Source organism: Manis pentadactyla, chromosome 4 (genome assembly GCF_030020395.1).
Source record: "Manis pentadactyla isolate mManPen7 chromosome 4, mManPen7.hap1, whole genome shotgun sequence".
Taxonomy (NCBI): domain Eukaryota; kingdom Metazoa; phylum Chordata; class Mammalia; order Pholidota; family Manidae; genus Manis; species Manis pentadactyla.
Window position 1 is genome coordinate 130,868,095 of NC_080022.1, and position 58,644 is coordinate 130,926,738.

At 41.1% G+C, this 58,644-nt stretch overlaps 3 protein-coding genes across 10 annotated transcripts; 2 read left to right on the plus strand and 1 right to left on the minus strand.

Annotated features, from left to right (window-relative positions):
- The first annotated feature begins 4,919 nt into the window (after positions 1-4,919).
- TMEM220 (transmembrane protein 220) lies at positions 4,920-18,110 on the plus strand. Of its 2 annotated transcripts, XM_036927716.2 has the most exons (6): positions 4,920-5,084; positions 5,837-5,866; positions 9,860-9,920; positions 11,786-11,909; positions 13,243-13,302; positions 17,905-18,110. In XM_036927716.2, exons 1-6 carry the CDS (start codon positions 4,992-4,994, stop codon positions 18,038-18,040), a joined length of 504 nt encoding a protein of 167 aa, XP_036783611.2. In that variant the 5' UTR covers positions 4,920-4,991; the 3' UTR covers positions 18,041-18,110. The 2 variants fall into 2 exon arrangements, with proteins under 2 accessions (XP_036783611.2, XP_057356846.1); XM_057500863.1 differs by lacking the exon at positions 5,837-5,866.
- Positions 18,111-18,971: 861 nt separating this feature from the next.
- ADPRM (ADP-ribose/CDP-alcohol diphosphatase, manganese dependent) lies at positions 18,972-34,011 on the minus strand. Of its 7 annotated transcripts, none has more exons than XM_036927708.2 (6): positions 33,361-33,920; positions 33,000-33,144; positions 27,174-27,280; positions 26,112-26,729; positions 25,115-25,231; positions 18,972-22,207 (listed from the first exon to the last, which is right to left on the minus strand). In XM_036927708.2, the coding sequence occupies exons 4-6, from the start codon at positions 26,710-26,712 to the stop codon at positions 21,897-21,899; spliced, it is 1,029 nt and encodes a 342-aa protein (XP_036783603.1). In that variant the 5' UTR covers positions 26,713-26,729; positions 27,174-27,280; positions 33,000-33,144; positions 33,361-33,920; the 3' UTR covers positions 18,972-21,896. The 7 variants fall into 7 exon arrangements, with proteins under 7 accessions (XP_036783603.1, XP_036783605.1, XP_036783602.1 ...); XM_036927710.2 differs by lacking the exon at positions 33,361-33,920 and adding an exon at positions 33,928-34,011 and having other exon boundaries at positions 21,554-22,207; positions 27,170-27,280; XM_036927707.2 differs by lacking the exon at positions 33,361-33,920 and adding an exon at positions 33,928-34,010 and having other exon boundaries at positions 21,554-22,207; positions 27,179-27,280.
- Positions 34,012-34,041: 30 nt separating this feature from the next.
- Positions 34,042-46,363, plus strand: LOC118933438 (protein SCO1 homolog, mitochondrial). The gene is made up of 6 exons (XM_036927715.2): positions 34,042-34,373; positions 34,791-34,881; positions 37,576-37,773; positions 38,558-38,650; positions 40,596-40,711; positions 45,553-46,363. Exons 1-6 carry the CDS (start codon positions 34,089-34,091, stop codon positions 45,685-45,687), a joined length of 918 nt encoding a protein of 305 aa, XP_036783610.2. The 5' UTR covers positions 34,042-34,088; the 3' UTR covers positions 45,688-46,363.
- Positions 46,364-58,644: the final 12,281 nt, after the last annotated feature.

Sequence of the window (58,644 nt, forward strand, 5' to 3'; positions counted from 1 at the left end):
AGTCCTTACCTCCTGCAACTGAGGAGAGTCCGGGAGCATGAACCATATAGGTACAAAGAGTGCAGGGTAAAAACTAGGAAGTAGAGAAAAGCAATACAAGCAAAGGGAAAGGAGACATAGGAGGACTCTGATTCCCACCTGAGAGACGGAAGCCCAGCTGAGGCCAGGTCAACAGCTAATGAGCCCGGATGCTCTACGGACACTGCATGGAGCAAGGCAACACCGGGAGGGGTCCCAGGACAGGAAGGTGCCTTCTGCAGCCAGTCCTTGGCCAGACAGGCCCAAACACGTAGCTGTCCTCAGGTGGAGACAGACTGTCATTTCTGATTCCCCACACACAGCCCTGATCCTGTTGATCGCCTCAGCATCACTCATTCGTGCTTCTCTCCTCCATGGCCACAGCTACCCTCTCAGTCCCCGCGAGCACCACATCTTTCCTGGTACTGGGGCATTTCATAGCCAATCTCTGCTTCTTCTCTGGCTCTCCCGAACTCCACCCAGGCACACCATCCATCCTGTGACTCCCTGGCCCCTGCTCCAGGGGCTCTTCACTGCACTGGGGATACAGCCAGCTCCCCTCCCTGCACCTTGTGGCCCCATCTCTCTCCACTCATCCCTGGCCCTGTTGAGCTTCCGACTCAGGGCCTTCTCAGCTGCTCCTCTCTGCTTTGGGCACTGGTGCACCCCTTCATCACCTGCTTTCCCTCCCTCACCTGTCAGGGCACCCCTCAAAGTCACCTCTCCAGGAAGTTTCTCGAAGCCCCTGTGCACACCTGCCCACAGCAGCCCTCACTTTTCCTCAGCGTGAACCACAGTGACCTGCTGTGATCGCCTGCCAGTTTAGTCTTTAAGCCCCACAGGGCAAGAACTGCTTCTCTTCTCTTCATGGTTCAGTTCTATCAGTGTAGTGCCTGACACATAGGAAGACCTGAAAAAATATTCCAGTGAATGGATGAAATAATGGCTTGATGAGTGTTTCACGCTGATGAGAACATAGTAATGAATATAAATGTGTGTGGAAGGTGCACTAAGCCCTATATATTCTCCTTCTGGTGGTGAAAGGGACACCCAGAATTTCAAGGAACATTATTTGAGCAAGGTACCTTTAATTATCAGTCAATATGAGTAAGTTTTAAGGCTTTCATAAATGGTCTAAGTTTTGCTAATAGTAGAAATCTGAGTCCTTAATAGAGACCAGAAGGGTTTTGCAGAAGCAAACCAATCCTTGCCTTGGTGAGGTGCATGTCTGACTGCAGACACTTTGGGAGCAGCCTGTAGAGCCCAGAGAGCATCCCTCCACTGTCCTATTCCACCAACACACACACGCCCACAGACAAACACATCAGCTTGGAACCAGCAGACTGGAAGGAAGGGGGAACCCTTGCTGATCAGCATGGTGGGCAAAGGAGGGTGGCTGGGGTGGTATCTGGCACAGGGAAGAAATCTTGTTCCCTGTCATCCCTGTCACCAAATATGCCATTTGGTGATACCACCAGCAATCATGTCGGGACACTGCCGAGAGACGGTCCCTCACTGATGACGACCCTGCCCATCCTCCCCCAACTGCCCCTGACAGGACAGATAAGGGAGATGGTAACAAGGTAAACGAGTCTGTAAAAGAAACAGTGTTCTATCAATATACTCTCAGAAGTACACCTGGCTCATTGACCACATGGCTGGTGCCAGAGGGTCAGCATATTCTCTACCCTGTAGGCAAGCTGGGTGTGAAGCCCACTCTCCGGAACTGGAGCACTAGAATCACAGCAAAGTGAGGGCGTGAACCTGTGAAGATTTGGCAAATACTTCAGACACACCTCTCAGGCCGTGTAAGCCCACCAGACGATGGCCTGACGTGGCAACTTACGTGTCCATGTCCAGTGGAGCAAAGCACCTCTCCAGCCTGTGCTGGGAGGAGCTGGGCCTGCCTTTGCCTCCTGGGTGCACCTGACTCTGTGGGCGCCCACAGCCCACAGTCCCCCTCTGCCTGCTCTTGTCTTACATTCACGCAGTCATCAGCTGTCTCTCAGTCTTGCTGCCCTAGAGGTCATCTGTGCCCTTGTGTGAGCTTGCTGGTCTCTGCTCCATCTCTTAGCACTCGATTCATAATCCCACTCACAGAGAATAAGCAAGCACCGCTCCTTCCAAGTTCTTGGATTATAGCTGTCTGCATGCTGCCCAGGCACTGTCAGGTTCTGGCAGACAAGTGAGTCTCCCTCGTGCGGCACTGGTGGCCCTGATGCAGTCACTGACCCAGCAGGTAGGTGTAGCCCAGCAGGAGGAAGGCCCTTCATGCTGCCCTTTCCACAGAGGGAAGCTAGTGCTGGCAGGCCCTACTCCCATCCAGACATCACCATCTCTGCAGTAGTGTAACACCGCAGTTAAAAAGGAAATGACTCCTGAAGCAGAACTCTCTGGGCTACTGGCTTCATTTAAATTTATTTCTCATTACTTTCAGACTAAGTCCTCTCTCCCATGTATTTGCAAAATCTGGACATAGCACTTCCAGCATTAGCATAACTACTGAATCATAATTCTACAAGTCACCGTTCAGTGTCACAAGTGACAAAAACCCAACTACAACAGGCTTATATGTGAAGGAGGGATTTTGTTGGCCCACAAAACTGAAGAGTCGAGAGGTAGCTCCCACCTTTAGGCCAGCTGCATCCAGAGCCTCAGGTGATGTCATGTCACCAGGTATCTGCTTTCTTCACCTCTGAGCTCTGCTCCCTCTACTGCAGCTCAGCCTCAGGAAGACCTTCTCCTGGCAGCTCCCGCTTCCAGGCGACCAGCTCAACGCACTCAGCATAACTCAAGCTTCTGTTTAAGAGAGTTACCAGATATGGCAAATATTTCAGACACACCTATACTAAAAAATTATTGCTTGTTGATCAAAAATTCAAATGTAACTAAGCATCCTGCATTTTACCTGGCAACGTTCAGTCGAGCACAAGTCCTAGGATTGAATCTGCACGATTTGGATCACATACCGTCCCAGACCCAACTGCCTGGTCAGGAGGATGGGCTATATCAGGAACACCTGCCTCTCTCTGCAAAGCAGGGAGCATGGTCAGCCCTCCTCCTATACATGCCCTGATAGGGGGAGACAGAGTGCCTTCCCCAGTGATAGGGCCCTTGAACCTAGAAGAAGGGGAATGAACACTGCACAGGCAAAAACAACAGATGTGCAGAGTTGCAAAGGTCCCAGACAATAGGGGTGTTTGTATGGCACATAGCAGTTTACAAAGCATTTGCACACTACTCTTTCCTTGCCACTCACACCTCTATTTGGCTGGCAGAGGCAATGTGACAGTCACTCTCTGTATTTCTTTGCTCAGGCTGCCATAACAGACTGGGGGCTTCAACAGCAGACATCGTGTTCTGACTATGATTCTTGTGTTTGCAAGTCTAAGAGCAAGGTGTCAGCAGGGCCTCTCCTGGACTGCAGACGACTGTCATCTTGCTTTGTCCTCACATGGCCTTTCCACTGTATGTGTCTGTGTCCTCGTTTCTTTTTGTAAGGACTCACCACACTGGCTTAGGGCCCATCCTAACGACCTCATTTTAATTTCATTACCTCCTTAAAGACCCTGTCTCCAAATATAGTCACATTCTCAGGTACTGGGGTTAGGACTCAACATATGAATTGCCAGGGGAATACATTTCAGCTTAAAAACACTCTGCCCAAACTTTTGTTGTTGTTGTTTCAGATAAGAAATAGGACAGTAAGGGCAGTCATGACTTGTCCCCACTCCCAGGGCTCACTTAGTGATAGAACTAAGGAGCCTTGTCCAACTCCAAACAGTGGCGGCCCTGCTGTGCCTGCCCAACTTCTGGCTGGTCTTCCTCCCCTTGTGTGGCCACTGCTGCCCCGTGTGCAGCCCTGCCAGCCTGCAAGCTCCCTTCCTGGAGACCACACTGCAAATCCACCTTCTCAGTCCCCCTACCAAGCACTGGGCCAGGCACCCAGCAGGTGATGCTCTTGAAATAAACATCATTGACAGGAATGGAATCACGAAACCTCGGGGGGAAAAAAATCCCTGAAGAGTTTTAGGTGATTTAGCTAAAAGGAGAGACAGACAGGAGCACGTGCTCATTTGATGTGGTGAAGACTCTTTAGAACAGCAAAAAATGATGAAGCCTATGGATGTGTAAATGAGCCTGGGGAAGAACTCATCAGAAGGGTAAATTGCAAAACAGAAAGAGACTTTAAAACAAGTGAGGGGAGAAGAGTGAATATTTCAGTGTCTTTAGTTCATAAGAAATTCATGAGCAATGTGTGTGGAAATTTTGTTGGTTTTGGTGGGGGGAAAGAATTGTAAACATGTATAATATGTAAATACCTTTATAATAAAAGGCCATGAAGATAAATGAGCCTGTCTGCAGAAAAGCTGTGAGCTATGTAAGATGCTAATACAACTGTAGTCACTCGAAGAAATTACCATAATGCTTACAGGGCTTTGAAAGTTCCTGAGCTTGGGAAGGAGATGCATAAATAATAACCAGAAAATACACACACAGGCCTGTCTCTGTCCATTTTTCTTTTTCAAGTGAGGAAGGTAGCCTGGGTGAAAACAGGCATTGACCTTGGACCTATATGGATTCAAATACGACTTCCTTCCACCACGGAAAAGCTGTGTGATCTTAGGCAAGTCATTCAGTCGCGCTGGGGCTCACTTTCTCCATCTGTGAAACGGGCATACCTACACCTACAGCTACAGCTGCACCTCGCCACGTTTTGGGGGAGGACCGGGTGGAAGTACACAGCGAGGTTCACACGGCGCTTTTGTCGACGCGCTGCGCGCCGCCCAAGGGCCACAGGACTGCATACCTACGACCTTTCTCCCGCCCCGCCCCGCCCCGCCCCGCCCCGCCCCGCCCGCTCGCACCACTCCTGCCCCGCCCCCTACTGATCCCTACCCCGCCCTCCTCCCCACCCGACCCCCCGGCCCCACTTCGCGCGGCCCGGCAGCCCCGCCGCCCCGCCCGAGCGGATGGCGCCTGCGGCCGAGCGCTGGGCACCCGCCCTGTGGAGGTCGTGCAACTGGTTCATGGCCGCCTTCTTCGCCCTGGCGGCCGTGGTGCAGGTCAGCAGTCGGGCAGCGGGGGGCGGGCGGGGGGCAGCGGACGCTGGGAGAGGGGCCTCCGGGCTCCGCCGGGCGCCGGGCTGCGAGCTCCGCCCCGGGGCCTGACTTGCAGTGTGGACCAGCAAGCCAGCAGGATTGCGGGAGCAGGCTACTAGGCGGAGGAGGGGAATTGGGGTTTATGTTTCAAGAACCCCCATTTTTACCCCCGCCGAAGACACTGATGTGTTCATCTGATTTCGCCGCACCTCTCTTTTGCTCAAATACTGGAAAGAGCTGGTTCTGTGCCTGCTTCTTTTAAAGGGACCCGAGCAGAATCAGCCCTGGCACATTTCTAAAAATGTAGCCTGTGGATGAATGAGACCGAACACAATTCAGGACCAGGGAGAAGCAGCAGAACGAAATCCTTTATAGCGAAACTATCCTTTCGGGTCGGCGTAATGGCTTTCCGCATGCCTGAAGACAGGAAGGCCCTTAAAATACCATTCTAGGTTTGGCTCACCTTTTTCAGAGTTCCTGTGCTGTTCTTTATGAAAATACGTGGCTGTATGTTCAAACCATCTGCTGTATTCAGCCAGAGGCCCCTTCAGCCATCATGATCTGCTAGACTCTGTCTTACTCCTATTTCGTATCCTCAGTTCCCATTGCAGCGTCTGGCACTTAACAATTGACTGAAGTGAATAAAAGAGCAGACCAAATATAGGAACGGAGCATGATAGTATGCCTGCTGAAGCCTTCATGTTTTGGCATTCCAGGTAAATGATCCGGATGCAGAACTGTGGGTGGTAAGTATGAGCTGCTTTCATCTGTTTATAAGAACTGTGGAACTGCACAAAACACAGTTTTTTATCTGTTCGCCCCGCCTCCCTGCTGTATGTACACAAAAACTTAGAAATCAAATCTTTTGTAAGCTCTTGTCTCTAAAATACCAGGGAGGAAGGGAGCAGAATGATAATGTAATGTGTGTGTGTATTAAGAATTTTCCAGAGACACGGGGGCCTTTCAGCAATATTCCCTTTGAATAAAATGGGCCAGCTGAGGATAGAGAGTAGACCTCTCAGCTGAATCTCATGAGTATCTACCCAGAAACTCCAACAAACATTTGACCAGAAAATGCCAGATTTAAGGTTTGTGATTCAACTAATTTGGTGAGTTATATTTATAAAAAGCAATGGAAGCCCATAAAACCTACAGTGTACCAGTGCTCTGATTGAACCATTTGGAGGAGGCAGAGATCACTGCACACGTTTTCTGCAACATCTGGATTTTGCCCAGTTTCTTTCACTACAGATATACAAGACTGTGCAGTATTACCAATGAGATGACTTGAGGCATTGGAAAAATGTTGACATTATACAGATTAGCAACAAAAGAAAACATCTGGAATTATAATGCAAAGTTTTAGTCTTTTTTAAGTGCAATACAACCATATTATGATATTGCTTATTGTCCAGATTTACATGCCGCTGTGTCAAATCAGATGTCCTCTTCCTCAGCACTCTGGTCCAGATCCTGAGTTCCAAATATTATTTCCCTGCAGACAAGGCTCAGATAACCAGCTTAATGCTGACTTTCCAAAAGACTGCTAGATCTACCCACTGTCATACTGGCTCCTCAAATATGCCCAAGGTCCTACCCAGCATCTTCCCTCTAAAACCCACTCCTCCTCCTGACCCACACATTTCTACTATCAATAGAATCATTCTCTGTGTCATCCTTGATCAGAACCTCAGTCATCTCTAACATCACCATGTTCCTTACCACGGTCCTTGAGATACCTTCAAACAACAAAATAAAGAACAAAGCAATCCAACAGAACCCAGTCTAGGTCTAAGGTCTAATGCTTCTCTGTACAGTAGAATCTGTATGTTTGACTGTTCACTTCATGCTTATATGACCTAATACAAAGAATAACCATGGCCCCATGGACATCCTCCCTCATCCCCCAGTTTAGCCCTCCATTACCTCGTGGAGCCTTGGCTTCCTAACTCTCTGAGCTGCTTCTAATCTCTTCCACTCCGAGAGCACTTCCCATATATTGCTTCCTGATTCAAAAACTTTTGTCAGTTCCCAAGATCTCTTAGTTGAAGCTCTCCCTGTTGGCATTCAAGGCCCACGGCACTACTGCCCCAACCCACCTTCCCAGCTTGGTCTCAGGAGCCCAGTACCCCTAGAATTCCTCTGTGTCATACTCTACTCAAGCTTCAAAATCTATCTCGAATGCTCTCTCACCCAAAAACTCTCTCCGCCTCTTTCCCATAGGTTCCAATCACTCTTCCTTTGAACCATTATTGTAGCACTGACACGTCTGCTTTGCATTAGAGTTGGCTCTCTACACATGCCAGCTCCCAGGGGAACAGGGACAGCGCTTCCTTCTTGGTCACCCTCAGACAATAGAACAGAGTCTTCCTATGGCAGTCCTTCCTGTATTGCCTCTTGAGTGAATTAAGAACAAATGGATGCACAGGTGAACCAATACTTCACTGCTGGGCCTTGCAGCATGTACTATACCTGACTTGCTCCTATGATAACACTACTTCATCTTGTCATGAAAGATACTTGCATATAGCAGCAAAGAGTAGGATATCTGACTACAGATGGGTTATAAAAACACAGAGTATCTCACTTAACGAAAAGCTGCTTAATAGTCAACATCATCAAGGACCTGGGCATTCTGATTTCTTCTCTGACATCCTCAGTGTGTGAGTTGATACATCCTCTCATGTTTACAGAATGGCTGCTGCAGCTCCGAGTATCATCCCCAGGCAAGAGCACCCCACATAGGAAGAAATAAGGCAGGAGCAAAATGAGTTTTCCTCCTGTGCTTTCCTCCCTTTTATCAAGGAGATATTTCCCAAGAAACCCCTCAGATACGGTACTATTCAGTTTGTACAGACCAATGTGGTTTATGGTCTGAGATCCATTCTGCTTGGCCAGCACCCACACATGTTGGTTGTTAAATGCTCTGAGTACCAGCCTTGCCCCTACAGGCCTTCTCCTTACGTTTCATTGCTGGAGCATGATCACCGCTAGCTGCTGATGAGGTTGGGAAAACAAATGGGCTTTTCCAGCTTTTACACTGACAGGTGGACAAGGGAGAAAGGTATTAGGAGTGTGAATGCCATGGTACTCAATAACTATGTATTAAACTGAATTTTTAAAATAAATGTGATACCCTTTCTTTTATATCTGCCAGTGAAAAGATATAAGTGGGTTCTACTGAGTTCATTACCGAGTATTTGTACTGTGCAATGTTTTACCTTGTGTACAGACAATTATTTTCAGTCTACCCTCAAAAAGTATTTGTTTTTATCTCATTTGAGATGGAGAAAGGCACTTAAATAAAGATTATATGGCACAATTGCCATGGGAAACCATTACTTAATTTACAGGGTTGTTTTGTTCATATGTTGACAATACACTGAAAGAAGGTTTTAGACCTTTAATCTATTAATGACACATATCAGGTACATTTGAGTGCACATTTTAAAAATCCCTGCCTGCCAATCATTTCTTATAGAGAGCACAAGTATCGTATGATATGTGTGGGGGGTTTAACATCTCCCTCTCTTTCTCTCTGTCCCTGCCTCCCTCCACCCCACCCCCACCCTCAGTGGCTAGGTCATGTAGCTTTACACCAGAGGGAAACTAGCCCCTTACTGCCCTAAGTTTGGTTCTTGGAACAACAGCAGCACCCTGCCCTGGGAGCTCGATAGAAAAGCAGAATCTTGGGCCCTACCCCAGACCTTTAGAATCAGACCTGCCTTTTAACAAGATCTCCAGGTGAATCTGTATGCACGTTAAAGTTTGGGAAGCACTGGTCTAACCCTTAGCAGGACAACCATCGCCTGTGAGAGATGGCCAGACTTGCAGATGGCGACACTGGCCATCGTAGTGATGGAGTATTAAAGATGAACAGTCTGTAACCCAGATACTCTCTCTCCCCAGGGTCAAGACAGACATATTGTTATAGTGAAAACAAACAACTTAAAATGTACAGCCCTGACAACTTCCAGATAAACTAAAGGTTACTGACAGAAGCATCACAACTGATGTGGTTAAGCAGCCACGGATTTTCGAGAGCCCCCACGCTTTTGTAAACCTACCAAACATACCCTACTTGCCCTCTGCCCATAGTACACATGCAATAGCAGGTTGGCTAGTCGCCTGCTCTGAATGAGGCTTGAAAATAGGCTCTTCAAGGGCCAGTCTTCCAAAGCCCCAAACAACTGATCACCAGCTTCCAGAATGAAGAGCCTCTCTTATCTGAACCATACAGCGGCACATCTGAGCCATATGTTGTTCGCCAACCTTCTGTGGTCTCATCTGCACAGAATGGAGTATTGAGCTGGACGGTCCATGGGCCAGACCCAGGAGAGACACCTAGCTAATTATGGCTGCTCCGGCCCTACTTTTCACAGAGCATTTTCTTTTATGCAAGTGGGGAAAGGCCACGTGGGCATAGATGTTACTTGTGAGAGAGGTGAGTGTGTCCTAGATCCCCACATTCTGCTCAGTGCTGGAGCTGGAAGATGAATGAGCCTTTCCTGAAGTGGCCTACAGTCTTAAGAGAAAGGCAGGTAAAATGACCACCTCACATGATAAGTGCCATAAAAGCAGAAGTTACCACTTCCTCAGTTGTTTCTGAAACCTAGAGGTAAATCGTGGAGCATGACAGCTGCTGCTGTCATCTTTCTGTACTTCTAGATAACCTCTGAATGTCTCCTGAATTGGGCAGACTCCTTAACCCACTGCATCTCCTCTCTCCATGCTAACAGGTGGTGTATACCATACCTGCGGTGCTAACCCTGCTTGTTGGACTTAACCCTCTTGTCACAGGTATGAGCCTTGGATTCTGATTGGAGAAAAAGCAAATCAGATTTCTGTATAATAATGAAGGTCTATCTGCCCGATTCCCAGGAGGAATGCAGGGCTCTCCACAGTTTCTCATTTCCAACAGTAAGGAGCTAACTGTAATCTACATCATCCTCACCCATCTTCAGGAAAACTTCACAAGAACTTGCCACACTATGACAGTCTTTAGCAGTTTGGAACCCAAGAACCTTACGCTGATGTGGAACAGTAGTTATGCACTTTAGCCCATGAGAGGGAAGGGCTTCAGTCATTGCGTTGACTTCTTAAGCCTCCAAGCTGATGGAAATCAGCAACAAAGTGCTAACCTTATGTCGCCATACTCAGTGGTGATGTCTTATATATTTATCCTTTATAGATTCTTCTCAATCCAATACCACTCCTATTAGTCATTTTCTTATTTTGAATTTAGGTTGGCATCTCATTCAACACCGATGGATACGAATTGCTGTGTATGTAGAGAAACTGTATAGTGTCTATAACAAATCTCTAGATTTTTCCATTATGTTGTTCTCCCTAATCTCCCAATGCTCTGTCATAATACCAATAGCAATTTATTGCACACTTTATATGTTTCCTCCTCCTAGGCTGCAAGTCCCTTTAAAGTGGGATCATATCTAGCCCATCTTTGCAGAAGTCTTGCTTAAATATTGGCCAGGAGCATGGTAGATACCTAATGCTTGTTGAGTGAATGAGTGGCTGTAAAACAGAGGCTTTATCATATGTATTTTGTAACCTCCTTGCACTCCTTACATATATATCCCAGGTGGGTATACATGTAGAAAAATTCACTTAAAATAGCTGGTTTGTATTGCCCACAGGCTACCTACTTCAATACTGGGCAAAACATAGCTGGTTTGCCTTTTAGGGCCTTAAAAGTTCTCAACAAACCTTATGTTGGACAATTTTATCCTACAAAACAGTGTCTTAAAGCAGAAAAATAAATACATTTTATATTGTTTATTAATATTTTCATATTAATGGGGACTGTTAGTCCTGACAGGTTATTTTTCACTTTCCTTAAAACAGCTTCTACTAGTGGGGTTTGGAAGTTCTCAGAGCCTTCAAATAAAGACTAATGATTCCCACCTGGGCATGGAAAACTCTGCCCCCTAGATGCACTGGCTCTTTGAACAGGCCCCGAGAACTCTGTCTGCGTCCTTAAGGTGTTAGCAGTTAATGCTCCATTAGTCATTGGAGCAAGGAAAAACTCAACTCAAATGGGCGGTAAGCTGAAGAGGAGATACATTGGGATATTTTATTGAAAAGGCCAGGTGTGGCCTCGCAGAACCCAGACTTCTCCACACCCCACTTACACATTTACCACACTGACTTCAGTCCTGGGCTCCTCATGGCAGCCCTACAGTTCAAAGTTCAGATCTTCATGGCACTAAGTCCAGCAAAATATAGAATCTGCTTCTATGAAAGTGCCACAAAACTCAAAATTGAGTTGTTGGCCCAGATGCATCATCTGCCCATCTGAGCTAAGTCACTGTTGCTAAGGGATGACAGGCATTGACTGACCCAGCAAAGGTCCACGTGTCTGGGCACAGGACCTGGGAGTGTGGGGAGGGTGGGTCTCCAAAGAAAATAAGCAGAGTTGTCTTAGAAAGGGGAGATGCTAGATGACCAAAACAATAAATGTCCACTTAAGTTTATAATTATTGCTTTAACCTCTATGATGCCCCTCAAAACAAAGCAAAACAAAAACAAAAAGACCGGCTTTTTCTGAATGTTTTACATGAAAGCAGACTATGCAAAGCAGATACAAAGAGTTCATTTTTCTCTGGGATGTGATTCCATAATTAACAGCACGGGGTATCTATTTTTAGGTAACTTTATTTGGAGAAGTGTCTCTGCAATACACACATTCTTTTGCATCGTGTGGGCTGGTGGCTTGGTGTACTACCTCTTGTTTCATATACAACAGAACATCTTACATGAGGAAGAAGGCAGGTGAGCAGTGACTTTTGCTCTTTGGCACATGGGGGGTAGACCTGAGCAATCTTCTGTTCCTTTACAACACTTTATCAGCACAATGATGGTTTAATCCCAGCTACATAAAGACCAGCGAAGTATGACCTCCTTTATAAGCTGACGAAACTGAGGAAATGATGGGGCCAGGATAGAAACCCAGGACTGTCTACCCCACCCCACGATCACTACTACAGGCAGCCATTGCATATCACATCACGTTACCATCAGGCAGTGGGACCTTGGCTCCTTTGCAACGAGCAAGGGCACAATACAGTCATATACTCAGTGTAGGTTAAGAAGGTGAAAACTCCACCAGCATTCCGCTTCAGTTCTGGTTCAAGCCAAAATCTTATCTCCAGGTGTCATCAGCTACCTCCAGGGTATTTCAAGTCGACCACTCTCAGCCTTTCCCTAGGATGTCTCATGTCAGCCCCTTCCATTGTCCCAGCTATTTGCTCCTATTTTATCACCTCGTCCTTTGTTTCCTTCCACCCTTAACTCCCTGGCTTTACTCATAGCCCCTTGCCTTGCCTTGCCTTTTATCCTTCTGCTAACATAAGCTAACACCAAGACTTAAGAGACCTGTAAGTGAATCATCACTGGTGAGGTACTGCTGTGTTTCTTCCCTAATCCTTGGAAAACAGGAGAGCCAGTAAGGTTGGGTCTGTTGATGGGAATGTAAACCAAATAGGTTGAGTCACCTCCACCAACTTGAAGCCCAAAGTCATGGTAAATTCAAAGTGGGGCTTCCAGTGGTACTCTGGCCAATTATGATTATTTTCTGCTCTACATAAAGGATATGTGCTTTTAGGACATTCCTAGCAGCATATACCCACCCCAAAATCATGATTCTGACTCATACCAACAGTCATTCCCCTCCACTAAGATGTGACCCAATCCTCTGCAGTATGTGCTCAAATTATTTATTGATTTGAGTTCCTCCTTCCTAACCCTCTAAAAACAATGTAAAAGTAATGGCTGTTCAAATCTGGGATTTTCTTGGTTGTACTATTCCTCCCAGTGACATGAAGTAAGTGAACAATTACCTGTTTTTGTTTTCTTGTGTTGTGTTAAAAGTTCATTTGTAAGTTGGGGAACAGTGATAGAGCTCATATCTGCCTCATAAGATGATACATATTTTTATATAAGGCTTTAAACTACCTGAAAAAAATAGTTTATGAATTGTGGCCAGACTTAATATTCTGTAGATGCTATCTTAGGAGAAAGTCATCCAACAAACAGAAGGAGCAAGTGGTCATGCATCTCACCTGGCAGCTACACATAAAAATATGAAATGTGTGCTCTTTTATAGGGAGCTGTTTGGTCTGGTGATAATCACGGTATGGATGAGCCTGTGTCACAGTTCATCAAAGTAAGTTTCCAACTCACTAAAATCAGGTGTCTTCAAGGTTGCTTAGATCAAGATAGGTAAATGAAGATATTGGGATATAAGGGAAAGCAGGAATCTTGGAAGAAATATTTCCTTTTCCTAAGGAAAGCTAATAGTAGTTTATTCAAAGTTTTGTCATCATTCATGCTTTAAAAAATACCACAGTTTCCTCTGTGGCTCAGGGTAATCATAAGGAGTATCAGTTCAAAGGGTATTGTTCAGGGAGAAAGAAATGACCTCAAAAGGAAGCTAGGAAAGAATGAAAAGCAAAGGAAATATAAAAGTATGGGTACATGTAAATGAATATTAACTTTATAAAACAATAGCAATGATATTTTGTGATGTTTAAACATATAAAAAATAAAAACACATGGTAGCAGTAACATGTAAGTTGGAAAGAGCTAAATGGAATTAAGGTGTTCCAAGGTCCTTGAATTGTCTGGGAAGAGGTGAAAGTACCAATTTATATTAGGCTTTGGTAAGTCAAGAATTCATGTAATCCTCAGGGCAACTGCTGAAAGGGTAGAAAGTGAGTATAGAAGGCAGGAAGGATTAAAGCCATAACAGATGAGGAAAATAGGCAAATGTTAAGATAGAGACTTAAACCCAAGTATATGAGAAATTACATTAAGTGTAAATGTTCTAAATATTCCAGTTAAGAATCAAAGATTTTCAAAATGGATAAAACAAGACAATGCTTAAAAGTACAAATACGGAAAAAGTTAGTCAAAAAATGGGAAAAATATATTGTACACATACCAACCAAATGAAAGCCAGTATAGCAATTTTAATTTTAAAAAGTAGGCCAGAGAGGAAAGGGAGGACTTTTTGGTGATTATTTAACAAATTTTTGTTTTAATTTTTTATTTTGAAAAATTTCAAACATATACAAAAGCAGAGACTAATATGAATCAGATGTACCCATCATCCAGCTTTAATAATTATGAAATTATGTCGTTTCATCTAGATCACTATCCTCTCCACACCTCTAGATTATTTTAAAATAAATCCCAGACATCATACATATTTCAGTACATATCCCTAGTAATGTGTCTATTTTGTCAAATCATTATGTTGTATACCTGACACTAAGACAATATTGTATATCAACTATACTTCAATAAAAATATATACTAAAAACAAAAAGCACTTAAAAAGTGATATTGTACCATGATCATACACAAAATATAAAATAATAATTCTTCAGTATTATTTTTCCAGTCAATGTTTACACTTCCCCAATTGTTTTATAAATGCTTATTCCTTTGCAAAGTCCTATATTCCTATAAATCGGTGGTTAGATCTAGAACTTTGGTGAGAGTCTATATTACAATGATGAATATGATGCAAGACTGCTGGGGTTGGTGCTTAGACTTCCTTTATAAAACACATTCTGCCTACTGTTTCTCTGTGATGTTAATAGTATTTGATGATCATGCCTAAATCATTACTTCATTTGGGTTGTAAAACGGTAGTATCTAGTTGTATTATTACTTGTTTATTAGCTGGAAAAATTCTATAGAGACAAACTTACACTTATCAGTTCTTTACTCTGAGGTATAGAAAATGAAAGGAAAAGGAAAGAAAAATGTTTCAAAGAACATTTGATACTTTCTGTTAATTTACCAGTTTCCAAAATAATGAGTTGTTTCTTGCCTGGAAGTCTCCCAAAAGCCACCAATGAGTTGTATTTAATTGTTGTTTTAGTGGTACCATTATAAAGTCACGGATTTCAACATATTTGATATTTTTCAGTCCATGGTGGTTATTATCCTTATTTATGCTCAGAGTGTCCCATCTTTGACAAGTGGCACTTATTTAGGTTGGCTTCTGAACTCTTTTTGATATGAGTCAAGTAATCTTTGATAGTTTCTTTGCTTTCTGACATGACAAAATGTTCCAAGCTAGTGTTGTGCATTATGCCCAAGATCTGGAATCAGCTATTTTTTTTAAAAAAAAGCCTGCTTACTTTTGGCAGGTGATCGTATTTAGAGGCCACTGTATGGGTACAAGCAGTGCTCACTGCTACTAGTTGGTCAGTGGTTCTCTTTAGTGGACAGAGCTAGGAAATTCATACACACATGCATATGTATATGCAAATATATGCGTGTGTCCTATCAACATATGCATATGTGGTAATCTGGTTATCTCAACCCCATTTAATAAAAAGTAGATTTAAGATGTCAAAGAAAGATTCTTCTTAATAAAAAAAGGTCCAATTCATCAGGAAGACATAACAATTTTATATTTATGTATAATTATACCATAGCTTCAAAATAGATAAAACAAAGATTGACAGGAACTAAAAAGAAAAACTGAAAAATCCACAATCATTTTGGGAGACTTTAAAACACTTCTCTCAGTCACTAATAGAACAAGACACAAAAAAATCAATAAAGATATAGAAGACTTGAACTATACAATAAACTTGACCTAAACAGAACCAATAATGGCAGAATTCACATTCTTTTCAAGAACATATTGAATATTTACAGACTGACTATATGCTAGGCCATGAAACAGTCCCAACAGATTTCAAAGAACTGAAACCCTACAGTCTGTGTTCTTTGACCACAGTGCAATTAAGCTAGAAATCATTAACAGAAAAGACTGTCAATCACTCTATGTTTGGAAATTAGGAAATAACATTTCGACTAAAGAAGAAATCACAATGGAAATTAGAAAATATTCTGAACTGAATTTGTGGGATGCAGCTAAAAATCATACTCAGAAGGAAATTTATATCCTTAAATACATGTATTTTAAAAACAAAAAAACAAGATAGACTGAAAATCAATGACCTAAATTTCTAGGCAGTTCTAAAAAGAACAGCAAATTAAACCCCCCAAAACAAGAAAATAATCATAAAGGCAGAAACCAACAAAATGAAAAAACCTAAAAAACAGAGGACTAGGCCAAATATTGGTCTCTAAAATGATTCATAACATTGATAAGCCTTACAAAACCAAAAAGAGAAAATAAGAGCAAGAATGATGAGGCACAAACAAGGAATATCTGGAATGAAGAAGAGAACATTACCACATATCTAATACATATTGCAAAAATTATAACAGGATATTATGAACAACCTTTTGGCAATAATTTTCAAAATGTAGATGAAATGCACAAAATTACTTGAAAAATACAAACTACCAAAACTGACACAAATACTCAAATAGTCCCATAATTATTAAAGAAACTATGTCCATAAATCTGAAGTTTTCCCAAATGACATAACTGGAGAATTCTAACATTTAAGGAAGAAATAATGCCGACCGTCAACAAACTCTTCCAGAGAACAGATAAAGAAGAAACACTTTCCAGTTCATTTTATGAGGGCAGAATAATAGCATTGATACCAAAATTTGACAAGAACATTAAAAAAAGGGAAATTACAAAGCAATCTGATTCATGATTGCAGATGGAAAAATCCTAAGCAAAACATTAGGATTTTTTTCTATCACGTTAACAGAATAAAAGAAAGATAGTTATCAATTTATACTAAAAGAGCATTTGATAAAATTACATCTTTTCATGATTAAAGCTTTTAGAAAATAGGTGTAAAAAGGGAACTTAACCTAATAAAAGTTGTCTACACCAAAAAGCATGCTACATAATGAACAATTGACAACATTCCCTCTCAAATCAAGAATGAGATGAGGTTAGCCAAGATTCCACTTCTACTCAACACTATTCTAGCTATTATCCTAGCCAGTAGGGTAAGGCAAGAAAAAGACATAAAAGGCCCAAGGATTAGACAGGAAAAATTAAATTTTCATTATTCATGGGTGCCATAATTGGACATACAGAAGATCAAAAGGAATCTTATAAAGTTATTAGAATAAGTGAGTTTAGCCTGATTGCTGGATACTAGGGCAATATACTAAGATCAACTGTATTTTTGCCAACAACAGAAAATGATTGAAACAAAAAGTTACCATATATAACATGAAAAAATCAACTCCCTAGGAATAAAGCTAGCAGAGATATAACATCTCTTCACATAAAAAAAGAAATTAAGACATAAGTAAAGGAAGGATAAAACTATATTGGTAAAAGGATAAACTAATGAAAGGGGAGAATTTAGTAACAGACCCATACATATGAATAAAGATGGCAGTGCAGGGTAACGAGAGGCACACTCTTCAATAAATAGTACTGGATCATTTGGAAAAAAGTGAAACAGCCCCTACCTAACTTTCATAAAAATCAATTCCAGGTGGATTATAAGTTTAATATGAAGAGTAAAACAAAACTTTTAAAGAAAATAACTTAATGTGGAGGGAAAGTTTTCTTACAAAGGACACAAAAATCATTAGGAAAAATTGCTTAATCCATCAGTGACTTCAGTTTCTCAAAACATCATTGATTGGGAAAAGCTATTTGCAATACATGAACAGTAAGAATTTGAATTAAGAAAAAAGAACTCCCACACATCAATCAGTGATCATTTCAATTAAAAATTTAGGAAAGAAAATCAGACAAAAATGTAATGTGTTTTACCAGATTCAGTCTTTATACTTGTTTCCAAAGCAATCTAATTTTTATTGGATTATTTTTAATAATTGTGGTGTGTCTTTATAGGAATCCAGTTGGTGGAAGAATTCAGTTGGCTATTGCCATTGTAATCTCTATTTTCCCATTTATCTCATGGATCTACATATATTTCAACAAGGAGATGAGGTCCTCCTGGCCAACTCACTGCAAGACAGTAATTTAAATGAAGTAAAACATCCTGTTATTAAAATGAGTATTTTCAATTGATTTTTATAAACATGGTAAAAAGCCAGTTTCCTGCGAGTTCATTTCAGGTAATTTGAGCTAATACTAGAGATGACTTTTTTTTTTAAGAACTTTTTGAGGCTCCCTACAACATAGGATTGGATGAGACTAGTGAGAGATGGGGCCAGATGTTCTGTTGTTTCACAGTATAGTAGTAGAAAAGAGAGTAGAGCAAAAGTTAAGAAATACGAATTCTAATTCAGCTCGTCTCTATATATATGACTTGGCCAAATATATACACCTCCTAGTGGGTATTTCTTTATAAAGTAGGATTACTATCAGATCTCCGACCTGTCCAGTTACAAGGATTAAACTAGATAAGAGTATTCCAAAAACATATAATGCTTACAAAGGGATGCACATGAGTAAACTAAAGGGAAGCAGGGTTTGGGCAATAGGATTGAAAGAGAAGTTCCAGAGAGCGCTGTATTCCTGAACTAATCTCATTATACTGAACTGGTACAGTGCCATGAACCAAAAGAGGACTCCAGATGAACCAAATGAACAAGCATGTCTTGGAAAGAAAACAAAGTTTGAAAGAATATAAGAATTTGGGACCAAAAATAGGGGATATTACTTACTTTGTAAATGAAAAATAAGATGAGAATCCATACACATTTTTTTTGAATGAACCCAAAAGTAACCCTGGAGAGAGGACCCTTTTAGAGCTGTACTCTCCAGTATGGTAGCCACTAGCCAAATGTTGCATTGAACGCTTGAAATATGGCTGAGGACATAAGTTTAAATTTTTTCATTTCGATTTAAAAACATATCAATTGAGTTATTAGAAAACTTGTGTGTTTGGAACACTTGCTCTATTTGGAACAACTTGGGTATATGAATCTATTCTTCACACTGCACATTTTGTATCTAAATACAGATCATATCCATTGAAAATTTAGTGTCCAAAATGGTGCTAGAAATATAAAATGCATACTAGATTTTAGAAACATAACATAAAAAGAATATATTTTTATATTACATACTGAAATATTTTAGATAGATTGGGGTAAATAAAATGTTGAAACAAATTTTATGTTTCTATTTTTTTAAATATGACTGCTAGACTATTTTAAATGACTTATGTGGCTCATATGTTTCTGTTAGTCAGTGATGTTAGCGTATCCAGATGTCAGCTTTCTTACATATCCTAGCATTAAACTCTGTAGTCTAGACAGTCTCATGAGATTTAGGAAATATTTCACTCAAAAAAATTAGTACCAACTGTATGTCAGGAGAGTGAAAATGAACCTGGTGATTTGTCTATTTTTATAGTCTTTATTACAATATTAAGTACTGGTATAAACACTTGTCAAAGGAAGTATGCTTGTTTTTTATGTTTTACACAATGGACATTGGACAGTCAGAAATTCTCTATCAGATTTGGATGAGGGGAAAAGGAAAAAAATCTAGCTGATATTAAAGTAACTAAAGTGAAATTTATTTTAAGGGTCAATAAAATACATATAAAGAATTTGTCTTCAGTGTACATTTAGCTTGCATGATATTTATGGCTTTCACGTAACTACTGAAGTTACAAACGAAGTAATGGACTTGCAAATTCTACATAGGACCTACCCCATCCTCCAAGTAATACTTGATTCTGTGCTTAAAAGACAGTAATGTTCCAATTTTTTTTAAAAAGTAATATTCAAGATACACTTTCATCATATCTACATCTCCCACATCACACTATGAATTCTATGGATGTACGTAATTCCTTCTATATCTCCACAAACATAAAACCTGTGATAGAGTACTGCCTTTTGAAGAGTGTTTATTACTGAAGTTGTTTTTAAACTCTACTTTTCAATTGAGTTTCAGTATTATTGATAAGTTTAATATTTCTGTGATCAAAATGTGTCTTCCCGCCTCCACAATCTTTTCTTCCCATTGTTACACTTTTACATTAGCCTCTCTTATCCCTACCTGGACTGAAATGCACATCTAATCATATGTTCCCCCAGCTCAGAAACCTGAGGTTTCCTCACTGTCTGACAAGTAGAATTTGAACTCTGGGCTCATCATGCAAGGCTCTTCACAACACAGCCCTTAGTCTAACCCTCTCTTGCTTTATTTCTTGCCATATCCCCAAAACCTTTTGGTGAATCCTCATAGCATTACTAGGCCTCCTAAATTCAACATATCCTTTAATGCCTCTGCTTATGCTATTCTACTTGAAATGCACTTCCACATGTATCTAAACCGTTTTTTTCCTACTCCAAGTCACCCCTAATCCCTTCAAACAAAATTAAAAATCCTCCTCCACATTCCCATCCCTTTCTTCTCACATTTTTATCTGTTGATACCTGTCTCTCTCATGGTAGAATCAGTGAATTCATGGAGCACATTATAGTCACCTGTGTGGTAAGCTGAATAATGGCCCTTAAAGATCTCTGGGTCCTAATCCCCAGAACCTGTGGGTGTTACCTTATATCACAAAATAGACTTTGCAGAGGTGATTAAATTACAGATTTTGGAATGAAGAGATTATCTTGGATTATCTGTGTCAATTCAATGTAATCACAACTGTCCCTCTAAGTGGGAGGCAGAGGGAGATTTGGAGATGCTATGCTACTGGCTTTGAAGATGAATGAAGAAGCCAGGAGGCATGGAATGTAGGAAATACAGCTCTAGAAGCTGGCAAGGGCAAGGGAACTTCTCCCATGGAGCCCCCTGAGGGAGCATGGCCCTGGTAACACCTTCATCTAAGGCCAGTGAAAATGATTTCAAACTTCTGACCTCCAGAACTCTAAGAGAACATGTGTGTGTTCCTTTATGCCACCCAGTTTGTGGTAATTTGTTACTGCAGCCCTGGAAAACTGATACACATGTACACCCTCACAGTGCCTCAGCACAGGCACACTTATGCTGACTAGTATTGGTTTTTATTTATTGTTTTTGAGGTCCTGAATCAAACTTTCCCTACACTTAAACAGTCCCCATTTACCAACTAGTAAATGTTTCTTCAAATAAGCCTTAACATGTGTGACAACTGAGTTAAACATGTCCCATTTTGTCCATAAAGGGAATCAAGAGTAAACTCATGTACTAACTAGTCTCATACAGCACCAGTGGGTGGCCCAAACAGACTGCGCTTGCACGTACACAGCTGACTGACCGCTGGTCCTGCTTTGGCAAGAATCACAAGAGAACCACGTGACTTCTCTGGAGGCCCTTCCTGTACCTCACATGAGAGAACATACATTCACCTGTGTGAATGGCAGGGCCATTCATTCACCTGTGAAACAACTCTTGGTATTTTTATATTACAAAATGGGAATACAAGCCTATAAAAGTACAAATATGATAGGCATTCTGAACAAAAAAATCCAAAGCTCATTCACACAGCAGGGTAAACAAAAGTTTACCTGAGCTTATTTTCTTTTTTATTAAGAATTTTATTTTCTTTTTTATTAATATTTAAACTTATTTTCTTTTTTAAGTTACACAGATAATACATAAATACACTTTACCTATAGAAAGTAAAAATTCAGGTAAGGCTAAATAAAGTCTTTTTTGAGGTCTGTATCACCCGCCACCCCCCATTTCAGTCTCCTCCTTGGTTTATTCATGCCACTTTCATTCATTTTCTTTCCAATTTTCAGCACTGGATATATTATCCAAAAATGCCATTTCAGAGTATCTTATGAACTAACACAAAAGAAGCCATAAATACATTTTGTTGGGCAAACAATACTAAACAGTAAGACCAAAGATTTTCAACAGGGAGGGGAACAAAAACCCAAAGCTAAGTCAACTTCTTTCTATAAAGGTAAACAAACTAAATCAGTCTAAAAACACAAAGCTTTTTCCTTTTTGTAATTCATAATTCTGTTTGGAACTCTGCCTCTCCCTTTCAATAACATTTTGTCAGGATAGACATAAACTGTGCCAAAAGCCTGGCTGTCTGGAGCTGTTTCAATAACCCCCTCTAGGTTGATGTGGTGCACCCCGCAAGGATCCTCAGAGTAGCCACCATCGTGAGTGTGCCCAGCAAAGAAACCCACCACACACTTGTGAGACCAAACGACTGCCAGGGCGTCTCTGTAATTCCAGGCCAGGCACACATTGTCAGAGGCCTCTGGGTAAATGGGAACATGGCCTGTGAGTTAAAGAGAAGAAGAGTTATGAGCCAACTGGAAAATAACTCCCTCATCAAAATAAATAGCTAAAAACCAGTACTCAAAAAAAAAAGTTCATTGCCACCTCATAAAGGAGGGTGAGACAGTTCACACACAAGGGAGAGAGGCCACTATACAGGCAGACCCTTGAAGTCCCTACAGCCTGAGAGTCCCTGACGCACAGACAGCAAGGAAAACTGAGGGTGTGCTGCATGGGGCTGTCCACCAGGCAGACATGGTGCTGGAAGCCAGTCTCACTGGTTCCCTTAAATACATGCATTACATACACATAAAGAGGTACTCCTAAATCAGTTTAGGGATGTGCCAATGGATTGCATGTCATTTATATAAACACTCAATGCCTTAGAAATGATTCATGCCACTTTAAACACCTCCAGGAGGTCAAGGAAATCATAACCATTTTATAGATGAGAAAACTGAGTTAAAGCAGAGAATACTTATTCTAGTCCCACAGGACATATGTGGAAGTAGATGGAGCCCAGAGCATTTTTAATTCCTGATGCCAAGACACCTGTGGGGCCACATTACTTATCAGGCCAGTTTCACTCTCAAGTACAACAGCTCACTAGTCTTTGTTTCTTCCCATCAAATCACTTCCCTTTTTCTCTCTGTTACTGTTTCTATTTTTATTCTGAAATTTATTCTGAGTATTTTTATTCTACTTAATAGCTATTAGTTTGTAATCAAAGTAAAAGGGAGGGGATTAAGAGACCCCTTAAGCAGGAAGAGTAAGAATACTCCCGTGCACAAGTGCACACACACAGCCACTCTTTAAGGCATGATAAGGGTTAAGAGTCTAAAGGTACCATGTGACCCTTCAGACCTAGATGCCAACCTGGACTTATCTATAACTTGACACAGTTAGTCATTCCCGTCTCCTCGCAATTCTTGGCTGCCAGGTCACCACTAGTCATCCCAGTTTTCCTCCAACCCCAGTCAATGGCTACTGATTCTCACTCGCTTGTGCCAATTCCTCATTTTCCCAGGGTCATCTTAGGAAGGCCTTAATGGTTGATCCTTGAGCTTTGCTTCTCTACTTATACCTCACAGCTTAGTGATTACTCAGGAATTTACAGTTTTAAATGTTATCTGTATTCTTTCGACTTCCACATTTACATATCCAGCCCAAGCTTCTATTCTGAATTTCAGACTCATATCCAAATTGCTTGCTCAACATCTCCACTGATGTCTAACAGGCATCGGATACCCAGCAGGCATCTGAAACTTAGTATTTTCAAACATGAACTCTCAACTCTCCACCCCAAACCCCCTCCAGCAGCAGTATTCCATATCTCAGCTAATAGAGATTTTATCCTTCCAATTGCATGGCCAAAAGTTAAGTAGACAAAATGACCTCTGAGTAGCCAAAATGAAAAGTAAAAAAGCAAACAATAACAAAAGAAAACTTCTATTAGCCATTTTACACCTTACTAAGGAAAACCTGAGGCATTCAGCTGTTAAAGGTTTGTTTGTTCAGTTTCTAAGCATACAGCAAAATGGAAGAAATTTAACAGACTAATGTAGATAGGTGCACTGACATAAGTAAAAAGAAATGGGAAAAATATGGGATAGAGTGGGAAAGGAGATAAGGATATAAAACATGGACTCTAGTCTCAGTTCTTTCTGTAGCTATATGATTTCAGCTATGCAGTTTAATCTCTTTCGTTTTCCTTATCTTCAAGAGTTTTGAATAAATGCCATTCTATGTCTCTTTTAGCTCCAGTGTTCTCTAATCTAACATGCATAGCCTGACAGTGGAAAAATAAAAAGCAGAGACAAGTCAAGAAGTGCCCAAGTTTCTGAGACAACTTACTATAAAGCCAAGTAGTGTCACATTGTGCCAATAACCTGAGAGCACCTTCTATTTCCCAAGCCTTGAATAACATTTGACATTCCAGTGGTAGCAGAAACACTCCTACTCTATCCGCATGTTTTTACTATGTCACTGAAAGATTAATAAGTAGATATTACATTTACAGAAGTATAATTTTATATTATCAACTATCAGAATAGCCTGTCATTTTCAAAGGTTTTCATGTTCATAATTTCATCTGATGCAATACTGAGAACATTGCAGTTTGTAGGTTCAGTATGTGCCCAGAGTCACACAGCTCACAGAAACAAATACGTGTAGAATGGCAGCCCGCCCTTTTGAATCTGAGTCCCGTCTTCTCATCTGTTATATATCCACTCTAAAACGAGGGATCTAACCCCAGTCCCTAACCAAGTGCACCAGCCATACTGCAAATCCAAATTCAGGCTTCCCAAGTGTGCACACGGGCACAAGTACATACCTACGTATGAGTATATCCTAAGCACCTCCAGATCCCTTTAACTTCTGATGGTAGTATGTGTGGAAAGAATGATTCTAAATGAAAGTGACATAAATCTTACCTCCTTGCAGTCACGTAGTAGAGGTAGTTACAGAACAAGTACTTACTGGCAGATGAGTGATGCTCATCCCAGTGTATCAGCTTTGCTTTCATGCAGGCAGCAGAGGGCCTCTGTGTGGTGGCCAGTGCAGACAGGAAGGGCCCCCAAGGCTGAGATTTGTACCTCAGATTTTGGTACCAGATTTGGACCTGGACTGAATTTCTCACTTAAATATAACTACATAAATTGGGCCCATTTGTTGAAATTATACTCTGAAACTTAAAAGGCCAACTCATAGGCTATAACATATGGCAAGATGTTTTGTTATTTTACAATTCTCTTTTTCAACCTTAAATGTTAGTATTCTATTGTTTCTTAGTAAAAAATTTTAAACTAAGCACTCATTTTATAGATGATATCCCAATATAGTTAATATGCTTTAAAACCTAAGTTTTCCCATTCTCTACAATGCTAGTAATAATTTCAGTACTTACTGACAATCACCACCTTTTCTTGGTTTTTGTCAGAGAATGTAAGAACTTCATTCAACCAGTTCAGCTGTTCTTGGCTGAATCCTCCATTAAACTGGACAAACTGGGGCTCAGAAAGTCCTGAAATGAATTCATTAAGTTAGACCCATCAAATGTCATTTTTTCCCTCCTTTTGGCATTTTAACTTAGCTAATGTGGGGGCACTTATCCTTTTCTGTAGGAATACGTGGCAGCAACTGACTTAAAGTTCTTAAAAAACCACAAACATCTACAGCAATGTACAAATAAGTCATACTAACTCCTAATGTTGAAATCCTGCTTATTTCACTAGCTTCCCATTGCACCGAAAATAAAATAGACTCCTTAGTTTACCCACTTAGCCACTGCAAAATCATCTTGCAACCACCTCACTGGACCTTTTCTGCATTCTTCAGTATTACCAAAGTCTTATTCTGCTTAGCACCTTTGCATTTGTTTTCCTCTGTCTTGAATACTCTGCTCCACCCCATTCTTCCAAGGATGACTCCTTCCTGTCATTTAGATTTTAGCAGAAATGTTTTTCGCCTCAGAAAGGCTACCTCTGACCACCTAAAGTAAAACAGTACCCGTCTTTTTCTATATTATACTTTATTTTCTTGGTAGCATTTATCACTGTGGAAATAATCTTGTTTCTGTTTCATTTATTATCTGTCCTGCTCACCCACTTCTCTTACTTCTCCACTCCATCCATAAAACACTGATATTGTCAGGACTGCTTAGAGCTTTGAATAGCTAACCCTAGGAAAAGTGCCCATCCCAGAACATTCATTCAGATATCTGTTAAATAATGAGTCTTGAAACAACTGCAACCAATCCATGTACCATGAGGCTTGTGAGAAATCCTGCCCCTGAACAACAGTGACAATATACTTTTACCTTAATTGTTCATCCTCCTGCTGAATAAAAGGTAGCTGAAGAACTTAAACACAATGTATTAGATTCTCAGCAAGGAATAATTCACCTTGAGGACTATTCAATTCCGTATTTGGATTGTGCTCCCTCAGTATCTTCAGACACTGTTGGTATTTTGGAGAAGACTGATCCATGCCTAAGACACTCAAGTCATAAGCATCTAATAAAATGAACCGGAATTTAGGGAATGGTACAAAATGATAAGCATAATAATTCTCTGAAGGTACAGTCTCAGGATGATGTACAATCTGGTCTTCTAGAAACTTTGTGTTCAGCTTAGAGTTTGTTAAGTAGTTTCTGCTGAAGTTATAGAATTCATGATTGCCCCATGTATGATGAACTGGGACTTTAAGCATCTGGAATGTGTTCACAACCAGTTCTAGTGACTTTTCTGATGTTTTATACTGTGCATTATACCCATCGATGATATCTCCAAGCTGCAGTACACAACAGGGTGGGATGCTCTCTTTATTCCAGTGCTCAATAGCACCCTGTAAGTGAAGAAGACTATGTCTGTAGTATCTCTGCCTGTTGCCTTGGAAATTATAGCCATCTTCTAAGTCAGCATATTGAATATCTGCTATGACTCCAAAGGAGAAGAGAAGTTCTGAACTCTCACTTAGGGTTCCAGGACTGGGTTTATCATCCATAACCTCCAAATAGGTTTCTAAACAAAGTAAAAAGATAACTATAGTTATAAGTTGTGTGTCTTAATTTTCTAAACGGACTGAAGAAAATGTTAAAATGAGTATTAAATTTAACAGATAATCCACCAGGTGGCCTGGCATATAGAAAAGCACATGGCTTTAGACTCTGAGGGTCTTAGGTCCAAATTACCAAGTCTTTAAAACACCAGTTTTCTCATCTATAAAATACATAATAACCTCTATTCTTCAGAAAAGTAACAGTTTTTAAGAGGGCATTATCCTATAAATGAACAGCCATTCTAATTCTAGTAAACTCAAGTCCAATTCTGGTATAATTTGTTCTTTTAAAGAAATATACACTAGTTTTATACACACACAGAGGCACCTTCTCCCACAAACACCAAGTATTCTATCAAAACTTAAGCATTTTTTTTTTTAGAAAATTGTATATTACACTTACTGACTGTACTTTATACATTAGATTCCCGCCATAAGTTCTTTGGCGTCAGGCTGGATCTTTTCTGTTTGTTGGTGGGTAGGTCACCTGAAATAAGTTTCTCGTATTTTGTATCTAGAATACAGGGAGAGGCAATTAAGATATGAGAGGAAACATATTTAACAAAGGAACAAAGTTTTTTAAACAACAAAATCTGACACAAAAACTAATGATGACACTGATGTGACTATTTTCATGTCAGTGAGTAGTGGTTCCTGGTTCATAGTTAGAGTCTAATTTGAACCGTTTTTTTAAACCCGAGTATTAACTGCCCTGTCCCCACAACCAAAACAGAAAAGTTGTAATCTTTTCTTTTTACACATGACCTCCATCCTGCCTCAGGAGCCAACATTTGGGATTTAGACTTGAAAACCTATTATTTTATTAGATTGTTTACAACCTAAATTCATAATCATAATCTCTTAAGAGTCAAGAACATTAAGGATTAAAATAAAAATCAAAAGCCAAGACCCTAAATTACCAACTATGCTTGTTATAAAGGCTACAGTGATAAACTGTGCTGTGGTGTCTAAGTTTATTAAAGCCTAGTTGTTCTGAAAATTCATCTGGAATTTCTAAAATTACTTTCAGACTTCTGGTCTCCAGAAGCCCTAGATACCTTCTGAGTCCTTTTTAATCGTCTACAGATAGTGAAATCCTGTCACCCCCTGGCAGAGGTGGGCATGATGACTCCACAATGGCAAAAAGGGCCAGAGTTCAATTTGACTCATTTGAGACTTAGGGGCCTCTTTTCATTGCAAAGCTGTTGTCACTATGATGCACTTTCTATCTTTACACCCACATATGAGCTGCCGCTACTTTCCTTTCTTCCTTCATCTGGCTGGGTATAATTAGACCCAAAACCGATTAAAGATCACTAGAAAAAAAGATGGAAATCCTGAAAAATGGTGTGGTGTTCTTATATACTGTTTTCTGTTTGTTTGCTCATTTTTTCCTGCAGTCCCATCTGAAAACCTCACTAGGTATCAAAGTCAGTTAATATTTATAAGGGGTGGTACGGATGAGGTCATCTGTTTTGAAAGAGGAAGAACCAGTACAATTACATTAAATACAAAACTCACCTAAGTCAACTGAAAATCTCTAGTCTTACTAGGTTTCAAATATTTGTGATTCCAAGCACAGACTAATAGGAGAATCAAACCAGAAGATAATTTATTAAGTGTATCTCTGGAACATTAATTATTACCAAAGCTTAAGAGAAGCCTATTTCTTAGAATGCTTTCATCCCCTGCCAATGAGCTTGTTTGTTTTTAATCTTTAAACTCAGAGCCCTTAGGGTTATCTCCTAGAGGGCATTTAGTCCCAGTTAATTTGATCTTCTCCACAGATAGCTATTACTTTTGCCAACCAGTATTCATTTCCCGTTCTTCTGGCAACAGGACGCCAATGTCTCCTTAGGCATCTACCCAAATCTTCATCTCATTTCATGTCATGTGACCTCTACCCCAAGCGAGAGAAAGGACAGACACATGACCCAGGCCTGGACTATGAAAGTCCAATATCCTTCTGGTAAGTTAGAGTTCAGCATTTAACTCATGCTGAGTCAGTAAGCATCAGTTCTTGGACTTTGGCTGGAACTACTAGAACACTACTAGAACTAGTTCTGCTCAGCTGGTAATTGAGGCTGGGGTTGCTGGGGAGAAGTTAAGTTAGAAGAAACCCAAACTGTAAGGAAGCAAATCTCAGTGATGGAAAGAAGTCCTAGAAACAGTTGAATACCTGGATCCACCTGTCCCTGCTAAAACTACTCTTGGTCATTTAGTTTTATCAGCCAATAAACTGTCACTTTGAGTAAAGCCAAATTGAATTGGCTTTTAAGATCGGTCATGTGATACCAAAAGTGCTGTCAGATACACCTTCCACTGGAACACAGGTCAGTTTAGGGGTACAGTGAGATTTGTCAACTCTTTAAAGAAAGTTAAGCAGTAGGGAGAGGAGCAGCAAAGGCCACACATTTCAAAATAGCAGTGTGTTCTGAGGCAGAAAAGAGATCTATAATATTTACTACATATAAGCTTTTCAAAATAAAAACAATAATCAATAATCAATTAAAATTAGGAATAGGGAATATTCAAATTTATTAGATTACTTTGAAAAACAAATGAAAATTCATACTGTGATCTGTTAAGGGAAAGATGAGAGGCAAGACAGGAGGGGCAAGGCCACATTCAAGGAAAGACAACTGGGATCAGAAGTGAGCACAGTGGGGCAAAAAGAGCCAACTGGACAGGGAACTGACTCTCCTAACCAGTTCAAAGTCTTTTATGGTCCAGGGAGCTAGCTGTCAGTGAACTCAGAAAAATTGGTCTTGACGAACAAGAGCTCAAAAAGTCAGACACCTTCAGAGCTCAAAAAATCAAAGACATCTTCAGTGGAGCAACTTAGAATTAAAAGGCATTCCAATGCCATGAACCTTTTTCAAAATACCCCCCCATCTCCACCAAATACAGACACAAAAGTGGGTGAGTAGAGCATAACTATGGAAGCTAGTAATGGGTACAGGAGGTTTACTCTACTTTTATGCATGTTTTAAAATATATATATAGTATAGTTTTAAGAACACATTCTAGGGCAAGGGAAACAAAAGCAAAAATGAACAAGTGGGACTATATCAAGCTGAAAAGTTTCTGTACAGCAAAGGACACCATCAATAGAACAAAAAGGCATCCTACAGTATGGGAGAATATATTCATAAATGACAGATCTGATAAAGGGTTGACATCCAAAATATATAAAGAGCTCACGCACCTCAACAAACAAAAGGTGAATAATCCAATTAAAAAATGGGCAGAGGAGCTGAACAGACAGTTCCCCAAAGAAATTCAGATGGCCAACAGACACATGAAAAGATGCTCCACATCGCTAGTCATTAGAGAAATGCAAATTAAAACCACAGTGAGATTATCACCTCACACCAGTAAGGATCACCATCATCCAAAAGACAAACAACAACAAATGTTGGTGTGGTTGTGGAGAAAGGGGAACCCTCCTACATTGCTGGTGGGAATGTAAATTAGTTCAACCATTGTGGAAAGCAGTATGGAGGTTCCTCAAAAAGCTCAAAATAGAAATACCATTTGACCCAGGAATCCCACTTCTAGGAATTTACCCTAATGCAGCAGCAGCCCAATTTGAAAAAGACAGATGCACCCTATGTTTATCGCAGCACTATTTACAATAGCCAAGAAATAGAAGCAACCTAAGTGTCCATCAGTAGATGAATGGATAAAGAAGATGTGGTACATATACACAATGGAGTATTATTCAGCCATAAGAAGAAAACAAATCCTACCATTCTCAACCATGGATGGAGCTAGAGGGTATTATGCTCAGTGAAATAAGCCAGGCAGAAAAAGACAAGTACCAAATGATTTCACTCATCTGTGGAGTATAAGAACAAAGAAAAAAACTGAAGGAACAAAACAGCAGCAGACTCACAGAACCCAAAGGGAAAGGGACTGGAGAGGATGGGTGGGAAGGGAGGAAGAAGGGGTGGGGAGAAGAAAGGGGGCCTTACGATTAGCATGTATAATGTGTGGGTGGGGCACGGGGAGGGCTGTGCAACACAGAGAAGACAAGTAGTGATTTTACAGCATCTCACTACGCTGATGGGCAGTTACTAATGGGGTATGTAGGGGGGGCTTGCTTGGTGAAGGGGGGAGTCTAGTAAACATAATGTTCCTTATGTAATTATAAATTAATGATACCAAAATAAAAATAAAATAAATAAAAAGAATGCATTCTAAAGTTTAGAGAAAATGAAGTTTGTGAATTAGAAGACCAAAGGAAATACTTTGCTTTTTAAAAAAAAGGAGAAAAACAAGTTTTAAGTGAACTTCACTCAGATGTTTTGCCTGCACCATTTACTATACGCTAACTTATCTAAGTTTTAGTTAACAGGTATTGTGATGAACTGCCAAGCTTTGAAACTGAAGATCTAGAATTGTAGTCCCAGTTTTTTCTATAGCAAAATAACCCTCATGGGTCATTGTGAGATTCAACTGAGTTATAATGCACAGTGATCCACTCTGTAAATCATAAAGCACTACATGTATGCTAAGACAATTATGTTTAAATTATCTATCTGAAGACATACTGGCCTAGTGAACCTTAAGATGACTGAAACTATGCAACTTTTTATAGAACAGAATAAAGCAGAAAACTCTACTACAAGATTTTCTCCAAAAATTCCTAGAGAAAATCACAGTGCAGAATAAACAGCATTTTGTGAAAACCACTTCAAGCATGATTTTTTAGGAACAGGAGAAAATACCCAGGGATGCTTATTTGCTGAATACTTGATACAAAATGATACTAGTAAAATCTCTGTGATAATAAGACTAGCAGAAGGCTCAAGTTCCCTGTAGAAAGCCCTCAAGCACCTATGGTGAACTTGTGAAGACAAACCTACACTACTGTCAAAGGGAGAAAAGGGGGTGGGTGCACAAGTCAGAAGAGACTTTGTTAAGGGGATCTACTTCAAAAGAGAGATGCTCAAGGCCTAAGCCAGAAGTGTCCTAGGGAAGGAGTGGGTGAGCAAAGTTTTTATATGCAGAGCCCTTGGGATAGGTGGCTGTGGAAAGTGGAGAGGGAGAAGGAGCAGTCCTGAAATTTAACTGTCCTAAATATTGCACTAACAGAAGAGATGAGGCTGGAAATGTTTGTGGCTAGGCACATGGGGCAGAAGTCTGGACCTGAGATGGAGCAAACTTGTAGTAACAGGGCCTAGAATGGCAAAGTTAGGGCCTAGCTGTCCTAGTCAGTCTAAGTTATGTCAAGCACAAATTTGATCAGACTTGTCACTACTGACAGAACAAATATAAAATGATACTATCTATGTGCTGTGTCTTTCAAGAAAAGTATCTAAATCTGAAGAAAAAAAAAAACCTCAATTGGTGATCTTGGTGGCTTAATAGTAGTAGTAAAGGTGATAGGTTTTCACTAGTGTTTTATATATCTTTTAACATGAAAGTTTAATGGGTCCATGAAATCAGGCTCAGAGGGATTAGAAATTCATCTATGTATAGTTATGAAACACCTACTTTGAGTCAGGAACTGTTTTAGAAGCTAATATTTTATTTAATGTTATAAACTTAATATAAAGAAGTTATATAAAAATGCTTTGGAGTGAAATAAGCCAGACGGAAAAAGACAAGTATCAAATGATTTCACTCATCTGTAGAGTATAAGAACAAAGTAAAAAACTGAAGAACGAAACAGCAGTAGACTCACAGAACCCAAGAATGGACTAACAGTTACCAAAGGGAAAGGGACTAGGGAGGATGGGTGGGAAGGGAGAGATAAGGGGAAAAAAAGGGGGGGAGCATTAAAAATGCTTTGGTAAACAAATAAATATTAAAAGAATCAGTTTGGCAAATAAAATGGAACAGACCAGCTGAAAAAAAACACTGAATTTTAATTTATGTATCTTTGATCAGTTAACCTCCAGCTGAATAATTTAAAAAATGAACAGTAATTTTATATGTTCATTGCCTAAATAAGCAAAATATTTTTGTGTCTTTGTCAGTTTAAGGAAAAACGTCCCCCTGGGCAAACAATACACAGAAATAAGAGTAAAAAAAAATCCTAACTCGCAGCCAACTTCAAGGCAGAAAAATCAGTTTGATTAAAAACAATTAAAAGTGCAACATCTACTTTGAACAGAACATTCTAATTCAACTTCGGAGTCAAAAAACATTTTAACAGTAGACTACAACTGTACTGCTTTAGAGAGGGGCACACCTGGCTAGTTACGCCAGCTCCCAGAACATACCATGCTCCAGTCTCACAATCATTGAGGCAAGAGTTGCTTCTGCTCAGTGGAAGCCTACTGAAGATAATCACGCAGTAAGTTAGATTCAGAAGGCGATTTTTGCCTTTTTCTGTCTACCACATAAGACGGGTTAAGACTGGAGACACTGAGACAAAAACAAAGGTAGACAGAAGGTGCGTTAAACTTCCACAGGGAATGAAAAATAAACCTACAAATGCTCTCGGCCTCATTAATACGGAGCTGTATCCAAAGGAGATAAGCAGTCCCAGATGGGAAACTCAAACTTTAAAACTGAAGGGGGCTGGGAGTCACCGAGAGGATTTTAAGTAAGTGGGGCCCTAAGGGATGGGATATGACGTACTATATACTTTGTTCAGTGCTGTTACTTATAATTAGGCTACATTACAACGTGGGAGTAACTGGAAGCGCCGGGAAACTTCACTTTCTTGACTCGCGCTTAACACCCTAAACCGCTCACACTGTCCTTATCAGCAATTTTAAAACTTCCAAAGATTCGTTCAAGTGCAGTGGGTCCGCTTCTACCAGAGGGTTGCAAAGGGGTCAACAATCTTGCAGTTCCACTTGACCAGCTTCCAGACTGGGCGGGTGAAGGGAGGCAAGGGTGGGAACTGGGGGCTGTCGGATCCCGCCGGCCTCGGAGCGCTGTTCTCCCTTTTCCGAGGCTGGGGGAGCCTGACGGGGCGAAGAGCCGGCGGCGGTCGCCGAGACCCGAACCCCACAGCGCTGAGGGGCGCCCCAGCGTTCACGACCGCGGGCTCAGGCACGGCCGCGCAGCCGGCACCCCGAGGCCGTTTCTTCCTCCAGGCCCTGCTGCCTCCGGGCCTGCCGCCCACCCCAGCCCGCCGGGACCGCGCAGCGCCCGCCCCGCCCGGGCGACACCCGCCTCCAGCCCAGAGGAACCACCTACTGCGAGCCGGCTTTTCTGCGAAGGGCTCCCAGACAACCGGCCGGCCGATCTCAGCACCACCGAGCGGAGCGGAAAGAGCGGCTCCCTCTGCCTTCCGGAGGAAGCGGAAATGGCTCCGGAAGTGGAAGGGTGGGCCAGAGAAGGCGCGGTATCCTTAGCCGATGGCGGGCCTGTCGGTAGGACCGGGCAGGGTCACGCAGCTTCGCGGCGGCCAACTTTGGTATCTCTTGCCTGGTCGACTAAGGGTTCGGGGCCCGGCAGAGGGGACCGCGGGAATCCTGCTGAGGCAGCTCTGCGCGCGGCGAGAGGAGACGTGGTGGGCGCTGGGGCCCGCTGGCAGCTGCCTGGGAAGCCGGCCCTTCAGTTCAGCGCCGCCGCCGACCCCGGGGTCGTCGGGGCCAGAGCCGAAGGGCCGCCGAGACCCCACGCGCGCGTCGCAGCCTGGGGTGAGTGCGCCCCTGGAGCCCTTTCTAGGCTCATCGCGGCTGTCAACAACCTCTGCGGCCTTCCCGTCCCACTTGGTCACAACCTCCGAAACCACTCGGCCTGGCCTGAAACTGCCCTCACCTCGGCCGGCTTACCTGTGTCCCAATATCTCATCCCGCGTCTCCCTCGGTTTGCTAGTCCAAGCCCTAAAGAGAGAGCTTGAGAAACGATACCTTCCACACGCGATCGGATTCTTAGACTTGGATTTTAGTTAACTCTGACGCCAAAAAAAATTAAAATAGGTTTCAGGTTTTCTTAGAGTTCTCAACCTTAAGTGTACCATGATTGAGGAGTCAGAATTTCTGTAATTTCTGCCACATGGTTAAAATGATTGCCTCTTGCTAATGTTTTTGTTTTTGAAATCACTGCCCCAGTAGCCTGTTTCCTGGAAGTCTTTAGCGATTACTTTTGCTATTGGAGGAGCTTTATTGGGTGGAATGAAGTACTTCAAGAAAGAAAAGACAGAAAGTAAGTAGATACCTGGTCAGCTCTGAATATAATCCTCACTGGCTAAGGACTAACATTTCTTTTGTTGTTGATTTTAAGCTTTTTGTCTTGAAATAGTTTTAGACTTACAGAGAGTTACAAAGATGACAGAGTTCCCATTTAGGTAACTTTTTTTCACCTAGCTTTCTTGTTCAGTCATGGCTCATTTTATCAAAACTAAGAAATGTAAATTAGTGCAATACTATTCAATAAGCTGCAGGCGTTATTTACACTTTACTTGTTTTTCCATTGTCTTTTATCTGCTCCAGGATCTAGTCCAGGATATCAGCGCCTTAATATGAAAAGACTGTGGACAGATTTGAATGTGGGTAGTATGAATTCCAGAGGGTACAAACATGACTAAGATGCAGTCCAGCTATTGAGGTGCACATGCAGAGAAACACACATAGAAGTAAAGAATTAAAAAACACACAAGAAGTAAAGGATTTCACTAGATGAGGTTCTGCCAGACCCGACCATAGGGAAGCCCAAATCTTACTGCAGACCACTGAGTATCACAGAGGGAAAGGCCAGAGGCTAACCATGGTGGGGAGAGAGAGGAAGAACCTGGCTGGGGAATGCCAGGAACTGCTCTAGGTTAGCGCTTGAAGTGTTTAGAAATTGTTTAAAAGAACATTATATTTTAATGAATATTCCAGGGTTCTTAAGATTTGTTTCCAGTAAATCTTTGAAAAGTATCACCTAAATCTGTTTTGATTCTTTAGTCTCTTTTGATGTCCTCACACAAAGGATAATGTTTAAATCTGGGAGTGAGAATTCAGAGTCTTTAGAGCCTTAGCAATATACAAACCATATTAATATATAGATGTATTTTGTATAACAAGCAGTGCTTTGTTGATAGGGTTTTCATAGTCTAATGAGCAGTTAGATTCCTCTAGTTTGACAAACAACCAAAAAGTTGGAAAGTAATGACAGAGACAACTCTAGGATATGCAAGATTCTTTTGACTTGAGTTTGGAATTTCACCTGCAGTAATACCTGTTTTATAAAAAATTTGTTATGAAATGATACTAAAAGTATTCCTAATCTTGATCTGGGTAATGGTTACATGAATGTGTACAAATTCCAAAATTCATCAAGCTGTATCCTAAGATTTGCACTTTTTACTGTATGTACGTACCTCAATATGAAAAAAAATTTATCCATGTTAAAAAATAATCATTTGAGAGTATTTGCTGACTTGATGCCTCATCATCTCCAAATATTTTGTGTATTTCCTACAAAGACATTCTCCAACATAACCGTAATACAAACCATCAAAACCAGAAAGTTAATATTGATGTGTTTGTTACCACTGTTCAATCTTCAGACCTCCTTCAAGTTTTGGAACTTAATGTCCATTATAGTAAAAATTCCAGGTCAGAACCACACGTCATACCTAGTTGTCTCTTTAGTTTCCTTCAATTTGTAACAATTTGTCAGTCTTTATGTGACTTTAATAACCTAGACATCATTGAAGATTACAGGCTATGTATTTTGTAAAATCTCCCTTAGTTTGGGTTTGTCTGATGTTTCCTTCTGATTGGATTCAGGTCACATGCTTTTGGCAGCAATATCTCAAAAGTGATACTGTGTTCTCATTGCATCTAGTAAGATGCCACATGACCTCAGTTTGTCCCATTATTGATAACATTCAGGCTGATAGTTTGATTAGGGTGGTGTCTATGAGGCTTCTCTACTGAAAATATAATTGGTGTATACTTTGTGATGTATATTTTTATATGTAAGTGTTTTCCATCAAACTCTCAATTCATTTATTTACATCAGTGTAAACTTGTGATTTCCTGTATATTCAGTGAATTGTAATCTGTTACTCACTTTATTTTGATACTCAAGTTGTCCCAGATTGGTCCATGGGAGCCCCTTCGAGCAGTCTTCTGTTTCTTTTTGATGTGTCTCCAGTGTCCTTTGAGTTTGTCCTTAATTCGGCATACCAAGATGTTCTGGGCTTACCTTGTACTTTCTCTGCCACAGCCCTGATATCAGCCCTTTCTCCAGAAAGCCCTGTTTCCTTTAAACAGGAGGATATTTAGAAGTCAGGATAGCAGCTCATTGCTCTGGGGCACATCTGTTCTAGGGCCCTCTCAGTAGACAAATTCACACTGACATCTCCAGTATCTTTCCAATACTACAATGTTCATTCTAGTTTTCTTTTTCCATCTTTCTTCTTCCTTTTCCATTTATAACTCTTATCTTAAATATATTTTTTTATTTGATTAATTCCTCCATGTAACTAAGTTCCCATCACCATTGTTGCCTCCGCATTCGGATGCCTCCTCAGCCCACTTGGGCTAAGATTTCCAGTCCCAGGCTGCCCGCTTCTTGCCACTTGGGCTCAGACATTCTACTCTGAGTCGCTGTAGTCCCTCCCCACCCCTATCACGGCCACACCAAATGGTTTAGGACTGAATTGTTGAGGAAGAAGAAATGTTTTTACCACTTTCTTTTCTTACAGTCTGTAGTAAATTCCATAGCATTAAGTTTGATTTTGTTGTATGTTTTCCTTTAAAAAAATTAAAGCTAGAAAACAGACTCTTTCTTCCACATTTTGTGCCCCCACAGTCATTAGTATCCTACTGACTGTGTAACAAGCATTTGAGTACCTGTGGTTAGATTGACTTTTTTTTTCAACATGTGTGTTTGTATCTTTTTAAGAGCTGGAGAAGGAACGGCAGCGAACCATCGGAAAGCCTTTACTGGGCGGCCCATTTTCCCTTACAACTCATATTGGAGAGCCCAAAACTGACAAAGACTACCTGGGTCAGTGGGTATTGATTTATTTTGGTTTCACTCATTGCCCTGATATCTGTCCAGAAGAACTAGAAAAAATGATTCAAGTCGTGGATGAAATAGGTAAGAAAACCATCACTAACAGAAAAACTATATGTTTCCTTAATATCCTTAATGTTACTACACCTTTCACATTCTTGTATTACTGTTAAGTAGGGTGTTGTAACTACTTGGTCTGTGAGAACATAAAGTCTCAGCATCAGGCTTGTTTGTTGCTTTGTCCTCTGACCTTATTCTCCACCAGAGGAAGCCTGTTTTGATAGTTAACATGTTGATTGCTTAACAGTATCGGGCCTCCTTATTTCTGCTTTGTGTCCTTCCTGTATCGTAGCCTTCCATCACTGCCACTGCCTCTGCCTTCCCCTGGTAACTGACGGTCAGAATAGAAAATCTGTGGCATGGTCTGTAATGTGCAGTCAGTGGCATTTATTAGTACCAGTGAGAGGGCAGGGTATATCCTTCAAATGAATTGTTCCAGGCTATTCATTCCTTATTAGTAGTTTAACTGGCCCCTGAGATATAGTGGGGGCAGGGTTGGGGGGACTGTAAATACTGGATTGGGTCTAGAGACCAGTGATCCACATGATGCGATCCAGTGACAGTGTGTATACACTGGTGCAGGTATTTGGGAGGATGTTCATCTGATTCCACCACAGGTAATACATAGATCTGCTCCTCCTGGAAGCAGTCCCCTCCCCTTCCTTATCCTCACCACTCAGATGTTAGCTGCCTCTTTGTTTTGTGAACACCTCGCTGTAGCACTTAATATGCTACTGTAATTGCTGCTTGCTTCTCTTTGTCTTTTCCTTTAGAGTGCGAACACTGACTAATGATAACTTTCTTTCAGATAGTATTCCAACTCTGCCAAATTTAACTCCACTTTTCATCACTATTGACCCAGAGAGGGACACAAAAGAAGCCATTGCAAATTATGTGAAAGGTGTGTTTTATTATTGATACTTTTTATCTGTTTAGCTCTTAAGTGTTTGAAGATCAACTCATTTGCCTTCACAGTGCTTTGTGAAATAGGGAAGATAAGTGATATTATCACCAGTTTTACTGTGAATAAGAAGATGAGCCTCAGAGTTGTGACTATGGCCAAATAAATAAAAGATCAGAAACAAGTTTTTCGGTTCCTGGTGCAGGCTTTTTATTTTGTTTACAGGAAAGATTGAACTTGGCCTTCATATAGTCACAAAGTTAGTATAGACTTGAATTGAGAGTAAGGACTCATTGCTTCTAATTACAGTTCTGTACCTCATTTTCCTTTGTAAAATAGGACAGACATGGAGTCAGTGTATACATTAGGAGATTAAAGATGCATTATTAAGTGTAAATACATTTTGAACTTATAACACATTTTACAAATTCAAAGCATGAGACATTTACAACATTTCAGGGAAGACTGAATTTAAACATCTAAACATGCAGTGTAAAACCTATTAGAAGGCACTTTAAAAGGCTATTTATGATAGCATGAAGGGTGGATACGTAGGTTCTTATGAGCTTGGACAAGTTGCATAATTTCTCTGGATTCAAGTTTCTTCAGCTGAAAATGACCTCCAATATAAATGTGTGTTATGTTGGCAGTTATTTTCTACCACATATTAACCAAATCTTAAACATTCCCAAATGAGTAGACATCTGGGTTTTGGTACCTAATCGAAACAACAAAATCTTACAATAATATTCCTTAATAGCACATACGAATAGTGCTTTATATGTAATTATTGCTTGTTGCACTTGGGAGGAGGGACTTAAAAATATGTAAGTTGGGTTTTGGAAAATTATTACATTTTCAACAGTTTTTTAAAAATGTTTGGATGTACAACTAATTCAGGTTTCATTTACTTTTCCCTTCAGTTGGAGAGGAAAAGAAAGACAAGCCATTTTGCTTTTTCAGTATCTGAACAGTTTTTCACCTTTGAATGAATGAATCCAAGGAATGAAAGTGGGCTTCCTCTACCTTTGAAGGAGGTGCTGCTCTTGTTAAATGTTAGACTATCATCATCTCAGTAGGCAGGCGAATCCATGTGTTTTAAGTGACTTCGTCCCGCTCACATATGTAAATTACAAAAAGTTCACAGCAAATGTACTGTGAGATTACTGGATAGAAAATGAGATGCAGCTATTTTGCCCTGTTGTGAACTAATTGTGAAACAAATGGTTTTCCTTTGATAAAGTAAAAAACTAGTGCTGTTACCTTTAAACTTCAGCATATCTCAGAATTATATCTTTAAGTATTTAAAAACTTAGTCTCATTGATTTTTCTCTATTTCCGGTTGTCAGTTTCATTGGTATCTGTCGAATTCTTTTCTTCTGCTCAATTTAGATTTAATTTGCTCTTTTCCTAGTTTCCTGTGTGGAAACACAGGCTACTGATCGCAGATCTGCTTTTGTAACAGTCCGCAAGTTTCCCTTAAGCACTGCTTTTCTCATATCCCACAGGTTTTGATAAGTTGTCTTTTCATTTTTGTCTAATTCCAAATGCTTCGTTTCTTTTGAGATTTCTTCTTTGACCCATGTCTCACAGTGAAGTTTAATCTCCACATATTTGGGGATTTCCAGATCTTCCTGTTAATTATTTCTGATTTAATTCCATTGTTGTCTGAGAGCACCCTTTGTGTGATTTCTCTTCTTTTAAATTTGTTAAGATGTCTTATGCCCAGAACATGGCTGTCTTTGTAAATGTGACTTAAACATTACAAAGAACTTAAATTTGTTCTGTGTCAATTTCTTTTCCTTTGAAACATGAGGAAATGTTTAGGGACACATGGGAAGAAAGTGGTAATAGGGCTGCTTTTGTAGTAAATACTGGTTTTTTTAGTAGGGATGGTGGTTTTGCTTGCTTCTTATTTTTCACTGCCTTTCTCTTTTTTATTTAGAATTTTCTCCCAAACTGGTTGGCTTGACTGGCACAAAAGAGGAGATTGATCAAGTGGCCAGATCATACAGAGTATATTACAGCCCTGGCCCCAAGGATGAAGATGAGGACTACATAGTAAGTAAATGCTTAGGTTTCAGCCCACAGGCCGGTTCCCAGGTTTCAGATATGCATACAGCTTTAAATGATGTCTGGCTTCAGAAGTGAAAGAAAATTTGACATCACCATTTCCTCAGGAATTGGGTGTGTTTAAAAGGTTAGCAAAAGTGTAATGCCTTTAAGGATGCTGGTTTAAAGTATATTCACTGATCTCATAATTAACTTTTTCTTTTCTAGTCACACATAAAATTATTGGGCAATGTAAAATGAGTGGTAGCTTAGATTTAATAGAATAGAATACTGATATCATTTTGGAAAGAGAAGCCATCATTTGAGGGCAAAGCTTATTTTAATAGCAATGTATTGGTCTTTCTGTCCCCAGTGAAGAAGTGTAAGAAATATGCTCCTTTTGAGAAGCAGTGTTAGGCCATGGGGTGCTCCATCTTTGGGTTAAGATTTCTGTAAAGCGAGAGAAAAGATGAAAAGATGAAAAGCTATAAGAAGGTAGACTTTCTAGAAGATTCGTTTTCACATGAACTGTATGTTTTGCACAATTATATGTTTAATATGTGTTTTCTGACGGTGAAGAACAAATTCCGTTAGGTGTACTTCTGTAGCTCTTCCATTAAAGGGCTGTCTTCACATTCATCTACACGCCCCAGAGTCCCAGGCTAATGCCCAGGTTACTTTGTTCTTTTCTTATCAGTAGTTGCACAGTAAAGCACCAACAAGGAGCATAAGCACCACTCCTAACCACCCAGTTTTCTTCTCTGTGTGGACAGTTTTTTCCTTTCACATTAAGAGTTGACATTGTTTCTTAGTGTTATATTTCAGGTTTTTTTCCTCTGTTGTCATGCTCTTGTTTCTCTATTGTATTGGTTGGGCAAAGTGATTAATCATAAGGGCCTTTCCAGCTACAAAGCTGGTTTTGTAGAGAGGTCAGGACCACCAGCTACCCCACAGTCAGAGTTCCTGAGAGCGTCATGCAGAGGGGACATCTCACTGAGATGTTTCCCTTGTCTCTACAGCCTACCATGATGTCCCCCTCACCTTGGAACCTGGAGCATACTGTGTGCCCCTATAGTCTGTGGCCTAAATTAAAAACAGTTTTCTGGCCCCTTTGCCTTACACTCACCCAGTAATCTTACCTCCGTCTGGTGCCTCATTGTAGGAAAATTTGGATTTATGGGAGAAAAATTGACCACTTTTTTCCTTGTGCCCTAAGTTTAGGGAAAGTAGAGGGGTCCTACATTGTTCATCTTGTTGTACCAGCAGCTTGAGAAGGATGAGTAGAGCAGAGGGGAGCAATGACCAAGAGAAGAAGCCATGGAAAAAGAACTTCCCAAACGAACTTACTCTTTTCATAGAAGAGAGTTATGTTGATTTTTTAGTTTAAAATGTGATGATAGAGCAGGTGAGCTAATCAGTCTGATTCCCAGGATTAAACTAATTTTATTGACTTGTTTAAATGTTTACAATTGTAAGCTAAATAACACTCCTTAGTCTTGTTCTGGTAACTCGTAACACTAAAGTAAATTTTAAATAACCTTTGAAAAACAAAACACTCAGTTAACGTAACGAGGTATTTTGCTGAAACCAAAGCACTGCTCACCACAGCTTAGGTCAGACGGCTGTCAGATAACCAACTATACTATGAACTGCCCTTTGCCTTTCTTTTTTTTTTAATACTTTGAATTAGAGAAATAGATTATATTTGTCTTGACTCAGCAAGAATGTCTCTTTTTCATGTTGTCTGCCTAATCAGAAGTGAAAAGCTAGGTGCCAGTGAGATCAAAGCATAAACATAGGCTTGGGCTCTGAGATTTGTATCAGTTATAAGATAGTCATGCAGATAATTCAAAATATGAACATTGATTGTTTTAACGTTAAAAATTAAAATGCAAATATTTAAGTCTTATGGAGACTTCTCCATCCTCTGGAATATATCCTAGACCCCATTTTGAGAAAAGCTAATCCGCTATAAGAATTTGACCTCTGATTAAGAATCAGTGAGTTCATTGCTATACAGTTGCTAAATCAGCCAGTAGGGGGAGACACTCTCCAGCGTCTGGTGTCTTTCATTAGCATGGATTTTGTCCCTTGAGGTCCCAGGTTTTCATCCACAAGCTAGTATGGGAAACTTCTGTTAAAATGTAAGGACCTATAAGGGGTGAGGGAGTGCATTAAAGGTTGGATAGTAATGGAACGAGGTTTTCTCAATCTCACAGAATAGCAACGAAAGGTAAGCTGGCTTTTGAATGCTGGTAGAATTGTCAGACTGTTAGTACATGTAAATTATTGTGTACCTCACATTATATGTATGATATTACATTATTATGTAAGTATTAATTAGAAAACACTTCTGAAAAAGAATGCAAATATACAAGTGGCTTTCAAACCTAAGAAAAAATGTTCAGTTTCACTCATAATAAAAGAAATGTGAATTGTATAACGTGATGCCATTTTTCACCTGTTAGATCAGCAAAGGTCAAAAGTTTGAAATATATTGTCAAAATATAATTTGGGAAAGGAGAAAATATACTGTTGGAGTGGATTTGGCCCAACAGGCACTTTAGTGCAATGGTGATAGGAATTTAACTGACACATCCTCTCCAGAGGGCAGTCAGTGTCTGTTAACATTTAAAATGGAATACTTTTTAGGCTAGAGATTCTGCTTTTTGGAATTTATCCTATAGACATACCCCACAACATTGTTTATAAAGAGAAGACTAAAAACCATGCAACATTTTTTTAAAAGTTGTATGTGTACTGATGTAGAACAATTCCTAATATATTGTTCAATGGGAAAGGAAGTATGTGGCTATTTCTGTAAAAAAAGGGAATAGGCGGTAAAAGAAATAGATGGATTACATACACACTAATAAATGCAAAGAATTTCTCTGGAAGTATACAGAAGGAACTGGAGGCAGTAGTTCTCTCTGAGGAGGGGTATTGAGGGGCTCTGGGAGTCTACAAGAAGCAGAAGACTCATTGCATAAGCTTACTCTATATTGCTTTATTGATTTTTACATGCATATATTACCTTTTCAAAACCCAAAAAAAAAAATGTGTGTGTGTGTGTATAAAACTTTCACGTTGGAAAACCCAAGTTGCCGCTCTCTAGTCAAATTCCAGCAGAGAGAGTGGCAGCATGGGGACGGGAAAGGATGATGGACTTGAAATTGGACAGATCTAGGTCTGGCACTTATTAATTATGTAACTTACCTCTCAGGCCTGTTTTGTAGTTTGTAGACAAGCATGATACCTGTTTCCTGGGTTAAGATGCCATGTGAGTTTGTCAGTAAATGCTAGTTTCCTTTTTCTGTACTAAGAACTACTAAAACTTTAAAGTGTCTGTATTAGAAACACATAGTGATTTGCTCAGCCCACAATCCAATTGAACGTGGAGATGTGACCACTGACAAATTTAACTGATAAGCTACAACATTATTTTTACTATGTATTAGAAAGTAATTTATATTTAAAACACTCATAAGTGCAGCACACTGAAATTCAGTTTCTTAAGGGGGAGAGAGAGACTAGGAAAAAATAGGAAAAAGGAAGAAATTGGAAGAAAGAGAGGTGTAGGCTACAGAGTAAGGCTTGAAGAGTGAGCTGGAGACCTAATGCCGACTTGACAAAGTCTGTGGAGAAAAGTAGATCCGCAGCCTACTGCAGAGGTGAACTTTTCCAGGACCCATGAAATCACCAGCTGTTTGAGCTCTCTTGGTGTACATTCTTTCCTTATATGAGTAAGCAGGTGGCTCTTTGCACTTGCTGTCTTTTTCTGAATGTGTATATAAAAAAACTATAACCTCACAGACATATAATGTGTGTTTGGGTATATTTGGGGTTGTCTCCAGTTTGGTATGTGTGATCATATTCCTGCCTGCCTTTTTGTCTTGCCAAATAGCAATCAAGCCTGCAGTAAATTCTAAGGACTCTAAGTGCCAAGTCTTCTGCTCATTTAAAATTGGATTTTGTGGAAGCATAGAACTAAAAAAATCGATGACTAATCTAAACATAAGTTAGAGCTAAGAACATTTTAAGAACCTTACCAAGAAAATAGATAATGAATTTAAGTTGACTCCTTGGAGGTGTAGCATTTATGGCTCCTGAAGAGTTTCCGAGTGATTTGCTTCAGATAGGATCGTTCAATGTGGTATATAAAAATTTCCTAGGGGATGAAACACTTGTTTTCATATTTCCATTTGAATCACTAGTATCAGGGCTAAATACAGTGTTAACATTTATGAATTATATACTTAAACTAGTGACCAATTTTCTAGATTCTTCTCATAAAACATGGTAAGCAGAATTTAGGCAGTAGTGAGTGATGACCAGTTCTTCCTAAACATAAAGGAATACACCCAGAAATGCTAAAGAACTTGATTTCTCACCAACACTTAATTCCATGAGACATCTCTTTATAATATGGCTAAGGAGTCCGATGAGATACTTTGCTCATTTATGTAAGCTGTTTCCCTGCTAGCACTGCTATTCTACACGCACTGACTGTGTCATGAAGGCTGGTAGCAGCCATTTCTTAGAAGGAGATTCTTAGAGATTGTGTAGATGAGTATGTTAAGGATTGAACCAAAGGAATTCCAAATCCTACTTGGCATTTCAGAGTAATAGTAAATGCAAATTTCTGGAACACACAAGATTTTAGATAACTTGTCACTGTGAATTTATTATAATAGGCTGAGACCCATTCCATAAGTGATAGATACTGCAAAAGTTAGTGAAGCATTAATGTGAAGTTCCCTTATCCTGCAGCATTTAGTTAGTAAAATAAGCAGTTTATTTTGGTAATCTTTCTGTTGTTTCTTCCCCATCCCCCCTCTTTTTCTCTGCAGGTGGATCATACAATAATAATGTACTTAATTGGACCAGATGGTCAGTTTCTAGATTACTTTGGCCAGAACAAGAAGAATGCAGAAATAGCTGGTTCAATTGCTGCACACATGAGGGAACAAAGGAAAAAGAGCTAGTCAAGGCAGCCTGGCTAAAGAGGAAAGAAGTTTTGTCTCCCATAGGAGCCGGTATATAATAGGGCTTGTTATCCTTGGGTTCAGCCAAGGTGCATTCTTGAAACTAAAGATTCTAACCAAACAGCCGCCTTGAGACCAGAGGACCAAGATAATGTGAAGCCAGAGGAATGGACCTCAGCGCAGGACCAGCCGGGACAGGCACGGCCAGGCCACTTCTCTACGTGAATGGGGCCCTTTAATCAGCATCACTCCTTCTCCTGTGTCTTGGCCCTTGTCATGCCGCTTGTGGGACTGTAATTTCCATAGTGCCCTTGCTTTCGTCTTCAAGCTTCAGGTGGCTGATGCCAAGTCAGGCTCTCTGACTTCCATAGTTAACCTTTACACTTGAAAGCATACATGTAGTCTCCACGTGAGTGAAGGCCACGGTCGGGCTGGCTTGTGTTCCCCTGTCTGCAGGTGCTGGTATTACTGATGACAAGGAAATTTATCATTTGGGGAGACTATTAGATCAGTTTTTCTAGGGACCGTTCGTGTGATTTTTATCTAAATGATGTGCCAGGTTTGCAGCAACATACCAAATGGATGTAAGAGGATGTTGATCATGATTGTTTTTCTGCCTATATTGGATTGCACTGTGTATGGAATAAAAGTGTCTTCAGTTTTGCGACTTGGACAAGCATAACCTTTCTTGTGGCTGAAGGGAGGGTGCATAGACAGCAGCATACAGCTCAGAGCAGAGACCTATTGCGTCAAGTGGGTGTGTAGCTGGGCACTTGCTACAATTCAGGTTCCCAGGCCAGAGCTGGATTCCCTGAGTCTGGGGTGGACTGTTTCAATTCTCTTCTCAATTCTTACATTAAACATCCTATAAATATTTACACCAAAGTATGTGAACAGAAAAGCCATAAACTCTATGGCAATTATGGTCTGAATTGTATTTCCCAAAATTCATATATTGAAGTCCTAACCCTGCAGTACCTCAAAATGTGTGCTTGGAGACAGGGTCTTTAAAATGATAATTAGGTTAAAATGCCTTTAGGATGGGCCCTAATCCAGTATAACTGGTGTGCTTATGAAAGAGGAGGTTCGACAGGCATGTGTGAAGACCATGAGAGGAAGTGCGGAGAGAGCTCCAGGAGAAACCAACTGCTGACACCTTGATCTCAAACTGCCGGCCTCCAGGACTCTAAGGAACTGAGTATCTGTTGTTCAGGCCTCCTGGTCTGTGGTGCTGTCCAGCGGCCCTAGCCAACTGGTGTAAATAACCTCCTTTCTGAGGGTAGGGGCCTTAATAAACAAGAACGTTTAGTTTATATAAATTTCCACTCACAAGTACTTGGTGTGGAATGACTTTCATAGGAACCTTGTCAAGAAGGTAGGGAGCTCACTGAAAGACTGGTCTCATGTAACAAAAAAGATAAGTATCTAAAATGCCAGACATTCAAAAAGATGGTCTGTTTTAAGCCACAAAACATTTGTGTGGATCATTTGCAGCACACTTGCTCTAGATGAAATTTACCCTTCATTCTCAGCTGTTGCAGGTTAGAGCTTGTGTAATGAGCCACAAAGGGAACAGCAGCTTTTGAAGAAACCTACTTGCTCTTCATTCCAGTGTCAAGTTTAAAGGCTTTGGATGTTAGAAACAAGGGGAGGACCCTCAGATGACACTCAAGTCTGTTTTTCCTCAAGAGGGGACAATCCCAGAGAGAGGTGTTGCCTTTACTTCTGAACCTAGATTAGAACTTGGGTCCCAGTTTCTAGTCAAGTCCTTGCATGTTCCACTGCTGTGTGGCACATTACGGTGACCATGTGAATCTAATCAGAATGGGGGTGCTGTGAGCTAACTCACAACCTTTGAATTAGGAATCTTGGGAAATGGAAATTAGCTGCCATTCAGCAAAGTATCACTTGTAGACTTTTTTCCCTGGGTGGGTAACTGCTTTTACTAGACTCTTCAATAGAATTAATATTTTTAGAAACACCGCTTGTTTATTGAAATAGTTTGAGAATCCTGTCAGTGTATAGTCATGGAAGTACTTAATGCATCCGGCTGTCCAGGAGGCAGCTGATACCTTAGGTTTAAGAGCTGAAATTTCACTGTACCAGTAGACCACCCCTCTGAGCTGGGAGGTTTTGTGAACCCAGCAGAGAGATTTGAAATTGCAAGTACATCTGTTTAAGGTATTTTAAAATATCTTTTACTGTTTTAAAATACAAGTTTAAAAGATTAAAAATGTTAAATCACCCACAATCCCTCAAGTAACTTCTTTTTCATATAGCATAATTTAAATTTTGTTTCTGTATGAGCTACCTTTAAAAGAACAGGCACCCATGCAAGCAGTTTTCATCCATTTAGCCTATACTTTTTGCTTGTACTTGTGAGTTACATGGCTCTCTAATGATATGGGTGGTTACTCCAATTAATGAAGTATAGTTAATAACCTTTATCCATGCATTCCTTAATACCTTGAGAGCTTAGAAGGTAATTATTTTCTATACACTTCCAAGTGTATTTTAAAGTTTATTAGTCTTCCATAATTATCCTCAATAGTGAATATTTGGAATATACAGAAGACTTGAAGGGAAGTAACTTTAAAATCGCCATTGTTCAAACACCAGAAACAATATTTGGATGTGTTGCCTTTGAATCTTCAGCATTTTTAAATCCTACTGTACCTGAAATTCGCAAATCACAGTTGACCCTTGAACAGCATGAGTTCGAACTGTGTGGGACCACTTGTGTGTAGATTTTTTTCAATAAATTTTTTTAAGATTTGCAACAATTTGAGAAAACATCCTTTAGTTTATTGTAAGAATACAGTATACAATACCTAGAAGATACAGAATATGTGTTAGTCAACTGTTTATGTTGTTAAGACCTCCAGTCAACAGTAGGCTATGAGCAGTTAAGTTTTGGGGGGGTCAAAAGAGTTTAAGGCGTGCTGGGGATCAATGCACCTAAGGCCTGTGCTGTTCAGAACCAACTTTTCCTTTGAAAATTAGACTCGACAGATGACCTTCGAGTTGCTTTTGCGCACTGCTCCCCCACCTCCTCACGGGCAGCTACTCTTCAGTGTGGGGTGGGTGTCTTCCCAGAGTAGTCACAATCCAGTCAGCCTGTGTTTCCAGGCTCAAGTTGTGAATACTAAGTTAAAAGTGTTACTGCCATGACTAGCATAGATGACTCAGTTTTTATTTGACTTACATTTGATAAACATTGGACATAGCCCATATTCTCCCTTGCCAAAGTTAGGCAGAGGGAAAAAAAAGTTTTGGGGGCACACCAGTTGTCCCCTAACCCCCCGCCCCTACTTCCCCCCTCACACTGAATGCTGTCACCATTTCAGGTATGTTGTTGGAAAAATTCATTCTCTGAGAAAGGTGAGGTGGAGCTGGGGACCACGTAATCGGTATCGTCAGGGCTGGTAGGTGTGTGGCCTGCACTCTCACCAGCCCACTGTTGCTGGTGTGAACACTGGCCAAGGTCACCTCTCAAAGCATCTTTTCTTACCTGTAACCTAGGAAATACTAACAGTTCTGTCGTCACAGGTCTATGTGAGGGTTAAGTGAAGCTGGGTAAACAGCTTGTGGATGCCATTACTTTTGGTCCCGGTGGGAGTGGCGATTTGGGGCTGGCTTGCCAGGTGGTGCTAACAAGAGGCTTTGGTTCTGAGTGCTTTCTGCCCTCCTGCCATCACTGTCCCACGTCAGCCCGCCCTCAGGTTTGCCTATTGGCAGTCTCCCCTGTGCCCTGCACCTCCGCCCCACACTCACACTGCCCATGCCTGGAACTGTGTGGTCATCTTGCCTTAAACTGTTCACATCTGCTTTCCTAAATGGCATTCACATTTAGAGTAATGTTGAATAAAAGCTAAAGTTCCAAACCAGAAGCCTGGGGTGTTTAGACACAACAACACCAGGCCATGGAGGTAGGGTAAGAGCAGGCAGCTTGGAAGGGTTCTTTCTTGGGGGCCCACTAGGCACAGGGGTGTCATGAAGTTAGCTGGTTTTGCAGTAAGCCTATGGAGGGGAGGGTGACCCCAAAGGGGTTGAAGGTAACGCCCAGGACTGGATTGTTGGGAGGACTGCTGGCTTCAGCAAGGTCTTCGATGCCGGACTCAGCTACCCTGTTGGGTTTTGATCATTCCTATCAAGGATTATGGCTGCAACCAGGAAGTGTCACTCCCACTCCTACAGGGACCAGTTGCTGCCTCTTGCTGAGGTTTTCCTGGAGCCTCATTTGTGCTGCTCTTGGCATGGTCAGTTTAATGCTGCACCCACCCCTGCCTATACCCACTGATTCACAAAGTAGCGCTTTGCTTGTCTGGGGTGGGTCCAAGAACAGTCAGGAGCAAGAGTTTTTCCTTTGCTGCCCCAGGACAACCTGGAAACTAGCTCTGGCCAGAAGCCTGCGTGTTTGTTCACTCAGCAGTGCTTATTGCACATCTCTGTGGCAGGCAATGTGCTCTGTGAACTGAATAGATTCCCTGCCTTCATGGAGCTTATCTTCAGTGAGCAATCAACAGTCTATGCACAGATAAATACATTAAATGGTGTCAGATAGTAATAAGTGCCAAGAAAAAAAAAAGTTTGAAGATAGGGGTGATGGGTATCAGTGGGACTGGCCCTGGAGGACTCCTGCAGGGGTGACCACTTGAAAATGGGAAGCAAGCCATGTGAGTATGCAGGGGGAGCTTCCAGCCCAAGGGCCCAGACCGCAGGGGTGCGTGGGGTGCTCCAGAGCAGCAGGGAGCCCAGCGCGACAGCAGCTCCGTGAGTCAGGGAGGAAGACGGAATAAGGCGGGAGCAGGAGCCAGGCCGTGTTCCCTCACGGGCTCTGGCTTGCATGGGGGGCCCTGGGAGGGCTGACAGCAAGAGCCCCATGCACCCCATCCACCCAGGGCGCCTGCTGTGACCTTGCTTGGTTCCCAATGGAGTCTGAGGGTGCTAGTGCCCCACCCCAGGAGGGCTGAAAAGTCACCCACCCTGTGCACTACAGACCACCTCTGTGGACATTTAATTGAAAGAAAACTTGAGTTTTCTTTTTTGTGTGTGGAAATTTCAAAACATACTCAGTATAATAGTTTAATGGACTTGAAATTACCAGCAACAAGCTTCAATAATTATCCACATGACAGACCTTCTTTCATCTCTGCCTCTGACCTCCCACCCACCACTGTGCCACATGTGGGTGCATCTCTAAAAGATACCAACTCCATCCTTTAGAAACAACCACAATCTCATGATCACACCCAAAAAATGTTTTCACTTAATTTTTTTTGCCTAATAACAGACAATAATCCAGTTAGTGAAAAATCAAGCTTATAATTGGGTCCTTTGCTTTCAACTAGCCACAACAATGTTCACTGTGGAGGTGTGTTCTGTCCACAGCATACATGTGGCTTTGTGTCCACATTTGCACCCACTTCAAGAAGGACATAAGGGGTTTCCAGGGAGACAAACCCTGCTAGCCTCCACCATTCTCACTCACAGGGGTGGTGGCATTTGGGTTGCACCAGATGAAAAAGAACAACCCACTTGTCTTAGTTTTTTTATTTGTAAAATGGAAAACTGTGAGGATGGCATGAGATGCTTTGGGAACAGGTAACTGGTCATAGAACTGAGCTCACCTCTGACAGTTGGGTGGTGATTAATTGAAAAGTACAAGGGGGCCTTTCTGAGCCATGTAAATGTTCTATAGCTTAACCTACGTGATGTCTTACATGTCTAAAAATGTCTTCTGTAACTTAGGATTTATGTATTTTAGTATTCAATCTCTAGCTAAAAAAAAAAGGAAGATGAGAAAAAATTCCCATGAAAGGCAGGCTTGAAAGAAAACTGGCGCGGAGCAGGTGTCAAGCCCACCCTAGCTTGGACAGGGCGAAGCAAGCCAATAGCTCACGCCAGGGGCCAGGTAAGGGGTGGACTGACCGGAGGCTGCATGAAAGCTGAATCTGAAAGCCTGAACAAAATCAGAGGCAGGATGGAAGTCGGAAGTGAAGGACGAGGTCTGCCGTGGGCAGGCAGGACAGGGTGCCCTCACCCACACCCAGGATGGAGTGTCAGTCTGCTCTTCCCTTCTCAAAGGCCTGGGACATAAGTAACTCCAGTGAGTCTCTGGCTGAAGGTCATAGGCTAAAGCTTGACACATCTTTGAGTGGCAGAGACAGAGAAGTTTGCTCAGAGGCTTTTGGAGCACAGAACAGGGAGCAAAATGAAGGGAAGAGCAGGCACATTCCTTATTGGTGGCTGCACTGGAGTGGTAACTGGTCATTGAGGGTCAAGTTCTGAGGCCCCTCTGATGGTTCTTGTACTTGCTGAGCCCCTTGACAGAGAGTAACCCAGGGACACTGCCTTTCACTAAAGCCATCTGAAGTATTCTTGGGCAGGCCTGCAGTTGGCGGCCCATTATCCATTTTCCATTCAAGATGATACAAAGGTAAGGGGCCAGGCTGAACTTCATAGACGTGTGAGAGCCTCCCAGTCTCAAGAGGTCATACCAAGAGCCTTGGGCTCTGCATCTGCTGGGCACCAAGGTCACTATTAAGACCTTGAGGTGTTCCGCCATCACACTATCAGAGATGACAGAGACCATCTAGTATGCCCTCATTGCATAGGAGACAAAGACCCGAAGAGGGAACTTGTCTGCAAGTTTGTAGCAAAGCTTATCCCAGAACTCTCTTTTACAGCCTTGCTACCAAGTGTGGCCCCTGGACCAGCAGCGTCACACTACCTGGGAGCTTCCTAGAGATGCAGAATCTCAGGCTCCCCTCCAGGCCCCCTGAATCAGAATCTCTATTTTAACAAGATCCCCAAGTGACTCTCATGCACATTAAGATTTGAGAACCACAGCTCTACAGCACACTGATTTTTGCCCCATCTACACCACAGAGCCTACTAATTTTCTTCAATCAGGAGAAAAAGTAAAGGATAATAAAGTGATTCATCTTCTCCCGACCAGGAAGCTTTTTAATTAATTTTTCTTCCATGAAACACACAACTTGAGTTTTTCAAATAAACAAATTCCATTTTCTGATAATTATTTGATCACTCCATCTTTTAAATTTTAATCAAAGACATCTATCACTCCCTGCCAGAGCTTCTTTTCAGCTAGGATACCAAGGGTGTCTCCATTAGTTGATGTCATTCCAGCAAAAAGCAGAGAGATAATGCTGTTTGGTTAGCCTGTGAGGCCTTATCAGAGCTAAACACAGTATTTCCGCTTGGGCATTTTGAAATGTTGAACTGACACCAGATGGAGGACCCGTCTGACCTGCCGCCCCCTCAGCTCAGGCAGGCTGAGGCCAGCTGAGGTAATTAAGGGACACTGGGCGAGGCTGAGCCTGCCCGTCTCACAGGCAGGTTCTCTTAGCTGCAGAAGAAAGTGGGACCCTGCAAAGCCATTCAGTGTATAATTTAGGTATATATACCTCAGTAAACCTTACCTTAAGAAACGGCAATGGCACTCCTGGGAGCTCAACAAAATACTCTGAAATTAAACTGGAAAAATAAATGTGAAAAATAGTTATAGGGAGGATATGGGAAAGTAAAAGACGATAGCAAAAATAAGCCCAAGGAGAAAGGACTTGCCTTACCCATGTTAAACAATATTACTAAGTCATAACAGTTTTCTAAAGTGTCATGCTTATATAGCACCTATCACATAGATCAAATCATAAAAGTATGGAAACAGATACATGTTTCACAAACCTTTACTGTATAGGAAAGGTAGCATACTATATTAGTAAAGATTACTAAAAGTTAGTATTAGACCTTAATGAGCTTAAAGAAATGAAAGCAGTTAAATTCCTATTTTATATCTTCCATGAAAATGAGCTTAGATGGTTAAGAATTTCAGTATAAAAATAATAACAAAAGCACTAGCAGGAACCACATGTGATCACTCACCCTAGTTGGGGGTAGGTTTAGGGTGTCACAGCGCCTGCCCTGCCCACACTCCTAAGGGCAGCAGCCCTCCCACACAGGGCCGTGTACTGCACCACTCAGCTGCACCCACCACAGCCCAGGTCACAGGTCACAGCCTGGACTAATCAGATCCTCTCTCTGGAATATGAACAGAGGAAGACTATGCTGAGCAGCAATAGGAGCTGAAGGCCAGAGGTGGCCACCAGGAGCCACATGCAAACAGAAATGATGAGTGCAGACCAGTAAGCAGGATGCCCATGGGTAGAGAAAGAAGCCAGGTGGATGGAGATACACAGGAGCCCTGAAGGACAAGTTCCTTGAGCAGTGGTCTCTGAACATTTTGATTACAGTAATTAATTTTTTAAAATAAAAAATCTGAGATGCATCCTCCAATATACATACGTTAATTATTTGTAAATTATATACATGTACAATTCCACAAATATATTTGGCAAGTGGCTGCTAGAGTAACACATGAAAAAAAAGCAGAAATTTTAAAGGATGAGATAGCAAATAAATGATAGTATTAGCCCAGGTAATGAATACATAGGCGTTTGTTTTATTATTCTATAAACTGGACATTTTTTTGTATGTCTTATGTATGTTTGCTCTATTTTCCCATATAAATTTAAAACATATGCATATGAGTAGAAGGACTAATATTTTCTTTCCAAACTCCAATGCTCTGTGTGCTCTGACTCTGTAGACCAGTGCTTTAGAGTACCTGGGCATTCTATTTAAGATCTAATCTACATCTATTCTTACAACACCTTGGGTTCCCATCTCCTTATTCTGGAAGTTCTGAATGAGCCTGTTTCTGCAATCATAAGAGGCAGACTAAAATAGTAGAGAAGGCTTTTGTAAAAGTCAAACCAAAGGCAGTAAGCATAAAGTCACTTGCTAGGCTTGATCCAAAACATATGTAACAGAGTTGCTACAACTAATACATGAGGAATGTTTCTAAATCCTTAAAGAAGTAGAAGATGAAATGAACACCCCAAGAAAAGATGGGCAGAAGACATAAACAGGCAGTTCAGAAAAGGAGATTGTCAAATAGTTAATAGCTAAAGCCAATAAAATTTTTTAAATTACTAGTGATCAAACAATGTAAATTAAAACAGAATTTTTGTCTCTCAGCTTGACATGTTAAAAAAGAATGTTAGTTGTTGCAGATGAAGGTGTGGAAAAATGGACACTCATGTAGAACTGGTGGAATATAAAGAGAGGCAGCCTTTCTGAGTGGCAATTTGTCAATGTATAGCAAGCCCAATATTGATATTCCATCTTTATGCATTTATCCACGGAAAGCACCATAGGTATGCATAAAGATTCACTGCAACATTTTTGTAATACTAGGTAATGGAAAGCAACCTAGATTCCCAAATATAGGGGGTGTGTAAAATACCCATCTATAGGGTATAAATAAACCATGGTTCATTCATAAGTGGAGTACCATGGAACCATTAAAATGGAGCACTTGATTAATATTTAGTGATATAGAAAGATATCCAATATATATTTTAAGTGAGCAAGTTGCAAAAGTTTGATCTCATTTTTTTGGTATAAACATGCAAAAAAATACACATCAAAATGTTATTAACAGTGATGGCACATTCAAGGATTATTTCTATTTTCTTGTTTTTGAGGATCTAGTTTCTAAACCTGACTAAATGAATGAATTTTGTAACAAGAAAGAGTTGTTATTAGGAAAAATATCCCAGTATCAGGAAGACAGTTTATCCCTGCCTATTTCAATCAAATAGTAGTAGCTTCCTGTGATACAATGCACAGGAGGCTTATAAAGCCGTAAACAGGCTCAGATGGTGTGTGCTATAATACACTAATTATGTCTGCAAGGATCATGGAAAGAGGGAGCAGCTACCTTGATCCAGTACTCTCCAGCTGTGACAGAAATGCTGGGGTTTATCGATATTGCCATGTGTGTTTGATTGCTTTTGACTGGGGAGAGGCATGGCCAGACTCAACCTCCTTGTTCCAGACCGCGGAGGTCTAGGAAGGAAATGCCTTTGGTAATGCACTGTCATGGGCATTCACCCTGCAGTTCATACATGGAGGACACCTCGGCCACCTTCCACACCCACATACATGCTCTGAGGATAAAAAATGCTTTCCTCCAAGTGGATCTCTCCTGTACTTAAAATCACAGAATCAGAAGTTAGTCTAGATGAAAGAATGTAAGGGGTCATTTGATTTAACTTCATTTCTTCTTCCGTAAGGGGAAACGGCAGCTCAAATATTTAAGACATTTTCATTTGTAGGGAGAAACATTGTTTCTCCTATAATCCTAAAGAATGCCGTCAGTCAGGTCCCCTTGGAGCAACAGAGAGCATGGAGCGCCACACTCAGCAGGGAAACCAAGGTCTCCTCAAGCCTCTCACCACTGACAAACGTTCCCCACTGAGTCACAGCTTCCAGAACAATTAAATGGGATCATTCCACCTGCTTTGTGGATCCCCTGGGATTGTGTGAGGCCCACATGAGACAAGCGACAAATGAGGAAAACATTTGCAGTCCACACAGGAGATTACTAAAATCTTTGATATATGATAGTTCTTAAAATAGGAAGATAACATACGGAGAGAAAAAGAACAGAGGCTCTGAAGACTATTTAGAGAGCGACAAATGACCCGCAGCCTATCTGATGAGGTCCAATAGTACTTGTAATAGAAAAAAAGCAGAGGAGAACACCAGTAAGTTACATTTCTCACCTACAAAACTGGCAAAAATTAGAGCGATGATACCCAGAGCAGAAATGTGGAGAAATAACCCTTACCCAGTGTGGGAGGGGTTGTAAATAGGTAGGATCCTTCCGAAGACTGTGATGGTGATACGGTTATATGAACAGAAAGCCCTGGATTTGGGAACCCTACTCCTAGAAATTTGTCCTAGGGAAATAATTGGGTGAATGCTCAAAGATACAAGGATGTTTGCCACTATATTTTTAAAAGTGGAATTTATTAAATTAATTAGGTACATCTGCATAATGGAATTGCATGACCATGAAAACGATGATGTGAATCCAAAGTTCCTGGCGAGAAGAACGTCCATAACATAGCCGGTAAAAACAAAGTTGGTTACAAATACAGTTTTGCATGATACGATTGTGACAGTATGTGTTGCTTTAATTAAAAAATATGTAAAAAAACTCCCCTCTTTGTTTTGAAAAGACAAATATGAATAGGTATATACAAATATTTGAGACATTATGTATAATCCTAGTGGCTGTTAGCTCTGAGGGGGAACATGATGGTTCACCTTCAGCATCTTATATTTTCCTATAATTTACATTTTGATATGAATATCAATTTTATTATCAGAAAAAATCTTGGGAAAGGGAAACATTTTCCCACAAGGTCTGGTTGCTAAATCATTCTTCAATTAATGCTTCCTCATTATCATTCCCAGTTTCCTGAAGAACCCACAGTTGGCTTTCCGAGAAGTGATTATTCTGCTAGAGTGATGGCCCTGTGCTGGACTCACGTGCTTGGCCGGGGCCCCCAGCCCCGGCCCATCTCAGCGTTTGCAAAAGCCAGTACAATGTTCGAGGCATAGTAGACGGTAGAAAATGGTAGCTGTAGGCATATCATGTTAGGGAGAATGTGAAGTCAGGTGTATGGGAACCAGTGAGGTTATTGACGAATTGAAAATCATATGGTGACAGGAGGGTCACGGCAGGGGAGAGCTGACGACCTACTGGCCCCCTGGTGCCATTTGCTGCCAGGGGCAGGGTGGTGGCACTTACAGTTCTACCTGGAGCCACTAGGTTGGGGTGAGGGCCAGGAAATGGAGGGGATGTTATTTGGGGAAGCACCTGGAATGAGATTCCTATAGCATTGCCTTGCAAGGAAATGCCTTACTAAGCCCACCTGAGGGAGAATCTAGGCAGCGCCGGGCTTGCCTCCAGGCTTGAGATAATGAGAAAGCTGCTCAGCATAGCCAAGAGGAGAGTGTTTTAAGCTCCCTGATTGGAGGGTAGTGAATGGAATCTGGGAGGAGGGGGTGGGTAAAATGGAGAAAGATGATGGCACCTCCCTCCCTTCCCATCCGTAATAAGCTTTCCACAAACAACAGAATGCTCAGTGCAACTGAATTCTTTGGGGAAAGCAGTGCAGCATTGGAGTTTTGTCTCTAGGTGGATGTGTGGGTAAATTGAGGTAGCACTGATGTGCCAGCGCAGGGAGGCCTCCGGCTTCATCCAGGTTACCTCCTCAGCCCCTGCATTTGCCGTTTTAGCACCACAACAAAGACATGTAACTCATCAACTAATTGTACATTTATGTATCAAGACTATCCTGTTCCCAATTTGGTTCCCACTGCCTGGCATAGGCTGGTGCATATCTGCAGGGCCTCTATTTCGGGAAAAGGGTGCAGTGTGTCCACGGACCTGGAGTCTGGAAGCCACCGTGACAGGACAAGTGGGGACAGGGCCACTTCTCAGCAGAAACCGCAGTAGCAGATGGCAGTTGTAGACCAGAAGCCCTTACCATCCACCCAGATGAAACAGAAGGTGCCCCCCTCCCTGGACTGAGGGGAGTAGGGGTATCGGGCAGCATCCTGAATTTGTTCATCAAACAGCGCTAAAAATACTAAATACAAGCAACACTAAATAGTATAAACCCTGGAAACAACTCTGTTACTTTGACGGGGCAAACTCTAGTTTCTCTTTTCTTGCGGAAGTAGAGGTTTGAAAACAAAGATAAAATCAATTAGAAAGAAGTAGTTACATCTTTGCTCACTCCTGTAGTCTGGGAAACCAGAACCTACCCCACAAGGGCAGGCTTACAGGGGCAGCCCTGGCCAAGGGCTGTGGGAGAGTGGGACGCACCCGGCACCCAGAGCACCTCCCACCCACGTGGCTGAGGTGGTAGAGGGAATGGCATGACATGCTGCAACCCAGCTGGTCCTTCACAGGCACCTGAGGTAAAGGGTAAAATCAGAGAAAGGAGAGACCAAAGAGGACCTAGAGATGCAATGCAGGCCTGGAGGCGGGAGAAGATGAGCCAAAGCCTC

Excerpts from the sequence above, each read along its gene's own strand:
- TMEM220 (XM_036927716.2), top strand. The coding sequence starts at position 4,992 with ATGGCGCCTGCGGCCGAGCGCTGGGCACCCGCCCTGTGGAGGTCGTGC. Across the intron at positions 5,085-5,836 it reads CCCTGGCGGCCGTGGTGCAG|GTAAATGATCCGGATGCAGA; the intron begins GTCAGCAGTCGG and ends TTGGCATTCCAG. Across the intron at positions 9,921-11,785 it reads ACTTAACCCTCTTGTCACAG|GTAACTTTATTTGGAGAAGT; the intron begins GTATGAGCCTTG and ends ATCTATTTTTAG.
- ADPRM (XM_036927708.2), bottom strand. The coding sequence starts at position 26,712 with ATGGATGATAAACCCAGTCCTGGAACCCTAAGTGAGAGTTCAGAACTT. Across the intron at positions 25,232-26,111 it reads GGAATTGAATAGTCCTCAAG|GACTTTCTGAGCCCCAGTTT; the intron begins GTGAATTATTCC and ends AATTCATTTCAG. Across the intron at positions 22,208-25,114 it reads AGAAAAGGTGGTGATTGTCA|GCCATGTTCCCATTTACCCA; the intron begins GTAAGTACTGAA and ends TTTAACTCACAG.
- LOC118933438 (XM_036927715.2), top strand. The coding sequence starts at position 34,089 with ATGGCGGGCCTGTCGGTAGGACCGGGCAGGGTCACGCAGCTTCGCGGC. Across the intron at positions 34,374-34,790 it reads CGCGCGCGTCGCAGCCTGGG|CCTGTTTCCTGGAAGTCTTT; the intron begins GTGAGTGCGCCC and ends CTGCCCCAGTAG. Across the intron at positions 37,774-38,557 it reads TCAAGTCGTGGATGAAATAG|ATAGTATTCCAACTCTGCCA; the intron begins GTAAGAAAACCA and ends ACTTTCTTTCAG.